The sequence below is a fragment of the Aspergillus bombycis genome (assembly GCF_001792695.1).
Source record: "Aspergillus bombycis strain NRRL26010 chromosome Unknown contig00158, whole genome shotgun sequence".
In the NCBI taxonomy this organism is placed as follows: domain Eukaryota; kingdom Fungi; phylum Ascomycota; class Eurotiomycetes; order Eurotiales; family Aspergillaceae; genus Aspergillus; species Aspergillus bombycis.
The window spans coordinates 1-59,431 of record NW_019170160.1 but is presented as its reverse complement, the minus strand read 5'-3'; the positions used below and the strand labels follow the sequence as shown (position 1 = coordinate 59,431).

Genomic DNA, 59,431 nt, shown 5'->3' with positions numbered 1-59,431 from the left:
AAAGAAAGAAAGAAAGAAAGAAAGAAAGAAAGAAAGAAAGAAAGAAAGAAAGAAAGAAAGAAAGAAAGAAAGAAAGAAAAGAAGTTATGGTAGAAATGGAGCAAGGGAAACTGTGTCCGAGCAATTTGGCTGATATTTACTGTGTATATTCATCGTTCATAGAGGCAGGTATAAGTGAAAATAAGGTGGTGAACAAACGGTCGCAGGAACGAGGGAAAGTAGCCTTCGAGAATATGTAATTATGGGCGTTATCCGTCAGCATTTTGACAGACAACGTTCCCCAACTTGTTACGTGTCTGATTGGATGAGTCGAGTTTTGCGCGACCGTTAGATCCATCACCGGATGCCTCCTGTAGTCTGTGCATCTGCAGTCCGATCAAAGCTGATGCAGAAAGTCCTGTCTCCTTGGAGACCAAAGACTCCGTTATGGTGAGCATACGATGGAGGGACAAGAAAAACAACAATGTATTCCGTAGGGGAAAAAAGAGGAAAAACAGGTTCTCCAGTTCTAAGTCACGGTACCTACATTCCACCGCCGTCACATGTTCGCATTCATTTCGATTTCCTCGTGTAACGTCCAACCTCCAACCGATAAAGTAGCCATGTTAGTATTCCAAGATTGGGGTTTGCGGGAGAAAAGAAAAAGAAAGTAAAAGATCGGATCGGGGATCGTAGCGTCATCTGCAGCAGGGCAGGCTGAACCTTTCCAGTGAATCAAGTCCACTGGGGAACCGAGGAAGAGAAACGCTTCGACCGGAATCTAGGATGCTGCAATCCGTGGTGTAAGATCTTGCAGCTCCGACGGGCGGGATGTGACACCTCTCTCCGCATGGATAACGTACGTATGCACCTACTCCGTAGCTAGGCACTTTAATGTATGTATGTATGTATGTATGTATGTATGTATATGTAAGGTGTATGTATGTGTAAGCCGGGGAGATGGCTGGGAGCGGAGTACATACATACCGAACAAGCCACAGGATGTAGTATCATTACGGTGGTATTTCAGGAAGCAGGAAGGGGGCCTGCAGATTGAGTTAAATCTCGGTGGGTGAGCGTGTTCGGCGCATGAGCCCCTACGGACGCCTCACAGGGTCAAAGTCCTGACCTCGGATGATTGTGACCCCACGATGTGTCTGATATCAAAAATTACTTGTCTGGTATTTACTCCTGCGCTGTGTACAATAGAGTACGCAACTCGACTCTCATTCAGTCGCATTCAGTAACAAGGCATAAGACAAACCTTTCAAGGGATACAAAAAGGATAGGTTTATTAAATGTATGTACATAATATATGCCTGTTGCCTGGGGCATCCAATACCGCACACTGAAACAGAGCCGTTATAAAGACAGGTCATCGCCGATAGTTCGTTAGTTAATGATGATCGGCATTTATGTCAGCTATGAGGTCATTGTTTCCTCTGCCACACTCAATCCAGTCAAAAAAGAGGGACATGAGAAAAAAAAATTACTTCATGATCTACTCGGGATTCTACATAGTATGGTCAATGTATGCCCGTGCTACCTTACGTACGAGTGGTACAGGTGGATGCGGACTTGCCGGTCGGAAGCTACGCATGCAGCCCAGAAGGCAACGGTCAACTGTCGGCTGTTATAATAAAACAAACACACACTGGCCGATGTGGAATGTCACTAATCAATTCCAGTACTAGTCAAGGCCATCTGCATGGAAGGGATCACGCTGAAAAACAGGGAAGCGAAGCTGCGATTCTCGGGAGATAGACCCTAAAGAAGCATGCCGCCGAATGAAATGCAAAAATTAGAAGAAGAAAAAAATTCCAAGAAACGAGAAGGAATCCAGGGAAGAAGAAGGGGAAAAATATCCTTCAGTTGACTGTTACGTCAATGAATGGGGAGCGAAGTTAATCGGTAGTGACAAAATAAGGAATGAGCTCGCCCGTTAGATATCTCCCAATCATGTGGTCCGGATCTCGGTTCAGAATTAGATCGACCTTCCATAAATCCACAACGTGCACGATAGTTCAGATTCGATTAATTTATTTACTTAATTAAATTAATGAATCAATCAATCGAGGGAGGAGACGAAGAGGATGACGATGAATCATGAATGTCGTCGGTACGGTGGAGTGTGGATACTCTAGTGCATGGGTCTAAACTTAGTAGTAATATTATTTTTATCTACTTTTTGGCTGGACTAGAGTTTCTACAACTACCAAGCGAAGAGATAACTGCTCGGGTCCCGTTGAACTATTGAAGTCGGGTGTTTAAAAATGACATAAACTAGCGGGGGAGAGAGGGGAAGGTGGATGTGGTGCTGCGACAGCCCATGCGACACCATCTCTGCTTTGGGGAAATCATCCGACTCCAGGACCTGCTGATAAACGCCTATGATTCATGGAAGAGATGAATAGTGGTGTGATATTGATTGAATCCAATCCTCCCCGAAGAAGCAACGCACACTAGGTAACTCCAGGGTTAAAACTCAATCGATCGAAGGGTGGATGTCATTGTACGGAGCCAGGTACCCAGTCAGTATATTAATTAGTACCGTCGTTGGATAGAAAGAAGCCACACGGGACCCAGTCATGGAAGGGAAAACGCTATACCCCGTCGGTCCGACGGCATACCTTTAGGTGCATTTTTGGAACATACTATACTCAATAGTGCGCTCCATTAATATCGATTAGAATCGTCAGTCCTGCCGTCGGCTTCGAAAAAGCAATAAGAATTTCTCAGACCGAGGAGATCGTGAATGACGACAATGGTGCCACCCACCCACGGCTATGCCCGAGATCTTGAGTAAGGGAGGGCGGGGGTGAGCATGGTACGGTACCATGGAACAATTCTCTCAGGTACAAGGGGGTGGTGGATTTTGATGTAATACTAGTAGTTAGGTCTGGAATTTTTTCTAGTATTTCGTTTATTTTTATTTTTATTTTTTTTTTTGTTTTCAATTTAAAATTTCTTTTTCCTTCCTAGAATAATCAATAGGCTGTAAGTTCCCATTGCTCTCTACCTTGTTCTTCTACTTTTTTTCAGTTTGGAAAATCGTTCATCAGTGGGAAAACCAGAATAAAGAAAGAGTGCATTTTCACGTTTTCGCAGTTTTTGCAGGAGGGAATCTAACAGTCGAGTTTTGAATGCTTGTGCCGTGTTGACAAATGGGCGGTCGGATCGCTTCCAAGTGCGATTCGACAACCCTATGTCTTTATTATTATTATTATTACTACTATTATTGCTCCTTTATTTTCTCCTCTGGTAGTGAGGGATTACTGGCTGCAGGATGGTGATGGAGAGAAAGAGCATGTTTATGTGTCCTGTTGATGTGCGATCCAGCTTCCCCACTCCGATCGTTTCCAGATCTGGGCCAAGCAGAGCCACTGCAGTAACTTCACACCTCGCACATGAATGGACGGTTATTTTCCATGTCTTAGGTCTTTTGCCCTTTTTCCGAGAATGTGTAACATTCTTCCTCTCAGATCTCGAGTTCTCCGTGGTTTTGCATGTAAATTATGTAGAAGAACGAGGATAACATGATATGCACAGGTACAATGTTGTATAGCATTGGATTTACAAAGTAAAGAAAAAAATGAAAAATGAAAAAGAAAAGGTAGTCACTGCAGGAAGACTTCTATTAGGCAACAGGGTACGGAATATTTGTATTAGATCTAAATCTTATCATTGATCACTGCACTTTTGCATTGTTGCCTTAAATGGGTTGCCTGGATCGCATATAAAAAGCATGTAATATTGCGATACGCTTTGTGTACTGCTGCATCTGTCACACCCTAACCGCCGAGTATTCCTCAGGCAGACAAAAGCGGACATCATTAAGTATATACAATACATACTATAGATTGTACAACATTACTATGACCCGACTGCTACTAGCTATGTGTTGGCCATGCTGTCGAATCACAGCGACAAAACTATCATTTTTGGAGAGTAAACTAGGCAACCCAAGTTTTCTTCGCTATGCTATCTTGTTTTCAGTTGAAGTTATGTTGCTTCGATTCACATCTGGGTTCTTAGACCAAGTGAGTAGGCTGTAAAGTACATACCACCGAAGCAAGGTAGCTTGTTAGTGGGGGATTGTTGAGGATGGAAGTTGAGTCCGGCAAGCAGCCTGCCGAATGAATCTGCATGTTGTGTACCTTCTCTACCTTTTTTTTTTTACTTTCTTTTTCTCCTTCAGTATAGTTTCCTTTTCTAATTTACGAGAATAGAAGGAAGGAAAATATGATAGTCATAAAATAATAACTCTTTCTCTTATCCCCTCGCCCGCGGACTTGGATTTGGGAACGTTAGTCATTCCCGTCTTGTTAGTCTCCTTCCTTCTGCTTCTTTCGTCTTTTCTTTAATTAAAGTCGGTCGGCCGTTCCCCTAATTTGTGTAGCGTGCGATCTATGGATCTCGATGCATCCTCTGCCCCATCGCCATCAGTGATAGGGACCACTCATCATACTATTTCGCTCCAACCCCCCTCAATTACCTGAGTGGTTGACCACCCCTCTTTCCTTTTTGCGCTAGACACTAAAAAGCCTACACCGTACTACAACGGAGCACTTAGTAAATCTGCACATTAACGGCTAGTGGTAATATCCAATTTAGTTTTTGTTACCCATTCCCGAGTACGCCCCTGTGTCTTTAGGATGAACGCTAATCAATCCGTTGGGTGGTAATCTGTTAAGTTGGACCTTACCACTACCTAATTCTGTCGTGTATGTACTCCAATGGACTGGTGTTACTAATAAGGATCGATGACTCTCAGATCTGTTTAGTGCGGTGGTTTCATAATTGTGACAAAATCCATAGGGAGAACCTAATTCTTGATTTTTTGTCAGAGCTTTTTTTCCCCTTTCCTCATCGTTATTTTTTCAGAGATAGAAGAGTAAATAGAAAAGAAATGAGAATTTTTTTTTTTAAAAAAAAAAAATTGAAGAGTTAGGGAATAATTAGAGTACCAGAGGTACATACATACTGTACAATGGATGGTATCGTCGTATTGTCGTATTGTTGTTAATTACGTACTGTGTACGGAATACAGAGGGAGGGGGAAAGAAAAATGAAATAAAATAAAAAATAAAAAAGTGGGAAAGTAAACTACTGCTAATTACTTGTTCTCTTGTTTTTCATTATTTGAATTTATTAATTTATTATTATAATTTTTGAATTTTTGGTCAGGGACGACCGCCCCCCCTGGTAAGGCTCCATCGCACCCCACCCAGATATCCGCACATCGCCAATATGATCCCAACTCACTCCACACTTTGTCGAAGATCCGCAGTTCGCAGCGTAAAGCTTCTGTAATTCGCCGTAACTTTAAACTGGTCACGACGGCAAGTGTGATTCGCCGATCTTGTAGTCCCATTTTGGCTTTTCTGGCTGTCTCTTTTTAATTTTCCAGGTCTGAGCTCATCCTGTCCTGGGCCGATGTCGTTAGCTGCTAGCTCTTTCGCTGGACCCTCCCTCCCATATCTCTCGTGGCCGTGTGTGCGGGACTGCTTGTGGCTGTCTTTTAGGACTAGTCTCGAGGTACTGGAGGTCTTTAATAGTTTCCTTATTTTTATTTTCTATTTTCTAAAATTCTCATTTTTCTTTTTGATTTTAATTGCTGAGGTACTAGTACTTGTATTATAATTATTTTATTTTATTTTATTTTCCTTTGGGGATTTATTTATTTTTCGATTTGATTTAGTCTATGATCAATTCTTCTCCATCGATTATAACTTATACTTTTTCTTCTGCTTCTTCATCTTCCTCTCACTCTTTCCCCTACCGCGAAGCTACCTCTCTTCCTCCCACCCTCTCAGCTCTCGTCTTCTCACATTCCCAGGGAAAAACAGAGGACGGTTCTTGCTCTTTTACTCCCCCGAAGCAATTGTCTCGCTGCCTATAATTTCTACCCACTAATACCTCTCACCCCTCCTCTCGTCCTCTTCCTCACTATCATCTCTACACACGTTCCCTATAATTGGTTTTATTTTCTGCCACCTCTTCCACTTTTCTTTTTTGTCGGGAACGAAAAAGAGACGAAAGGAAAGCAATTTCAATTAGAAAGCCCCGTCTCCCTTCCACGCGACGCACTCATCTCTTGTCATCCCTTGCGTTTACTGCGCCTCCGCCGCTCGACACCCGCTCACCAAACTCAAACCACAAGTCGAGTCTATCTGAGGATTCGAAATCTGACTGTTAAATTTCGCTGTGCGAATTTGGCTTTGGACAGATGAGTCTTCCAGACGCAGGAAGGGCCGTTCCGATCTGATCTGTTCGCTGCGCACTACGGGTGCGTGCCGTACTTTTGCTATCGAATTAATTGCATTTGAATTGCGGGTATCCTAATCGCGATCGCATCGCCTGCAGACTGCCTGATCTTCCTTCCCCCCCAACGCCACTTTTTTTTTTCTCACACTCTTGGAGCTCCTCCCCAATCATCGAGTCGCCGCTCTCTACTTTAGCTATTCCTCTCTGGGCCAACTCACGGAACCGACGGGTCTTTTCCTTCTTGGGTTCCTCTTACGTCCGCATCTCGCCCGACTTGATCTCTTTCTCTTCATTTTCCCTTCCCCACAACCGCCACCCACCCCCGGACAACTCTGGTTCAAGGGAAGAAAGGTGGCTGATCATCTCTATTTTTTCTTTTCGTTTCCTTTCTTTAATCGAAATCAATAAGAAAAGAAAGAAGAAGAACCTTCGAAATCGATTTATTCGACCGGTGACGCGCACTTGAAGGACGGCAATCGCTTATCGGAAAAACGGTTGGAATCGTTATTACTTTCCATCCCTTCGCCTCTGAAGCTCACTGTTCTCGGCCGGTCGCTTTCGCCGTTGAAACCCACCCACGCTACTATCTTTTTTGTCCCTTTGATTTATTTTTTATTTTTAATAATTAACGAATTGGTACCCTCTCCCACGGTACGCTATTACATTCTAGCCGAGGCGACTGATGGTGCATGAGGTCAAGGGCGAAATCGCAAAGGCATAATCAGAAGTATTGGCATGATGGGGTCATTGGAAGCCGGTCATAGGCATAGGTTCGTACCTTATTAATTCCATCGCCTCCTCGTCGTCACAAGCGTCCGAGTTACATTTCGGATCACATGTACTGATTTCAACCTTCTTGGACGCATAGGGACCATCTGCCAGCCCTTGGTTTTCTAGGAAAAGACGGATCGGGATATCCCCCCAAACACCCTGCTGTTGCATCGGGCCCTGTCACATCACCAGGAGCTCTCCTCAGCCCAACAAGCATGTATTCCGGTCAGCCATTACCATGCTCGTACCCAACATCGTCCGCCACCGCACCCTCTGTGCAACCTGGTTATATCTCACCTACGCATTCGCGGCGCGCGCTCGAGGAGGAGAAGGAGAAGCAACAGTCACAACCACAAAGGCAATCACTGCCGTCCATCCACGAAGCTTTAGGAAACGATAACCCCCTTCCGTATCCTGCACCCACGTCGGCGGCTCCTCAGCAGCCTCATCATGCGCCACATTCGCATCTTCTATCTTCAAATGTTATAGGACGACCGACTGGCGAAGCACCGTCGGGGCCATCGAATCCGTTTTCAAATGTGATATCGTCAGGGCCTTATGTGGTGCGGGACTCAGCGTACCCTCAACCTCAACTACAAGCAGAAGCATCTCGGGGGAGTTTGGCGTCAGTTACCACTCAAGATTCGCGAAACCCCTCGATTCAATCCCTAAGTTCAGGCAAATCACCCACGCAGAGCCAAAAAACAGGAATTACTTCAATCGCTGGCTCACAGACGGGATCCGCCTATGAATATAGTGCTCCTACTTCTGCGGGCAGCATTGCCTCTCCTAACGGCTATGGTCCATTTCCGCAGAACTTCTCCTTCCAGTCGCAGCCTCCACCACATGCGCCAGCGTATCCGGTTGCGTATGACACCAGACCCTACGGTACTACATGGAAGTCGGGTGTGCCCGAAATTGCGCGTGTCGAGGAAATGAAGGGCGGACTTGCGGGTCGTGCTATTGCGGGACAGATCCCGGGCGATTCTGTCAAACGGCATTTGGACGTGTATGATGTGGAGACATCGCTCAATGAGGTAGGTGAAAACGTGGTTTTAGTGTGGACACTCGATCCCCTATTTTCAGTTGGCTAATTATGAATAGATTGCCGAGATGAGCACGCGCACATTGGACTTTTCACGGCACTACGCTGCAAGAGCGCACCAGTCCCAGCGTTCTGGGCCCGTTGCCATGCCCTCTATACAGGAAGTAGAGGAGATGCTTAGTGTTCAGCGCCGGAACCAGGATGCCTTGCTACGTATACGAGCTGCAGTTGTGAGCCAAGAGCACGCATTGGCAGAACAAATGGCCCAAAGAAAAGCTTTCAAGGCCGGTGGGGTCCGTGACGATGACCACATGGCAATGTACCAAGATGAATACAAGGGTAGTGGCGGTTTTGCCGGACCAGATTCGAAGAAGCGCCGAGGGGTACGTTACCTTTTTTCCTTTTCCTTTCCTTTTTTGTATTTTTTGTTCCTTGCTGTCTGTGTGTGAATGGGCCCCATGGTCCCAGTACCCTGGATCCATCCGGGTTATCCCCCTTTTCCTATTCGCTGTCACTAACACAAACTATAGAAAGCAGCCCCTCCTGGTCGTTGCCACAGTTGCAACCGAGCTGAGACACCCGAATGGCGCCGCGGTCCAGATGGTGCTCGGACTCTATGCAACGCATGTGGATTGCACTATGCCAAGCTGACGCGCAAGATGGGTGCCAAACAGGCATCGTCCTTGGGTTCCAACCTTAAACCCAAGACTCTCGACTCCGCATCTCCAACTGGCCGTTAAAATGTCAGACGTCTCTTTATGTGTGGCGCTGAAAAACAGAAGAAAAAAAAAAACAAGAAAAAGAAAGAAAGAAAGAAAGAAAGAAAAAAACAAAAACGAAGAAAGGCTTTGGGATTAGAAGTGTTTGGCGTTCTGTGCCTCTATTTCCTCATTCATCATAAACCTCTTATGTTGGTGTCATTCCTGATAATTCACCTTGGACATGATACAGTTCGATTTGTTTTGGGCTCCGGGTTTCCTTTTCAGGTGTGGTTACGAAATGTTCCGAGCATGTTGGACTTTTTCTGTTCTTGTCCGATTGGTCGTTGGAGTTACTTTTTTAATACCCCTCGCACGTTGTGGGAAAAAGGCATCTGGATAGACTTTCGTTCTGGTTATTGTGTCGTTTCTGTGGGACCAGCATGTACACAGTTTCTTTCTCCTTGCCTTTTTTTTTATTTTCTTTTGTTCGCCGGTTTTCCCTTACTGTTTTGCGATCTGTTACAATTATACCCCAGTTACCCACGTCTCCTACCTAACCTTACTTGATTGCCCTATACTCCCAGTGTGCCATATGATGTTTCTTATGCACTCACGTTTTCCATGGGAGGTTGAAAGAGGCGCTTGACTCGATGCAGTGATTAATGTAACCTTATTTGATTGAATTGCCTCTGTTCGAAAAGTTGACTAGTCACGGACGATAATATTATACATATCTGATGTAAACCAAGATCTCTATCCGAGTCGCTCTCTCGCTCTGGCGTAAGGCACCAAATTCATGGATCCGCAGTGGTGGCGAATATCACACGCCGGGCTTGGCTAGAGGTGGTCTGATGAAGATGGCCATCTCCTTGAGCCCTGGATCAAGATGCAAGTGAGGGGGCAACGTATTATTGTCTAAATCGGGGGTTTGTTTTGCATCGATCAGTCTTTCCAAGACCCTGTAGATCCGCCACCGCCGTCATCGTGTTAACCTCCCCGAGTGTTCGGCGATCTATAGTTGGTTCGCCTCCTAGTATAATTGTCCATTTTGGGTTAATGGATATCATTTTCACTAGTTGCATGGTCATCGGGGCTCTGTTCGCTACCATCAGTGGTACTAACTAGGTACTGCATCGTTGGATCTGGTCTAATGCCATGTGAACCCCGACACCTCTTGCAACGCCTCTCCCTACGTCATTCTCAGGAATAGAGGCTCTACAAAAATATTTTGGGTCAAACTACATCATTTAGCAAAGGAAAAAAAAGGAAAAGCATCTCACATAAGCGTGCACGCCCGTTCGCGAAAAAGTCAAGTTTGCCATCGGTATACTCCGAAGGGCGCAATCCTTCAACTTACTCAAACCAGTATAGCATATACAATTTACGTAATCCGACTCAATTGCCCAACTGCCAAGCGTTGATTGGCTGGCAGTCCATGGCGACTCCGCCAAGCGGCCCTAGAACAGACTAGAACCAGCTCACGGGACCGAATTCAAGATGGCCTGAGCGTGCCATCGATCTTTTCTCTTTTTGAGCGGCTTATCGCTCCCCCCCGCGGAGAAAGCGAGATGTGGCCGATTGATGTTGTTGGGGGGTTTAAGGTTCATCAAATTCTTCATTTTCAGATCCTTGGTGCCGCAGAACGATATTAATCTTAAAGAGTTTAGTTGGGGTGGGTTGGTTGGGTCCAAGGGCTGATTCAAGGGGCGCCAATGCGACTATCGAAATCGATCGGGATCTGATCTCAATCTCATCGCATCTCATCTCATCTTGCATGATAGCCGCTTCAACCGATCATGGCTTATGATCCCAACGCCACCAGATGGTGATGGGGGCATTTGCCTCACCGCTCAATAAATTTCAATATGCCATGCCCTTCTAGAAACACGTATATACGGAGATGGAGATGGAGATGTCTCTGATCTGTTCTCCTGTTGTTCCGGCCATCTGCGGCTTTCGGTTGGTGTAACATCTTGTGTTTGGTATCTGGTATTTTCGATTCGAAGATTTCCCTGTTCATTTTATACAATAGGGGCAAAAGACAAAAAGAAGTTTATAAGAATCAAAATTTTTCCTCAAACTTCGCGTTGCCTTTGTTTTTTTATAGCGAGGCTTCAATTTAGATACAGAAGGTGTCTGCCCCGATATACCTAATTAGGTAGGAAGCACTTTTAACTTGGTCCCTAATCTCGGTCCCCTACCTAAATTAAATACAGACGTATACCTTATTACCTACCGATACATACATACATAGGTGTACAACCTGGTTACCACTCAAATACTATACATACCGCTACTTGCTTGGGTTGCCCCATCTGTTTCAATGACTTGACATCGAGTATTTGGAATTAGCCTGCCGTGTGCATCGGTGCCTCACTTTTCCACAAATGATTTCAAATCACTTCGGTCATGCCACCTTCTTAACCTAGACGGTACTAGGCTCCGTTGCCATGCAAATCCTTCCAGCCGAGGGTTTGCCCCATTAGGAAGTTCATGGTCTGATTGTGTTCCAAGTTTGGAACCGTCCGTCCGTTTAAGTTGGCTGGCTCCATTGATCCAAAAGGATGGAGCTTCTCCGAGACCCGGCCGGTCGGGTCCATGTCGACGTCATTTGGGACGTAATTTAGGGTGTTTGTTGACTTTTGTTCTGGAAGATATTTGGATTACTTTTGGTCTGGGTTTGGTTGGCTAATTAGGTCTTTTCTCCATCTGCTAGTTATGGGTGTTTTGTCTCTCCAGGACTTCTCTCCATATTCTCATGGCCCATTGCCTACTCGGTCTCCATACCGACGTACCTACTGTTCCACACATACCAAGTACTCCAAACCACCTCAAATATTCATGACTCCAACGATCATCCCTCACCACCGAGTTAAGCGCAGTCCCATTATTTGACCCCTCGAGCGGTCAATCACCGAAAGATCATCCATCCTGCGCAGGGACATGTCGTCCTTACTTGAAGGATACGAATAAAAATAAACCAAAACCAATTCAAATAATACTGGCAATAATAATAAAAAATAAAGACAGCTGAGTGCCTTTCTCAAGCTCCACCCCCTTCAGGCAAGATGGATCTGCACCCCGATGCTTGTCTGATAACCCCATTCAGGAAGCGGTCTGCGAGAGTCAAGCTCTGACTGGTAAACGAGAAAGAGAAAAATGTGGGGTATATGCAGTGACGTCCCCTTTCTTGACCATCCTCAGCTGAACTCATCGTGGCTGTGTACATACATGCAACACGTACATACATGATGCATGCGTACGTGCATGGCGTGTACCGTACTCCGTATACCTGGCCGGTACTTCTCTTTTTTCTCGCAAATGACTCAAGTAATTATAGCATAGAGCATCTCGAGGCCTCGAAAACGGTTCTCTAGTTCCGAGATATTTGGCGTCTGATTGCTTGGGTATCTCTGCCGTCTGTCCCCATATCTTACTAAGGCCTGCAGCTCGTTGGGGCCACGGTAGAAGCAACGGGAACGTCTCGATCACGGTTCTTGATGCCTGTCCCCACCAGCTCTCCGATACGCAGATACGTTTTGTTGAATATTCAGCTTCGCTTCAAACTTTTCATACATTTTGTCCCTTGCGCCGGGGAAGATCTCGAATCGGGCTCTCGGGGAGGAAGAGAAGCCCGTGCTCGGGGAGTTGTAGATCCCTCTTGAACCATCTTTGGTTCTGGATCTGATTCTGGCTCGCATGTTTTGACTTGGTTTTTGTTTGGGAGGTTGTTGGGGTACGGATTCCCCAGCTGTAGTTCTTTTTATTACTAGTCCGTTTCTTAATTTTGCGTTTATTTTTTATTTTATTTTATTTTTTTTGCACGCGAACCTCTGCAGCTTAGCTGCTGCCTGTCGGATACAACAACAATCGATGAACACCTGTCGGTGTATACTTACACAAACACACATACGTACATACCGTACAGATCTCCTCTCAGCTCCCTTCGTTAATGAACCAAAAAACAAAAAAAAATCTCGCCGAGTCTATGTACCACCTATAACCCAACTAATTGGGCCCAGCCCTCGAGCTAGTCAGCGTAGAACGTTACGTTCTCAGCCGCTCCGTAGCTACTAGTGGCATACATATGTCGTGGAACACGAGCCCGGAGAGCTACGGGAGCTGAAAAAAAAAGATAATGGGATAGTTTATTCGTGGGCGTGCGTATCAGATTTGCAGGGATCATTGTTACACGGGCTGGTGACTGGATGGCATTTAACCCCTAATTAGGGTTATCTGGATTGATCTCACGCTTCTGTTGCATGATATCTTAACCTAGTTCGTACATATATGCATATTTTGATTTCTGTTGGCGGTTCTCTGGGAATACAATTTAGCCTGTACTCCGTCGCCGGTATGTTTGTATGAAGCCGTATGTAAACAATGAATTTAAGGGTTCCAGAAAAAAAAAAATAAAAATAAAAATATTATCTCAAACTATTGAAGTTGATCTCGAATTTAGACTTCCCATAGCCCCGGGATGATCGGAAGCACCAGCAAATAATCCCTGCGATTATCAGAACTATAATAGTAATGGGACACGGACATGGACACACGGACTCTCTGGCCCCTGAGGGAAAAAAAAACGGGGTTCTCCGTAATGAGACGTGGAACGCGGCACGAACACGAGGGGATTAAAAATAATAATGAATATTGATAATGATTATTTTTTATTTTTCTTTTTTGGCCCGTTTACTCGAAATGGTTCGATGGGTCTGCATACATAAACTGTCTCCCCTAGTGCAGAGTCATATGTATGGTTAAATGCAGTGTACCAAATTCTATAGGACAGAGGAAATTAACTTCGACATAACGCTAGAACTATTTGCAGACCGTTCCGTACTCGGTAAGCGACCACTCCATAATACATACTATATCCTCAGGTTGGGATTATAGCCATCTCTTCCATCCTTCTCGCTGTTCCGTCGGTGGGGTTCCAGCGAAAAAACACCGAGACAAGGACATAGATAATGCAGAAGACAACAATGTACTATGCAAATGCACATACGGGATTTGAACAACGGCCCCTGATTCACTCCTTCAACCCCACCGGCAAACCCCGTCGCCGTAGCATGCCTAAAATGGAGAACCGCCGTGGGCATTTATTTTAGGCCAATAATGGTGGGCGCGACCATTGTTAAACTAAGAGTTGGTCTAAACCCATTTCCAAAAGGCTACAGCATTTGGATCGGTTCCAAGTGGAGAAGCCCGAGGCAGCTGCTTATCGTTCTTTGGGTGGAAGTCTCAGCCGCGATCGCCGGGTGAGAGATTATCGGAAATCGGATCGATTATGGGTCCTGGAGCTGGCGGTGGGCCGTTTTTCTTGCTTTTTGCTTTTCTTCTTTTTCTCTGGAGAAGTTGACACATAGAAGTTTCGTTTTTTGAGAAAAGAAATATTGAAATGGGAATGGTGTCGTAATTTTCTTTTTTTTTACCTCTTTGTTTCAGTTTTCGTCTCTTGTTTTGGTTTTGCATATTAGAATTTGGAATTCTAGTAAAAGGATCCGAGTCTGCATGATGGTTCGGATCCACACACTGGAGATCGTTGGGTGTCTTAGTGAGAAACCCAGATCGCTAGCCTGAGATCTTCCTGACATCCTCTGTTCTTATTTGTTTCTTTATTGTGTCGAACTCTGGGACTCGGCAACCGATTCGCGCCTTGTTGCCGACCCGCCATTCATGCTGGTCTCCTGACGAAAAGGACACATAGTTCAAATGATAGTCTCGGACACTCTCACTACTAGATCTCGACTCGATTAGGCGCCCCATGTCGGTGAAGATCATGAATCCTTCGATTTGAATTGCCATAGGCAAGGGATGCGTTGACAGCTGTCATTGATAAGAGCTATCAATTTCCAATCCGCTCCAGGCAGCCAAAAAGGCAACGGCGTTACCGGCCTGTATTATAAGTTACTAGCCGTCAGCTCGGACATTTACCCGGAGGCTTATTGGGATCTTGACCGTCTTCGCCCTTTAGGTTGATCGCAAGGGTTACAAGACATGTTGCAGCAGACATGTATCGTCCGTATCACAATCGGAGCCAATTAATTTAATTGATGGATATTGATGCTGCAAACTCAAGATCCATGCGTAGAAAATATCCTGGAGCCATTTGTAAGGCTTCCAATTGGGACACATTGACACCTGCCCTTGCATTAGCTGGCCCGGAACGGCTGGCGCTCGCTTAGTCTCATGGCATTATATGTGAAATCATGCAATAAGCGGCTCTTATACAAAATACTGAGGCTTGATATTGTGACATATACCCCCCCCCGGGCATGATATACGTGTCACGATTGCCCCATCATGCAGGGCCCTCGAACGATCGCGCCATCGGTTTTTGTTGGCTGAGATGTTGGCTGTCAATGCTGCATTGTGGGGCTCTCCCCAGGTCTCAGCTACATTGGCCACTATTGTCGAACCTGATATCACATCGCTAGCTTTATATGTTGGTCTCCGTGCACGGACTGCAAGGAGTAGTGTGCGATCTCGATAATATTCCGTTGGCGCCAATAAACTGAAAATTTATTAGGAGCTAGATGAGTGAGGTATCTTGAATCGGAAATTTGTGCATATATGTGATTCGCGACGAATCGAGTGATTTCTTGCGAGGTTGGTGTGGGATAAGCTTGATTGATTGGGTGATCGTTGCTACGGTGGTAGCTTTGTGGCGTCTTTCCGCAGACTGACTTTCTTAGAGAAACTGAACATTGGTAGCTGATAGTGAAGCATGAAGCGACTTCTAGCTCCTGATGGACATGGTCAAGTGGATAGAAACTTGACACAGAATGTCGAGACGTAGCCCTCCGTAGTAGAACGGGGATTTACCTGTCAGTTTTTCAACTCAATACTCAATAAACACATACTCTGTGGAGCATATGGAGTCAAGGCTACCAGCAAGCTGTCGATGTCCATTCTCCATAGCTCACTCCATCGATACTTTACTTTCTCAGAAGTCGAGGCTAGGAAGAAGCTATGTTCCTCTTTGACGAGTGCCACCACTCTAGAATGGTAAGTGTGTTTCTGTACCACTTCACTGTTGAAGTATTATCAACGTACCTAATATTTTGGTTGCTATTAAACACTGTGGGTGGGACTCAGGCAACCAGAAAGTCTATTACATCCTACATCAGATGAGTAACGTCAAAGATCAGAAGATGTATGGGCTATGTCGCTGAATGATGGATTTTAGAAGCCTACAATGCTAAACAAGGCCTGTATTAGCTCATTTCAAACAGTGATGAAGGGGCGAGTCAGTTATTCACACAATCCGATGTTAGGATAGGCATGAGCGATGTTAAGTCGACCTCTTGCCAACCTGTCAGCGCTAGATGCCAGAGCTATTCTCTAATTCTGTCTACACCTATAGATAAACCTCAATACTTCCCTTGGTGGTGCGGTGTCCCCGTCTTTCCTCGGCGCGTCGATAAGCAAAGAGAGAGGTTCCTGGCGGCAAAAGGAGGCTGCGAAGCATTGCAGTGAAGTTACCATCCAGTGGTACGATCGGCTGTTTAACTAACTCCCAGTTCATGACATAAAGCCCGTGAGCTCTATGGAAGCTGTCAGGTCTGCGGATAGAGATACTACAGTTGAAGCCGAGCAGCACTGAGAAATCCTCCTATACCGGTTGTAACACCACCGTCTTTCCAGGATGCCCACCTTCACCTACACCAAAACTACAACTATGTCAGTTGAAGTATCTTCATGAAGGGCTGCGTTTTGTCGCGTCTGGCTATGCCAATATTAGGCGCCGTTATATGCAATTCAGATACAGTAGCTTCGTTGTGCATACCAAGAATCCCTATTATGATGTGGTTGCCCCCCTTGGACTTTTAACATACAAATGAATAGTTAGACTCCTCGAGAGAGTGGTTTTGAGTAACAGCTTCCAGAATGACGAGATGTCTTCATAATGTCTATTTGCAATTACCCGGAACTGCTAGAAATGTCTTCCAATGGAGTTTCTATAGGTATATCAAGTATGGTGTGGAGATCACTAAGTCCCGGATTGCCTACAACATAGGTCAATGTCATTTCAGAGCTAGGAATCATCTTTCTAACGATTTTTCCTTCTGATTTTGACAAATAGCCCATGACCGGCAGTGGGGTTGCTGCTATAGATACCACGCTCCCTGCCATTGGGATACTGGAGCCTCCGCTGCTCATTCGCAATCCCACTATCTCCTCCGCGCATGAAAAATTACTGGAACTGACTTCTATACCTCGATTATTAGACGGGATTCCGCAAGGACACCTTGACATGATTTACCGAGTGTCTCGGGTATGATATCCAAGCTTTTTAATGTGTACCTCGTTGTTGCTGGCTTCTGGCGTATTGTCTGCAGGTTATCATATTCATTGACCAATTCCTTGTAGGAACGTTCCTTTATTATCCTCCAGAGTCGGTGGTGCTAGCTGCAGTTCAATTAGTAGCTAGATATATCCCCTTCATTATTTCTCTCTCTTTCTTTTCCTCTTCCTGCTCTAGCCGAGACTCCTTGTAACCCCATATACACACGTTCTATGACCCTGGGATGTAGAACAGTAGAAGCGGTGGTATCAATATAGATACCAACCAGACACCATGGGTACAATCAATCAAACATTCAGACGAAAGCCAAATTACATAAATAGATCTGGTACCGTGAAATAAAGTGTATACCGCATAACATCTAGTCACATAGTCCTTATGATTTACACATATAATTGCCAGTATATACTATACACATAGCAGCCTTTACTTTCCAAACCGCTTATGCCACAATGACAACCCACAAGCCAATTGTCCTAGTAATCGAAGCATTCGAAGTCTTGAAATACAGACCTAGAGGGATCCTACATGTCCTGCGACCCTGCCCTTTTTTCCTCTGCCGAGAGGGCGAGATCTAAGAGACCAAGGCATTCCATTCAAGTAGGCATTTTTGTAAAGTCAATTCAACAATCAGAGCATGTTAATTCAGGGGAAGAATGCCGGGCTCATAACCCGGAAGTCGCTGGATCGAAACCAGCACATGCTAGCTTTCTTTTTTGATCTATCAAAAGATAGATCAAGAAGTCTTGAAATTGACCGAGGGAGTGTCGGTGGCTATTTTTCTATGTTTTTACTTCACCTCCATATAAAATCTACGTTCCTTAGCTATCGGTTCAGTTTCTTGATATACAAATACATTAAAAGGGGCCATTGAGCCTGTGTTAAGTCTTAACTTTCCCAAGAAAAGTCTGCCGTTATTCGATAGCCCGAAGCTGATACCTCTCGGCAAGCCACCAATGATATGTAGCTACACTACCTCAAGAGCGATCTTTCGATCACAGGCACCCGTGACCTATTTGACTTTTCTCGACAGGTCACCATTCCCACTTCAGAAGTAAGAACTTTCGGGCTTTTGCTTTGACCTATATACTAAAAGAGAAAAGCAGCTTTCATCAATCAAAGCATGTTAATTCAGGGGAAGAATGCCGGGCTCATAACCCGGAAGTCGCTGGATCGAAACCAGCACATGCTAGCTTTCTTTTTTGCAATTATTTTGCCCATCTAGTGAGTTTAGAGTGGATATGAAGTACGGCTTCGGTGGAAATGTGGTTTGCGATGCTATTTTGCCGAGTAGTCGTATTGACCGCCTTCCCGATAGTGCGATATGTTCAGGGCTTTCCTGGAGACTGCTTCCTTCTTTGACCCACTTATCTCTCGATTAATCTTATGTTCGTTGCATTGACCCTGTTAACCCGGAAGTCCCTGTCATCTTTTGAAGTAGTTAAAAGAGCAACTATTTCATCCCTTATAGATTTTGACTAATCAGCGCACTCAGATTAGGATAATAAGCCGTCGATTCCGAGTCACTAGCGCCGTCCTCGCATTACTCATTTTCCTTGGCGGGTGGCTATTGCCCGACATAACCGCCTTCCTAAACCAGGTTATCCTGAGAGGTATCATGTGCTCTCACGTGCGAGAGAGCTCCCCACCACCAGCTCCATCTCAGAACTCACCATCATCGTTGTCGTGTTTTATGTTATCCTGATCAGGACCGGGGTTACCTGACACTCTGGCTGAATGAGTGTTGACGAGGCCTGAAGCCTTCTACTGATCACCCACCCACGCTCGAAATAACTCGAGTATTCAACCGAGACCTTATTCGGCTTAGTGTGGTTGGAGAAGTTGGATTCGGATTGCAACATGGCGGCCCCATATTTGCCTATTCTGGAGATCCCAACCGTTTCTTTGCTGTACAAACTGGGTCGTTTGGCTCCAACCCCATCCCCCAAGTCGCAGCCATCAAAATCATTCAATGACACCATATCTCTTATTCGTAATGACATAACTAAACTGCAAGGCGTGGATTGCATCGTCAACGCAGCAAACAAATCCCTCCTCGGAGGTGGAGGTGTGGACGGTGCCATTCACCGTGCTGCTGGCCCCAATCTCGTACAGGAATGCCGAGGCTTAGATGGTTGTGATACCGGTGATGCTAAGATCACATCGGCCTACAACCTCCCATGTAAGAAGGTCATCCACACCGTTGGACCTATCTACCGGTACGAACTGCGCGGGGGTGATGCTCGACCGGAGGCATTGCTGCGGAGCTGCTACCGGCGGAGTCTCGAACTGGCTGTGGAAAATGATATGAAGAGCATTGCATTTTCGGCGGTCAGCACCGGTGTGTACGGATACCCCAGTGACGAAGCAGCTTGGGCGGCTCTCGATGAGACTCGAAAGTTTCTGGAGAATCCAAGAAATATTGGGAAGCTGGAAAGGATAATCTTCTGCAACTTTGAACGCAAGGACGAGGTTGCCTACGAGGAGACGATCCCGTAAGTGTATCTCCCTTTTCTCCTCACTTGGCTTTATGGAGTCGCTGACCGGTCTCAGTTCGGTCTTCCCACCGGTGGAGCAGGACCTTCCAAGTGATAGTGTACCGAAAACCGAATCTCAATCAATCGCTGACGGTGAGTCTTCGCCGTCGCTAGACTTGCTCGCAGCCAAACTTCCTGACCCGCCGACCGTTGACCCTACCCTGGACGGCCAGCCGGGAAGCAAGAAACAAAAGATTAACTCAAGCGACGAACAGAGCAGTAGGCTTCAAATGGAGGACAAGAGTGAGGACGATTGGGAGGAAGTCGATAAATCCGAAGATGGTCGGACCGAAAGACTAGATGATGAACCGATTGAAATTGATCGGCCACCTTCTGTAGCGGATGTTCAGAGTGTTCAGTCCAGCGGCATCATTGATATGACCGATTCCCAGTCGACTGGAAGCTTGTTAGGAAAGGACTGGTGATTGAATCCACGGATCGGTTGGTGTCCATGCACTCCGAATGTTTATGACTGAATGGCTTTTAATGAATTGGCGTTGAATACGGGCGAACTCGGTTTTATATGGATGGCGTTGATATTCCTATTCCCTCTGCTAAATATATTACGCTAAATAGGGATTATTCTCTATAACTTGGCTCTTTCCCTGTTGGCTTGTGCGATATTTAAAGAAATGGATTTGCCACGGTTTAATTATATCGTCTCTCCAATTCAATTTAGTTTTCTAATACTAAACTGCCCCCTAATGTGTTGGCTTAACCAGCCTAGATTTTTCACGTTGAGACATTATACTATAGATCGAACCCGAAACAAGGTTAGTTTATACAAAGGGTCGAGATATGCTCCACATTAACCGAAACATAGAAACAATGGACGCAATCTAGTAACTACCCTGCATCTTTCCAGCGCAACCTTCCATCTCTTCTCTATCGAAACCCCTGCGGTAACAACACGCTTTTTGCATGCGCGAAACTCAGCCATCGAACCGTCACCTCCATCGTCTTGTTGGAAGCTGATGGTGTGCTGGTTTATTGCAACAGGTGATTTGGGATGGATTTGGAGGCTGTTGGAGCCAGTATACCTGTTGGTGGTTTGGAAGACACCCGGAGCAGTATGAAACGCTGCACCGCATGCTTGTGTGCTGACTTGGGTGGCATTTTAGGGAAATCAGGGCTTCGTTGCTGGCTTGACCGATGGACTGGGCTTGAGGTATGCCTGGGATTAGTTGGAGGTTTTAGTTGTCTTGGTATGAAGCAAGTACATTTATTCAGGCTGACTATGCTCACGTAATATATACTCTAGCTACTCAATATTAGTGATAACTGAGCAGTTTTTATTATGCTGTTCTATTCTATTATGCCCACATTCGGTGTAAACCATGCATTGCACAGATAGTTATGACAGAGAGGTCAATAAAACTTATACATGATAAACGCCGGACTTCATCTCTTCAAACCTAGCTCAGATATCAATCGTATCTGTAAGTCCCGGGAGTCCGAGAAGCAGTTCATCCAGAAAAGCCGGGTTACAGAAATCAAGTTCTTGAAAAGCGGGAACAGCAGACAAGGAATCGTTCCCAGCTTCGACAGAGCTCATATTCTCGACTAGATCGCTGCACGTTGCCAAACAGTTGTCCGCAAGATCCCAAGAAAACCTGTTGCGATGTGATCGGAGTGTACTGACCATGTCTTTAGCAAGGTGGAGGGGAGCATTGGAGCGTGCATTCCTTCTACGAAGACCGCTTCGGAGCAAGAAGGTGGTGGCGGAGGTCAAGGAGAAGGCATGTACAGGGATCCAAAACCCACGAAAATGTGACTCATCTAGCTCCTTTACCAGATGAACGATTTCCTCCGCCGCCCTTTGTGCTTGCGTATAGAATGGAGAGGTCGTGTCGTCGTCGGCTTTCATGGCATCCGCGTCGAGGTCGAGTTGGATGCGTCTGAACAAAAGCTTGACCGCTAGGTAGGCTAGTCGGAAATTTGCTGCCCCTGGAGCATGTAAGTGTGTCCCTCGAATGACGATGCGACGGATATCGTCGCTCAACGATTCTTCCCAGTCGGTGAGAAGCCGCTCGAGGTCCACGGAAGACGTTTCTGGCGGATACGGCGTGCTCTCGGACACCTTATATACATGCTGAAGATAAGTACCCAACACTTCAGTCAGCGTTGTCAAGGAGAGGAAGATCAGGGCAGCTGCTATGTGGGAGGAAGATGCATTGGAGGGACAAAGGTCGTCCATGGTCGGATAGGGCACGTCGTATTGCGCACAGTGGATCTGGAGGGGGGTCCCGTAAGCCAAACTGCACCTGTGCGGATGTGTTAGTGCGTCCAAGACATGAAATAGATAAAGATGCTTAGTACCAACGGTCATGTATAACAACCAGCCACCAAATGCGAATTCGAAACCGTTTCTCCATTGGACGAATATTCCAATTGGAAGGGTCACGATTCAGACCCAGAGCATTGGACAGGGCGACTGCAGTTCCAACCATCCCCCCATTTCCGAACATGGAAGTACTTGGCCTTCCACAGACATTCAGAATAATTGCCATGACCGTAGATATCCCGGGGGACAGGAATAGCTCTGAATGGAGAGCTTCGTTCGCTTGGTTCCAAATAAAGCGGATATCAGGATAGCGCCCGGACCGCAAACTAGGCGAATTCTCCCAGTAGATCAGAGCGTTAGCATACAGATTGCAAAGGAGAGCCGGTGAGATATTTTCTTTATGTGTGCAATAAACATGTCGAAAGGACATTTCGTCGAATATAGGAAAGCATATGTTAACGTGGTGAAAGAACCTACATGTTACACGGAAGCAATCAGCCAGTCCTGAACAATTGGGAGTCAAGTTGACTACTCACAGGTCCACAACATCATCGACTCCTGGCTCTAGGTATTTTTCAATGAATTCGCACTTTGTAGCGGGAAGTGACTGATTTGCAGAAACCCCTAATGGCCGCCTGGGTACAGTGTTGAACAGCACTGGTCTCACAGGCCGTCTCGAGTTCGGATCCGTCCGAATTATCGACCTCCGCCGGGCATCTGGAACGGTAGAGAGGTAGCTCTCGAGGACATCGTTATCTTCGGCTACTGCAGGACTGACTATATGCGAGCTACTGTCCCCGGCCTCGGTAACGATGCCCACCAGGTTAGGAAATGCCTCTCGATTAAAATGGCCATGAGTGGGAGGGCACGATTGTGTCTCTAGACTCGCTGCGGGCCTGTTGATTATTTGTAGATCAAACTCTCTTGAGGGGCTAACTGCGTCTACTGGATGATTAGATACCTGTTGCGTGTGAAGGGAGGCTGACGTCGAAAGGCTCTTGAGATTCTTCGGTTGTGCTACCGTTCTCGGTGCCCGTCGTGACTTGAGTGTCAACTTCCGCGGCAAAGCTACAGACCTTCGTTGGGAGTTATCCCCTGGCCTCGGATAGATACAATCGGTACCGTGAGCCCGACACATGATGCATATGCCGGACGAGTCTGTTGTCCTGCAGCGGGACTTGCGCTTTTTGCAAGGTAGACAGGCAGGGTACAGGTGAGACCGATATGGCCTGGCCTCGGCGCTATCTCCCTCATCACGAACACTAGGGTCTCCCTCCATCTCAGTTGAGTATTCACCTTGTTCTTTTCGACAAAGGGAGGTGAAGATAGAAGTCACAACAATACGATGAGGGGAGGAATTGAGAGTAACTATGGTCCCGCGGCAAACCCCGCGGCCAACTCCACCGATCTTTGTCTACCCGCGAATGAGATATGAAGATAGGGTATACTCACACGATCCGCGGCCAACTCCAAAGTATATACTATAATACTGACTCGCCGCGGAACACCCGGCCGCGGTGCTCTTAGTTGTTATATAAGTGACAGTACTGTCGAAAATGAACATGAGTATTTATACCAAGTTTCGCTGCCTGCCTATCTCAAACAGCATCCTATCTTTGCCATCTCCATACATTCTCCTTCTGTCTAACTCTTAAGTCAGAATAAACCAGCATATACACCATGGCCTCCACAGATGCAACCGTATTCTTTTCCATGGCGGACAAATATCTAATGAGAACGGGTGTCCCCTACTCCCCGGTCATTATAAAAAAGGCCAAAGGCACCAGACTATACGATATCGATGACAGACAGATCCTCGACTTCACCTCCGGCCAAATGAGCTCTCTCCTGGGACATTCTCACCCGGAGATCGTCGAGGTGGTCCAAAAGTACGTCGCAGAGCTCGATCATCTCTTGAGCAACATGATCACCTACCCCGTTGTCGAACTCGCTGAACGCCTAGCCCGCTTCCTGCCCGCGCCTCTAGAAAAGTCCTTCTTTCTAAACACCGGTTCCGAGGTCACAGAGGCAGCCATCAGGATTGCCAAATGCTATACTGGCAAATTTGAAATCGTTGCTTTCGCCGCGAGCTATCACGGATTAACTCAGGGGTCGGGCTCCGCGACCTACTCAGCCGGTCGTAAAAGCGGAGGCCCCTGCATGCCGGGCCAGCTTGCCTTTCCTGCTCCGTATGCTTATCGCTCGCCGTTCCGGAAGCCCGATGGATCGTACGACTGGGAGGCAGAGATGGATTTCGGCTGGTCGATGATTGACCGTCAGAGTGTTGGCTCCCTGGCTGCGTTTATCATGGAGCCTATTCTCTCCACAGGCGGTATCCTCGAGCTTCCCCAAGGATATCTGCAACGCATGAGCTTGGAGTGCAAGAAGCGCGGTATGCTGATCATTATGGATGAGGCCCAAACCGGTGTTGGTCGAACTGGTCAGATGTTCGCTTTTGAGCAAGACGGAATTGTACCCGATATCCTTGCATTGTCGAAAACGCTTGGATGTGGGCTGCCCCTTGCATCTGTCAGTACTACCGCTGAAATCGAACGCGGGTGCACGGAAGCTGGCTTCCTATGGCTCACTACCCATCTTAATGATCCACTTACCGCTGCAGTGGGCAGTAAGGTCCTCGAGATCGTCGAGAGGGATAACATCTGTCAGCGAGCGGTGGAGCGTGGTGCACAGTTGCGTGGCGGTCTTCTTAAGCTGCAGGAGAAATATTGGTGTATCGGTGATGTCCGTGGCCGGGGTCTCTTGCAGGGTATCGAGATTATCTCTGATGCGGAGACCAAGGCCCCTGGACCAGGCCTCGGGCGGGCAGTTTCTGATCGGGCCATGGCGGGTGGTCTCTCCTGCAATATTGTCAATCTTCCAGGCATGGGGGGCGTGTTTCGTTTGGCTCCGCCTGTTACTGTTACCGCCGAGGAGATTGAAGAGGGTCTAAAGATCTTAGACGAGGCATTTGATTTTGTTTTGAATGAGAAGAGGAATTAGGTTGTTTGGAGTTCGAATATCTTTTCTGTATTTGATCAACATTTAGGCTAGGGTTCATATGTCTTACGATGGTTGTTCTATCCAACGCTGAGAAACTCCTGTATCAAGGCGTATATGATTCTGCGGTATCATTTATCACCTTCTCTTATTTAGCTTACCTTGCTAACTAATGATCTTATTGTCAAGCTTATAACTGCGAGGCTCTAAAGTTCAGACCTGTATGTTTCATGGAATGATAAACGTCTTAAACCGGAAGCAAGCCTTAATCCAGAATTGTGAAAAGTCTTACTCTATTCCTAGATAATACTGTCTCTCAGTTCCACGTATATCAAATCGACTAAGAACCTAACAGAAATACTGTGGTGATTCAAAGGTCTCCCTGCACTATCATTACCAGCATGGTTTTTCACGCTTTGCCCGTCTTACCGCGTAATCGTTGCCGGGAGTTCCTGGACTCTCTACTTCATTCAGAAAGGCATTCACGACATCTAGTTAAGTGACGGTGTTTCGACTGTGACTGCCATAGAACTTCTCCTGAATCCGCGTTCAGTACTAGTCATTCCATGGCGTTACGATCTTCGCGGTGGAGTTTGATAATCACATTGGCACAAGCTTCAGACTCTCGAGGCGGTATTGCTATATGAAGGCAAAGTGACTGGATCCAGGGGTGATGTTCATAAATCCTGCCATATATATACTAAGTATTAAAAGCCGGACAATTCTGAAAATACTAAACTAAAGAAGAGAAGAGGCTAGATCCCTTTATATGAGATTCCATACAATGAAACTTGGGAGAAAGGAACTGATTAGAACTCAGCAACGGTGGTATATATTTACGCAGCATACCACGGCGGGAATCGCGCTCCACATCGGTGTTTAACAGTTCATGGAGCCGGACTTTATCATTATCATAGACAAGTGAATTTTGACAGTCATAACCTGAAAAGTGAATGTTAAGGCTGTTGCTGTCACTTCTCCTGTTGGACAAAGAAGACATTGGGGCATCTGTGAAAACGGTGAATTTATGCTCATGGTATATATAACCCACCCCTTCCTCCTTTCTGGCATATTGTTACCAAAGAGAAATAGTCTACCCATTCCTAAATTACATCCATACCCTGCGAAGAAGGAGCAACCCACAATAGTTTCTGGTTATACATTGGGCAGGCAACAGACCTCTGCGAACGAATTCGAACACAATATGATATCTACTGCTGGAAGCGCAGCCCATCGCTGCATTATCATGCCTGGGACTCAGCTGACAACATGGGTTCGATATTCGTCATACTAGGCACCACTGAAAAGCCAGCATCTGTCAAGACACAGCTATTGCTGAATCTCATCGAACTGGGGATAGCGCTGGTTTTTCAGACAATGTCATCGCACCTGGATGAGTATCTACCCAAGAGTGTAAGCAGACTCTGGTCGGGGAATCACCTCAATGTCGCACTGCCTTTGTGGCAAGACTTCACAGAGGACCAAGCTGCAAGCGAGGCAGTTGGTGGGCGAATATCCTTCCAGCAGTATTTATTTTCCGACGACCCGAAAATTCGTCAATGGGCAGAAAATGCAGAGAGATGCGTTTAATGATATCCGAAACTCTCTCGACGCTCTTCTGAGACAGTATTATCAAAATCTTCTCTCTAGGTGTCGACCAGGGCCAGCAAGCCTTCAGGAAAGAAGGTCGATGAACAGCATGAAATACTTGGAACTAACAAAGATAACAGCAAAGGCATCTCACGAGAATAAATGTGTGAAGTAGCATGCCGTTCCTTCAGATTTACAATCCCAGTTGCTTTGACTATGTTTGAGGGATAGTGACCAAGTCTTTTTTCACTTCAACTTCACCTGATCAGCGGTCATGATGCCTAGGGAAGCTTCCACATCTGGCTCCAAACCAAGGGGATTCGAAATGTTTCCAAAATGAATTCTCTAGTCAATGTGCTGGAGGGTAATTCCTTGGAGGAGAGCCAAAATTTCCAACGACGTTGGTATTCAATGATGGATAAAACGTGTATGCTAGGGTTCCATCTGCATAGACTGCTCGGTTTAGGCAGCTATTCGCAGAAGGTATGTACTACGAGAGGATTATAATAATAAAGATGAGACCCCCGGAGCTTCCCTGGTACACAGAGATTTTTATGGACAGGTAAATTACGTATACTCTACTATATTGGTTAGAGTTGAGTAGCTCTTCGTCCAGTCTGGACAATACAAAACACAAGTGCATCATCGATCATTATACTCAGCCAGCGATGTCACTATATCTTTATTTATATCTTTTCTATTTGCTTTATTATTCAGTTATTATATTATATTGAACGGTTAGGGAGGTTGAATTCTTGATTGGATTGACTGTGTTGCTTGGATCAATCAACAATGACTGTGGGAAATTGCTAAGAATAACAGCGCTAGGCCTAAGTCAACATATTAGTAGTGTTCTAATCTTTGCTCTGACCTTTTACTAAGTTTATTATCACTGTATATATACTTCTATAATATGCAGCAGTTCAATAGCAGATACATAACTACGGAGTGGTGATTGTATTACTCGATACTCCTCTCTATTAATATACCAATTTCCATAGGATAGTTGAATAAGACAAGATCTCGGTTCTCTCATGGCCGCGACCTCTTCGTATTACTTTTCTAAAAAAAATTTTTCGTTCTGAACATAGGCCTGAAATTTGTTAGCGATTCATATACTCAATAATTCGTCAAAGTATATAGAACCTAATATACCTCATGTTTGGGAGAGTCTTATATTTCCGGGTACGACATTTACCTATAATATATCGTCATGCTTCTTAGATAATCTTCTCCAACTTATCGCAGGTAAACTCCAGCAATTACAGCCAGCACAGGGAGAGCATACCATCAGCGCCGTTGGTTGGTCGTTCTGTGCATACCCAGTAGCATCACAATGGGGTTTTTGGGCTTTTCCTCTTCTCCTCGATGGAACAGGTGTATCTTCTTCGCCTATACTCTCGCCAGAGACTTGGTTTGGAACTGGTATACATGGAATTATATCCTCATCATTCTTAAGCAAGCGTCCAGTGGCTTCCGATTACAGTGTCGACAATTAGGGTCAACTAGCTCGGCGAAACTTATGCTTATAGATACTACAGTCGGATAACCTGTAGTAGTAGACGTGGTTCTTAATGCAAGACCTGCCTAAAGAAAGAGCATAGTTAGCCATCGGATAAGCGATAAAGCAAGTGTCAGGTAGAGATACTTGATTCCTTTTCACCGATCGTGGTGTTCCTGATAAATTAATTCTCGACGACATGTTTAGACCAGCTATGATTGTCTTGTAATAAGAATGAGTTAGGGGTTCATAATGGGCCTTCTTTAGAAGCACTGGGGAGAAAAAATAAATATATATAGTTGAGACACTGAGACAGTAATCTTTTTATCCGCTTTCTTTTAACGACTGGAAGAACTTGCTACGTGTACATACCAGGTCCTATAAAAGAGGCCGGCCCAGCAGCAAAAGGCAGAAGCAGGCTTTCAGACCATTCAGATTTCGTGGTGGTAAGGTTAGAAGTCACGAAATTGGTCAAGTCCCGAATCTTCAGCAGACATGTCACATACTAGTATGGAGGTACATACATACAAACTTTCCAGGATTTTATTTTTAATATATTTTCTCTACATCTATCACCTAACCTTGATTAATCTTTTACTACATATAACAAGAAATTTAGATTTTCCTTGCCACTGCCTCACTCTCCTTATACTCAGCCAGTGATGTCACCGTATTTTTATTTACACATTTTCTGTTTAATCTACTACCCAGTCATCGTATCACGTCCTGGTTTTCGCTCCAAGCCTTTGTCGATTTCATGATCCAGAAAGTCATAGACAGCCCCATCCTTAACCAGTACTCCTGATACTAGAGTAAGTTATTTCTGCCTATACACTATCCAGAATACTGATTAAAAGCTAGGATTCCAAGGAGTCCACTGCCCAAATCAGATCGCCTCCCTCGGACCCCTCCGTTATCAGAATTATCGATGGCTGTAGCAACAAATACTAATCTTGTCTATAATAATCCACTATTCTTAGAACAGGAAACTGTTCAAGAACAGCAGAGAGAGAAACAAGAGTCTGACACAGAAAACGTATACTCAGAAATAGCACCACTTAGGTTCTTTTCTTTGAGAGATACTCAATATAATACTTCCAAAGAAGTCTCTCAGTTTTACTATCGCTATAATATACTACTATACTGCTATATATTTCTTGCGGTCTCGACAATCAAGAATCATATATTTCAGCAACAATATTCTTCTCTTCTGGAAATACTGGGGACACTGAAAGAAATATCTTCTATCCAAAATCTATTCAAATCTATCTTAACAATACACAACAAGGGTCAAGTGTTATATATCCCCACACATCGTATTCAGATATCTGTTATATCATTGAACCTACCGACACTCTCCTCCGTTGAGAAGAGACTAGCCGGATTTACTCCTCGCTGGTTAAATTTTATCGATCCAGGATTTTTACTCTCAACACCTATACAATTGAATCAAGACAAACAATCTGTCCAAGTCCAAATTTGGTTGACTTTTTCTCATTCAACCCATACCATTCTGAGTATTCAGGAATTATGAAATTGCGCATATACTACTTATTGAGAATATTCTCTCAATTTTAGATAGCAAGCATATATGGAGCCCGGCAACAGTTCCCTTTTGTGTGTGGATGGGGACAAGTACAATCATCGATAGTATACCTGGAAAGTTATTAACTGCAAGAGCGTTTGATATGGCAAAATCTTAAGGCTTCCTCAGGGGAAAAGCCCCCGAGCGTTATATTATTCGGGGTGTGGCTGCCATCGATAAGAGCAATTTCGTTCTTACATAGAAATATATGAGCACTGAAGATCGAAAGAGTCTAAAAGATATTATTGTAGATACCCGCAAAGATTTATAAAAACTTTTACAAGTCACAGCAATTGTCAGTAAAGGGATACACCCTGCTCAGCAATAATCCCGATCTTTTTCTATTGTAGGTACTGACAGAGTCAATATAAGCAGTCTATCTACAGTACCTAGTCAGAGTTCTATTTAGTCCAGTTATCAGATTAAAATAAAGAAAAGCAAAGAACTCCGGGCAATAAAACAAAGGCTAAATATATACATCGGTCTATATTACTATATCGACCAACCTAAAGAATATACAGCGCCGAATAACTGCAATAGTATTATTGACAAAGACAAACACCAGTAAATCTTTGCTATAAATTCTAATTTTCAAAATTTAAATAATTGCAATATCAGCACCAACTTTTTATACTGTTAGGTTTGTTAAGAATTTTTCTGTCGCACAAACCACCGGGATGTGGAATAGGTTTTCTTTCAAGTTTTTCTTATTTAGATAATAGAATAGCCAAGCAAAGATTGCGCCTCGACCACAAAGTCTTTGCTGGAAATGCCCCAAAGTGTTCAAATCCCTCGTCCCTCTCACCTCTATAGATACACCGAGTGGGGTGCATACTTCTGAAGAGACTAAAGATAAAGAGATAACTTTTTTAACAGTGAATATAAGGACAGCACTGTGTATTTAGAGAAACCTCTCTTCTGATATTTATCGGTGAACCGCGACATTTCTTTGAGGTTTCTGTGGCGTATATAATAGAGTGTAATGAAGAAGAAATAAAGAGATTATTATACCTGGGTCACAAATTTGTTGGAAATTTATTCAGTTATACAAATTCCAAAGATCATATCAAAATTTTGGCAAGTAGTAGTTATAAGAACAATAAATATCTACACCAAACTAACCAATATGTATATTTCCCGAAGTGCACTGACCAATAACCCCTGAGAACGCCATACCCCGGCTAATATAATGTTTGCTATATTGCCGATCGAGCGAGTCATGCACGGTATCCCATTGAATCCCGACAATCCTGACATCCAAGTAGTACTGGTAAATTGTCCCGGATCAAGATATGCTCTGCACGGTGCTGCATGGCTCTTCTCGACGCCAGCTCCTGACGAGCAACCTCAAACCAAACGTCCTGTACCGAGCTATGCATATGACTATTTGGCGCACTTTCGAAAACCAATGAATTGATATCGTCCTTTTCGTTCGACGTAATATCATTGTGGAAGTTTTTCATGAAATCTTTCCGCTGCATTCGTTGGTTCCCGCCGTCACCGATCTCAGCAGAAAAATACTCCACGAGACGGATAAACGGCGAGACCGTAAGTAATGAGCTAATCCAACTATCATCTGATGGACCAGGTTCATCTGGAGGAACTGTATACTGAAGATATGAAACAAGGAGTTGCATGCAATGATGTGTTGCGATAAGAGTGGCGGTGTTTGTGAAAGGGGGAGACCGCAGTATCTTGACTTGCAAACTTCGGTACATAGACTTGCGGACGTCCGGGGGAATGGGGACGGGTAGTCGTCCAGCTTCGAAATCGTGCAGAAGAATGTTGGTGTGTTCCCGCCTAGCGAGAGTATAGGACTCGAGGAAGTATAGAGTATAATACCTGGCAAGGGTCATTAGAGAGCACGTTAAGAGTGCTATTTGAGGGTAACCTACATCAGTGGCGTAAGATAGAACGATATACTTGCGGTCCCTCGTTTCACAAAATCATTGCGCTCGTTTCTGGAGGGGAACATAGACTTCATGAATGCCGGCTCACTTGCAACGAACCGATCCATGACGCGGTCTGCGATGTAATAGCATAACTTGGAGCATAGTTTCTGCCGCCGTCGTAGACTGTAAACATATCTGAAAGTATATATATGGCCACCCTTGGCGCTCTTTGCGGGCGGGAAAAGGTCTGACAGTAGCACTACATCATCCTCTGGGTGGCGTGTATATGTCCTCTCACTATCTATCGGAGAAGGAAGGGACCCATGACGGCGCTGGCGGAGATATTGCCGAGTGATCGCATGCTCATGTGTGGTAAGTAGCTCATGGAAGGCTTTGCAGACGAGTTTCAACGGTAATAGGTCCGTGATGCCGCAATGAGCGAAGATCTTTACTTGAATCTCAACAGGGAGGATGTCCCACAGGGAAGAGGTCGCGACCGGATTGAGTTTACTGACACTAGAGGAGTGTTAGCAAGAAAGTACGGGTAGTTTTTGTAACGGAATATCTTCGAGCACGTACTCCGATGTCGAAGAGACCGACGAAGCAAAGGGATTGTGTCTAGACGGGTTATTTCTCTTGGTGTTTGATTTCCTCCCCCTGTTGATGCTGTTGATGGCAGCGCGGGCTTTTTTCACATGGAGGACCAACTGAACGATTGGGCTCATTATCGGGTTTCTAAAGACATGGGGAGACCAGCTCCAGCTCAGGGCCAGTTTAATAAGACGCTTGTAACCATGGATGCGAACGTGCTGATGCTTGCGATTAAATCGATGTCACCCACAGGTGTTTCGCCGCCTTTCCCGGTTTGGGGAAAGAGGGGGCCTGACTAAGCTAGGTATGCATAGCCTGTACCCATTCAGTCTAGTGCCAGGTCCCTAATGCTATTTTTAAAGCAGTGTGGCGATGTGGGTTGTCTACGCAGTACTGTACTAGGAGTAGTATATGATTCAAGATTGCAAGGTCAATGCCTGCTGATCCATGCACAAACAACTTACTTAGTGCATATTATTAGGAATTCCTCTGCGACATGAGGGGATCTTTTCCATCCGAACAATTAAGATCCACTTCAACAGCTTAATCGATCTTCGACCAATCAGCGTACTGCCATGGCAATCTTTGTATCCCATGACAGGCTCCATATATCCATGATATTGTAGGTAGTACTGGATACGTATGTACATTTGGAGAGAGAGCTGAAAGCGTTCGCAAAATTATAAGCTCCTAGATTAGGTCATTCCCGCTTATACTGTTCTACCCCCAAAAAAACCATGGTTCAAATCTTTCGTTTTAGTCTTGTTTCCATACCTCCAACTCCGACCCTTTTTATCGGTAGAACGTAGATAATAGATGGATATCTTGACCAAGAGACCTCCCTAGAGGATCCCAACTGGGCAAAAAGACCAAATGAAACCTAGTCTACTAGCAACAGACACTAACTAGACCGTGCGAGTTGTTCCTAAGATCTTCACATTCGAACGTCTCCAAAATGGGCAAATGGTCCTCCGTGACACCCAACTTGCATTAGCGAGCCCACCAACAATCGACGATTTAATTAAGGATCACACAGGGTTTCATTTTTCACTGCGCCTCACTGCCTCAGTGGATCCTTCACAGGGTCCGTTATAGAACAGTACATACTATACTACTAGTGACTAGTCTCATCCCCGGGTTGCTTCGCCACCTCGTCTTCCTGGCTTATGATATAGACCCCGCTCCTAGTTTCGAACCCCGCTAAGGATAAGCCAACGGAATGCAGATACCAAAAAATGCGTAGGTAGGATAGCGTGGGGGCCACAAGTTGCGGCCTCAATGCGGAGAATGAGTTTTGCATTTTTAGTTAATCAACGCGACAGATATTAGGGCAAGTTCCTTGAGACTATCCGTGTCAGGAAAGTTAGCAATATACTTCTGGACTAACACTTATGATATGGGTGTGTTGCATTAAGCAAGTGGGCTTAGCTGCAGGTTGGCTCTCTTACATCGTGGGGTTGCCATGAAGGAGAGTTTCTTTGATACACCCTAATACGTCTCTTTTAGCGAATAATCTGTGCTTCATCACTAACGGGGAGCATATGGATTTATTAACTACTATAAAATTTCAATTTTGCAATCAGCTTTGTTATTTCCTTGGGCTGTTGATATATTTGCTGTTGAGCCTCTGATTATAGATAGTCTTTGCGAAATTCAACAACGAAACTGCTTTATATACACCGACAATTTTGGGGCAAGGAAGGGACTTAGAAAAAGAAGAAGCTACAATTTCAGGCCAAAATGGCGAAAAGATCGACCTCCAGGGGGGCCCCCTCTGACCCCTAGGTTTTCGAGGCTTGGGCATTGCAGGTCCCAACTATTTATTAGTGTGACAACGGGCAGCCCTGTCTCCTTACCGCGGGTAAGGAGTTCGATGATAGTGTTTGGCACAGTATCGGAAAAGAATCTCCTGGTGGAGTATTGTGCAAAGCTAAGGAAAGGCAGTTCCTCAGGAAGAGAACTATATCCTTAATATGGGAACTCCTGCCAATATTCCTCTTCGTGGAAGACTTGCGCAATGAACAGTACAAGTTCGGGTCTCTTTATTCTCGTAAAGCCAAAGATATCTTGGGAAATCCGAGTAATAGTTATTCGACTGAATGATAGATGTGGTAAGAGTTGGGTTACCATAGCCCTAGGGAAAGCTGAAGGTGATGATGAACCATTGCACCATATTCCGTATCGTTATACATAGACGAAGAGCTCCTGGCCTCCAAGAACTTTAGAACCGCGAGAGCCAGCTCCAAGCGCCGCGGCGCTTGGCAGGCTTAAATTTTCGATTATCCCACATACTAGTTAAATGACGGCCAGTATAGCCATAGTTGTTGTGATTATAAAAGTGGCTGGGGAAGAGGGTAAAGAATGGCTGGATTTGTGACCTAAAGGGCTTGAGTAGCCAAAGTATAATTTCGGTCTTCTTGGTGGTTGTCTCCAAGTAAGAGATGACAAGAAAGAGCCGACAGGCTGAGCTCTTAAATAGATCTTCCCAGATGGAGCTAATACACTAATTCATCAAATTCCAGGAATTCCCATCAGCTCCACCAATTCCACCAATTGAATAATCCAATTAAATCCATCAATTTGAGTGCTCTAGTCCCAGTTTAAGGAATTTTATGTCCCAAAGGGCCAGCATATAGCTGAAGGAAGAGATCAGTGTATGACCCCTCTGGATCGTGATTTGAATCATATAGCTAGATCTCATATAGCGCAAGGGAATTGCACACACATGAACCGATTGTATAAAACGAGGTAAAGATATGGCAATGGACGCAATCATACGATCAAAAACTGAATCACTGTTCAAGTATGGTGAACGGGGAAAGGCAGTGAAGATGGATACAAGACAAGTCACGTAAGCCTGAGCCAAGTCCGGATTAGCTGGATAGTTAATACTAATAATTCATGCTAGCTTCAGAACTTCCCCAAGTTATGGTACACATTGCCGCGATAACTTCCCGCAGCCATGGTCTTGTCGTGTCACTACGGCCAAATGGTTAGATTCGTTGATAGTTACCTATACTTTCCCATTTCGTAGCAACACTTGCTAGGCAATTCATTTCTATTTATAGGGCTTCTGCTCTCACCCCCATATGTTCACTATCTTCCTCATAAGCCCTACCTAGCCTTCACTCCCACCAAGAGAACTCCACGCAAGCATGTTATTTACAATACATACGGCCCTCTATATAGTAGAGCTTGTTAATATTTGTAGCGCTTCAGGGTGAAACGCGTGATACAGTGCAAAGTATAGTCATGAACTGAGTTCCCCGACTCGGATAGTATTCGACAATCTGAATTGCCAGATGTAAGTCCACTGGGGTATACGAATCATTGGTGGGTCGAAGAAAGAACCCATTACACTGTTTGTGTTGGGCTGGAAAGACATACGAAGCGAATGAATCACATAACCCAAGATTAATTCAAGCGAGACGAGACCGACGTAGAATAAATAGATTGCATAGCTGATCTCGTCTCGCTTGCAAAAATCAAAGCCATGTGATTCCACGCCAGAGATGGAAACAAACACTGCAAACAGAAGCTCCCCCGATATCATCATCAATTCTATATCAACTTCGGGTAGTTGCACCACAGCTCCATAGCAACCGACCATGGAATAAGGTATGATATACCTAAAGAAGCGCAACTAGCCCTCCAACAATATTCAACCCACCAACCCTCACAACGCCGCCCATGACCCCATAATCCTGACATGCGATAGCAAAAAAAAAAGAAAGGAAAAGAGACCCGCCCTCATGCCAAATTCATCCCAGAAGCCCCCGGGCTCCAGATTTCAAGTGCTCACACTAGAAGCTGCAAAACTACGATCACAACACCGACTATCACCCTCGCCCACCCCGTCTCTATCTTCTACCGCACCCTCTACCGCACCGCGCGCCGCTCAACCTGCCCCGGAACCACCTCGCAAACCATCCTCCCTGTTCTCCCATTTCCGAAGTCGCTATGCGGCCCAGCCCGTTTCTGTCCGCACAGGCTTCCGCGTTCTCCGCATATTAGCGCCCATAGTCCCGATTGGGCTCTTCTTCTCCGAACATGTCCTGGGGGTTATGTGGGTTAGCGGGCCGTCAATGACGCCCTACCTCAATGAGGACTACGAGCAGATGCATACGAAGCGCGATATGGTGCTTGTGAATATGTGGCCGTGGGGCGGGGCCGGGTGGCCCTGGGAGCGGACGAGGAGGTTGGAGAGGGGGATGGTTGTTACGTTTCGGTATGTTTCTGCTCGGGTCTGTCTGGGTTTTCTATGGATGCAATGGTTATTGACTATTATTTTTCTTTACTAGATCGCCAGCTAATCAGGGCCATATTGCTATTAAACGTGTGGTTGGACTTCCAGGAGACCGGATCACAACTCGCGACCCCTGTATGAAGCCCTCGCAGATCGTGCCGTTTAATCATGTTTGGTTGGAGGGTGATGCGGCGGATCCGAAGAGGTCGCTTGATAGTAATACTTATGGACCTGTGAGTATTAGTCTGATCACGGGAAGGGTGATGGCTGTGATGTATCCGCGGTTTAGGATGCTTAAATGGACGGATTGGGAGCAGGGGCTTGTCGAGGGTGATGATGAGCGGAGGTTAGGGGATAATTATCGTCACGAGGTAAGGGATCGTGTGTCAAAGGAAGCGGTCAAGTTGGAGCGGCCTGTTCTATCATAGAGGCTTCTGCTTCTTGCCATTATGTGTATATGCTGTACTGTATATAGAGCTTTTGTATTATTATAAAGACATGTGTATGAATATGTAGAAGAGCAACAGACCTGGTATATCGACTAGAACAGTGGCTCATCCAGCGAGCTCAAGTTTTTGACTTAGCTAATCGCGTGTTGCAATTACTCGAACATCTTCCGGTTTGCTTTCTTGCAGCCGATCAATCTCGGATGCAATGCTCATGACCCAGCGATCTTTGTCTACCCGGCTCCGTGCTTTAAACACCGCAGTTCGCCCATGGACGCCCAGCTTGGAAACTTGCTTCAACGTCTGCTTTGTTTGGCCTTTCTCCCCTTGCTCGCGTGCTCGAAAGAGGTTCTTGCGCAGAGGCTGCCAAACCACGAAGGTAATGGCCGTGTCTTCATCACTGCTCGTATAAGCGTCCGTAGAAAGATAAGCCCGGGGCAGGGTGCGATGGCTTGGGCGATTGCTATCGAAGGTTTGGTTGGTATAGAGCAGATCAGACTCTGTCAACAGTCCCGAGTAAACGTAGCAGTCGCTTAGATCTATAGTTGCTTCAAGGCAAGAATGGACATGAGGGATTTCAACACCATTGCGCTTCCTCAACGAGCTCCGGAAAATTAACAATTTTCCGTCGGTAAGAATGACATTACATCGTTTGAAAGTTGAGTGCCGCCGTGGTTTCCGAAAGAGCTGGCCGGACATCTGGGCAATATCAGTATCATCGATTACTCAAAAAGCGCATGTAGGACCTACCTTGATTGTCCGACAGCCAGTCAAAGCACACATATTGTGTAACAAAGGTGATGCTTCTGCCCGCCTGACCTCCCACTTTTTGGCGAATTGTCCTACCACAGACTCCATCTCTTCATCGATATCAAGTATCTCTAGGTTGCGCTGCCGCAAGATTTTGAGCTCCGCCGCATCAGCTGCACACCGTGCTTTCCAGTATTTCACAAGGGCATCAAGCCTCTTCATCCATTCATTCTTAGTCCCCTCGTCGTACGCCTGAAACCGGACAACAAGGTCATTATCCAGAAGCATCTCAAAGGTTTTATCGTCGTCGAACTTCTGGGTTGCGCCATCATCTCGCCAAGTGTCTCTTGCTTCGGGATTGAACTCAACATCTGGCCCTTCCCGGATATTTCGGTCGGCAGGGCAACTGTTACGCTGCACATCACGTACTTCCTGTACTCGGCAGATATCGATGTAGCCATCAGCATTGGTCAGATTGTGGAGGTTCCTGCGAAGCTGTGCAAATGCTTCCTCGTCATGTCTTTTTATGTACTCCTTATTGCCACTTGAGAGCCAAGTTATCTCTCCCCCCTGTATTGGAAACGGATCAACATCGTATGAAAGTGGCATTTCATTCAGAATGTCTTGCGTTGATGGGATATTCGAATCATCCGCACAAAGTCTCGGAGGAGCTGGCGGCAGGGACTTCGCGGGTCTGCAGAAAAACAAATAATGGTCTTGAGTGAAGCAGTATAGGCGCTTGAAGAACATTTTGTTCATGCGCTGGTGCACACCTCTTTGCGATGTAAGGCGAATCAGAAAGCCCTCCACTGGCTCTGGTTCTTCATCCCTCTTGTCACCATTATGTACATGCGTACGGTAGTGTTGTCGCGGTCGGAGCTCGAGCTCGTGAGTCCTTTGCATCGCTAAGGTTCCGTACATTCTTTCCTCATTGATGCCGTGGACCCATTCCAAACGGTCGTACCGCTTCCAAGCAAGGCCCATTCTCTCAGTTTTAGACCACTTATGCAATACATCGGTCCATTCAGGATGTTTATCCAACAATTCAAAGCAACCACGAATGATTATCTCTGCTGCTGCTGCATTTTGCGGGGCAGAACGAGCAAGTATTCCACTTCTCTCATTCGCCTCGAGGCGCGCTTCCAACTGCTCGAAAGGATTTTCAAAGGTAAGCGACACCCCAAGGTCTGGTACGTTGATTGACAGTGAAGATGCCCGGCGTCTTCCTAACGCATAACCTAGAGACGTGTACCATTCAACGGCGTGCGCCGTAGATTTAGGTCGTATGATGTAGATCTTTGTGCCATGTTTGCAGGGACCCCAGATCACAATCGTCTTATCCAAAGAAGAGTACAGGTTCAAATTTGCCTTCTTGCGACCTAACGAGATCTCATGGTAAGGTTTCGCCTTGGTGTTGTATCTCTGTATCTCGGGGATAACGCGCGTTTTATACATCTGGAGAGTAAACGGCGCATCCTCATCGGACGTCGTTCGAAAAACCACCAAGAATTCCCTCCAATTATCGGCAACCCTAGTTTCCATCCTCCAACTGTCATTCTCACCATAGTCTTCGGGAAGCTGATGCTCCGTCTCCTCGATTCGAACAAGCATCCTTTCAGCCTTGATAATCTCGCCTGCTTTTACTTTGCGCCGACGGGACAACGTTCCCGAGACCATGCTATGTGTTCTTGAAATCCGGGATCGGAGTCGTTGTTGTCTATCCAAAAGATTATCGTTGTATTTAATGGCTCGTTTGTGGAAACGAAGCCGTTCATCGCCAAGGTCTTCGGTACTTTCAACTTCCTGAGTTTCAGGGTCCGGTGTTGAGAGTGCACTAGTAACTCGTCCTTTCCCTTTGAGCAGGGACCTAGATCTTAGCAACGGGGTCGTAGATCCAAGCTCACTTTGCGATGCCATGGGGCTTGACTGACTGGCCTCATACTGACTCATGGTCCTTGATGTTGGTTTGCTCAGTGGTTTTATGGTCTCCCCACTGCTGTGGTCACCCGAGGTCTGTTGTATGCTATCTGGGCTGGTGGCGATCTCTCTTGCTGTTATGTAAGATTGCGCATCTGTCGCTGTACTAGCTGGAGTCCGGTTGTGCCTCTCTGGGACCAACATTGAGGGGCCGGGTATGGCAGAGGTATGGGAAGAGGGCGCTTCAGTGGTTTCCCCTAGTGGTTCACTTAAAGTCCTGAGGGCCTTATTACCACCAGCCTCCTGCTCGCTGGTGTCCTCTTCCTGTTCACCCTCTGTAGTATCCCCGGGCTCATCGTTCGTCTGTTCTGGAGATAACTCGATTCGCGCAGGTTCTTGTGTGTACTGTGCAATATCGGTTTCCGCTCGAAAAGTAACGGTTTTGGAGGAGTAATTCTTGAACCTAAGTCGCGTTTTATACCATGATTTGCGGTGGTTTTGCAGCCAGCCTTTGGGGATTGGCCCGATAAAGAATCGTCTGCTCGTTACATGGACATGGTTGGCAGAAGCATAACGCTTTAGCATTGATTAGTTTCCCTGACAGTGTATAGAATGATGAGACCCTTACCAACTTCTCAGCTGTATAGAACTCTGGTTCCAGGCCACGGTGGTGATCATGAAATGCGGTGTGTAGGTCGGTCTCCATTGTGTCGCCAGCATGCTGAACTAGGGGGTAATGAGGGCTCATTGCACGCTTCCACAACCATCAGATGTGGATATAGGGAGAGAGGTTTTATATAGCATTAGAAAAATTAGCTTGATTAGCCCCGGGGCCTGTCAAGATCCACAGAGGGGATGTGCAATCAGGAACCGATCGATCAGTCCCAGGTCTAAAGGTGGATTTCAGGCGATGACGTCGTTGTTCTTCAGCCCTGGTCATTCTTTTGCTTTGTTTGTTCTGTTTGATTCGTTTGCCGATGTAAATCAGGGGGCCTGAGTCTGGACCCGCTGATTGGCTTGGCCGCTTGCGTGGCCATTGTCCCGCTAACGGCGGTGTGACCGTTAGACATAACAGCTGGTGCCCCTCAGACTGCCTCCTTTCTCTCTACTCTACTCCGTTGTTTCTTTGCTCTTTTCTCTCATTTCTCTCCTCGTACACTACAATTCAAAATGGCTTCCCAGACCTGGTTTGATGGCCTTAAGAGGTCCTTCGCCGATGTTCCCGTTGGCGCAGATAACTCCATCTCTACCACCGAGTTCCTTGAAGCCGCCGAATCCCTGACTACTCTGTTCGGTACGAAATTGAACTGACTTGACCATGGAATCTGTCCAATTCTGACGATATTTAGATGTGCTCGGATCTAAAGCTTTCTTTCCTGTTAAGAATGACCTCCTTGGAAATGTCAAGGTCCGGGAATCTTTAGCCCACGTTCAACTGCAGGAAGACCTAACTTCGGTATAGAAACTCAAAGACCGGCAGCTGGCTGCCCCGGCCGAGTCTGAGACTGTCCAGTCTCTCTCTATAAATGAGCTGAAGACCAAGAAGCACACCGCCTCTGAGGGCCTGCTCTGGCTTGTTAGGTATGGACTGATCGTTGCTCTCAACCCTTTTAGGGTGGTTATCAGGGGTCAAACCGCCTCCACTCATAGATGTTTCGAATATATAGAAAGGTTGTAATTGTGCAGTCAGCTAACCGCGTCGAATTCAAATAGGGGTCTTGACTTCACTGCCCAATCCCTCCGCCGCCACGTCGACAACTCCTCCGAGAAGCTCGCCGACTCCTTCCGCGGAGCCTACGGCGTTACCCTCAGCAAGCACCACGGTTGGGCTATAAAGCCGGTCTTTAACCTGGCCATGGGTGCTGCTCCTGACAATGAGTCCTTCTACAAGTCCCTGGCTTCCAGTGTCTCTGTCTCCGACGAGGTCAAGGCGAAGATCCAGGAGCAGTTAGCCCGCGAGGTGAAGGCTCTGGAGAACATCGTTTCCATTCTTCAGAAGTTCCAGGAGCAGCCAGACGCCAAGTGGTAAATCTAACGATAGCCATTAGCGTTGCTTCCGTTCAATCACAACCCTTTTCTAGTGCATAATATTTCATCGCATGATGCTCTAAACTTGTATATAGGTGACTATACATACCTGGTTTCAGAAGCGAGCAGGACCTCTATTCAGGACACAGTTGCTTTATAAAAGAGCTCATCATATTATTCAAAGATATCATACAATACTACATATTATGTTGCTGTACTGGCTTACCTTTGCCTTTCTTGGTCACCATTGTGACTTAGCGGATTCAGACAGTCGGCTTGTGTCTTGATATGGCGCAATGTATGAGCCCCTAGTATTAGACGCTGTAGTCCCGTTTAACGCATAACGACATGTGATGTCTGTTATACTTGTCAACTTGCAAGGAATACCTGGATACTGGAGTTGTCTTTGAGCAATGGCACTCGTAACCAGTAAATGGAACCTTTGGTAGTTGTTAATACCAGTGTTCCACCACCTCTCACTACCTACCATCTGCATCATCGATGGGGTAGCTTGATAAATCGGAGTAGCTCAATCTCGCGTTTAGTCCCTGTATTAGAATTTGTTCTTGAACCATGACTGACAGCCGCCATGTGGGACATCACAGAGGACACAGGAATAACGAGCTTCACTATGTGTCTAATAGTGGTTCAACACGATCGTGACAGTCATTGGTCGAAGTCTGGCGTTTAGATGAGGAGTAACAGTCGATAATGGTGCAGCATTGTGGTCTTGAAAAGAGGATTCAGTAGATATCCAGTCTCAGGGATGCCGACAAGCCTTGCGTTATCGAGTACTGCCCGTAAAGGCAGTGTCAGCTGGTATGCTGGCTAAAAGATATAATATATAATGCCCTTAGTAATGCCCTCATAGATCACTTCTCTTGACAGTCTGACTTAATGAGTGGTATAGCAGAGATGGTCCGGCTGGAAGACGGTCAGATAAGAAATTCTTATCTCTTTGAAATAGAGTTTAGGTGGGATGGCTGTCACTGTAGGTCAGTTTCACATAAACGATTGATTTGTTTCTTTCCAACTAAAAATATCCCACCGAGGTGACTCCTGTGCAGAAATAAATGGAAAAAAGACATGGACCGGACTCCAACCTTATGCATGTCAAGCAAGATTGTGATACGATGCTTGTGTTAGAGTGAGATAGCCTGAAACATTCACACCCAACGTAGTACTACGCTGTCGAAAGGAAGCTAAGCTAGTCTTCAAGCGCATGTACTCCGGACGTATTGCCGCATTGGAATACCGAAAGACGGCTCTTCTCTTCAGTGTAAGATTAGACTCGAGCGGTAGCGGAACCTAGATGGCAGCATTAGCTACGTATCGGGTTTAGACCGCCACACCAGGATTTGATCAACATGCCGCCGTCAACAAACAATGTTGGTCTGCTCGTTACGGGGCACATTTCACCACGGAAAAGAGTACCCAAATCAACATTCCCCGCTGCGGCAGTTGAAACTTGAACGGTGTGGAAACGGTGGGAGAAGCTACTAGTACTAAGGAAAAGGGGGAAGACAGAAGCCACTCCCGGCAGTGGATTTGCGCTAACAATTCCCAAAATAGCATAATTGATATGCAGTTCAAGCCCTACAAGAAGACTTGGTCGATAAAACAAGCCGCTGCGGTTTGGAAACGGGCCACTTAGAGGCCTCTCGCCAAATATAGCGAATAGTAATATTGCTTGACATGGCACTAGTATCTAGATTGTGCTGCTCCATAGGATTTCTTCAGGGAGAAGAATTATTATAGCTTGTGCTTGCATCTAGCGGAGGTCCTGCGTATCAATTACTACTATACAACTAACTAGTAACTAGGTGTGTATATCGCCGTACATACCTATCACTGGTAGTGTATATATGTGTATGCACAAGTGAAAGGGCGAATGAGAGGGTGTCGATGAATATTTGCAGCACCACGTTTTTGCCCTGTCGTGATCTTATTATGCACAGCATAGCAACGTGCTAAACGTATCCCATCGGCAAAACAGATAAATTACTGTGGATTCCCGGATGCCACTACGGAGTACTGTGGGGTGGAAACCCGACCCTACCAACTTGGGGCTAAGCCGCTAATGCCCAACTTGGTTGGACTCCCACTATGCAGCGTCATGTGTATGTTACTTTGAATGTAACCTATCGTCGCCGTGTCGCTTTTTAAGGATTAGTCAACATGTGAGTTGGTGCCAGGCCGTGGTGGGTATAAAATGCAAGTGTATGGAGTATATGTAATATTATGTATATTTATGCCGATGATGGAGTGAGACTGTGAAGGTTAGCCTTGCTCTTACCCATGGACAATCAGACGGGAGAGAAAATCAAGGTTTAGAGAATAGTCTGGAAACTAGCGATCCTCACGCACTACTTAGCGATGGTGATACTAGACGCGCTGGTGGCTGAAAAGGGGTAGCTAGCGGTTTATAGCTGGTGTTTGGTGTGCTGATCCCTATGATGGAAGAATCTTAGTAGCCATCGCTTCGACCAACTTGCTTCGAGCCATGAATTCTATCATGCCGATCTTAAGATAGGATTTACGGCGCCTGTTCTTCGTCTGGATCTCCGATCAGCATTTGGGACTAGGGTACCATGCATAGCAGAGTTTGATTCTCGTATTCGATATCCCACAAGAGGCGACTGGAAAATTGGAATACGCATGTGAAGATCCTTCAGAATGTAAAAGGGGATTTAACTTATTTGCTCCATAAGTTAAATGTTCCTGACGTTTTCGATCAAACCTATGACTCGTTAGGCGGTATATTAATTGGATATCATGACAATCATAGCAAGCAGGCTAGGATCGTGAACCATGGATTGCTCACCCACTCTGCCCTGTAGCACGGTCTGGAATGTGCATAGCTTATCTAGTCTCACGAGAAAAAAAAAAGGGAAAAGTATTTGGTGGCTCTCCTGATTAGCTTCGCTTGGCAGATGGGCTCCTTAGGTAATTTCTGTCAATAAAATTCCTTCGTGGCCAATGGTAACCCATGTGATTGTTCTAAGCACATCCCGTTCATATTTTCAAGGGACGTCTTGCAGGCGCATTGATGCCAGACTCTGCATCATTCATAATTGAGATTGGAAGCAGAACCCTCATAACTGAACCCAGCTTGAGAGAGGTTCTTGAGATACCCAACGAACTGTTACATTATCGGGCCGGAGCGGATATTACGATGGCTATGCTCCGCCTAAATCCGTATTTGCCTCCACTGATGAACCCCTGCACCTTCGATGTTAGGTAATTATAACCCGTCCGTGTCCTTGAATCTCCACTTATTCCATCGTCGGAACTATGGACCGTCATAAGCAGAAATCCACTCAAGTGCCGTGGTTGATGCCCATAATTCTTGTCCAAGACAGATGAACCCTAGTCAGCCATCTCGCATCGCTTTTTCTCCTCACTTTTAGTCATGTCGTTGTACGGAGTGCATGGGCTGGTCTTGTGCATAGTACATCCATGCATCTCAACCCCTGCGCCTTAGGGCAACCAAATTAAGGACTAGTAGACAATAGACAATAGACCAGCCGAGGTCATCCTTGTAGTTCCGCACATGCCCTTGCTTAGGAGGCTCGCTTCCCAATAGCGTCCTGTAAAGCCCGGCTATGAGGCACGTTTAAAGTTCTACTCTACCGCATACTGCTTCTCGAGCCAAATAAAACGAAAATGACAATAGCGCTATCCCCACACACCCAACGAAGTGGCACCTGGAGTTGGCTCCAGTCGGCATTTTCGATGCAACTAACTCCCTGGAGTCGCATGCTTGCCACTGCAACTGTAAAAGTGTAATTGTCAAAGCGTACTTTTTTAGCGCAGAGTCCCAGTTTCGTCCCCCCCCTAATAATGTATGGTATCCCGCAGTAAGGATGATGTCTTGAGTTACATCTGATTTTGTGGCTATCTCTTCCGCTCCTCCCAGGAGATGTCCTTGGCTTTCTAGATTATGCATCCTGCTTGACCTAATCAAGCCTTTGCTTCACTATGGTAGAATTCAAGGGCCGCAGCGAACAAATCTTTGTCGTCACCATCATTTTTCTGGGAATCTCATTTATCTCCGTCTGTCTGCGATGTTTTGTCCGGCTGAGGTTGGTAAAAGCCTTCGGGTGGGATGATATTTTCATGGTGTTCGCAATGGTATGTGGTTGGCTTACCGGTGGCCGTAGTAGGCGCTGTTGTACGAAACTAATCATATTATAATTCAATCGCAGGCATTGAATATATTGTTCGCACTATGCGGTATCACAGGCGCGGTTTATGGCATAGGTCGAAAGAGGGAAGACCTTGAGCCTGAACATGTTGAAGCCGCATTGTTTGTACGTGGTCCCCGAGCAATCCCGAGTTGAAATTATTCTTTGGCTGACGCGCTCGATGCAGTGGTGGTGGCTCGGCCAGACAAGCTATGTTTTCACATGTGTAATTGCCAAGATTTCTATCGCACTGGCACTTCTTCGCCTCACGGTCGCCAGGATGCATACGATACTCCTCTGGCTCGTAATTGGCGTCTCAACTGTCGTGGGCCTTGTATTTTGGTTCATGTTGACATTACAATGCCAACCGGTGGAGTATTTCTGGCAGCGAATGAGGCCGGGAGCTTCGGGAACTTGTATGAAAACACAGCACCTCATTGATATAGCCTACGTTTATAGCGTTTTCGCCACGATTTGCGACTTTATCCTGGGTCTGTTGCCCATCGCCCTGGTGTGGAACCTACAAATGGGCACGAAGACAAAGGCTGCTTTGGCCGGTATCTTAAGCTTGGGTTGCATGTAAGTTCAAATTGCCATAGGGGCATGATTTTGCCTTTGGTTCAATTGCTGATTGTCTGGGGTTTAGTGCGAGTGCTGCCGTTATAGTCCGTATTCCTTACCTCCATCACTATAAAGACACCGAATTCCTCTGTGAGTTCTCGTTGTTATCCCTGCGTTAAACTGGGAGGCTCTCTCAGCTAACACACATTTCTACTTAGATGCAACAACCGATATCTCAATCTGGTCCAACGTTGAAGCCGGCCTTGGTATAACAGCAGGAAGTCTCGTCACCCTCCGCCCGCTTTTCCGCTGGTTTCGGGGAACTAGCTATGGTGCCACCCATAGTGTAAAAAGAACGACCGGTAGCGTCCCTCTGTCAAGCATGAACGGCAACGGGACGCTGCAATCTAAGAATGATCGTGCGGCAGCCACAAGGTTCTGGAGACCAGATATCGATCCCGAAGACTCTCATGCGATTGTCACCACAGTCCAGACTTCCCATAGTGGGAACAGCAGCCAGGAGGATTTGAATCCTAAGCAGCATCCTACGAAGGGTGTCAACGTGCAGAAATCATTCTACGTATCATCTGATGAGATGTAAAGTATTAATTGTAATTCATGACACGAATTTACTAGAGTTTAGAGAGAAAAGAACCAAATAAAAAAATGAAATGAAAACTTCAACTTGCTTCAAATTCTTCTGAAACTTGGAATAGAGAAGCAGAGTATCAATGGCAACTGTTGCTGCAATGGATCAATTCAACGTGATTCGCTAGTGCTTGCATCGGATTGGAAAATGTCAGTTCCGTACATGGCACGTGGCGTCAGCCAATCGACGACGCGCGACGACGGACCTTGAGAGTTAAGCGGCGAAACCTCCGGAAGGAAAATTATAGTGTCGAGGTGGCTTCTTTGCGGCGTTTCTTAACAGCGTTTTGCTTTCGAATCCAACAACCTAGACGGATCGGCAGCCTTTCTTCTCCTTTTCCTATGGTTTACTGAATCTCCCGTCTCATCTTCTAGCCTCGCGTCGTTTGACCCGGGTCGTGGTCATTCGAGTACTCACCATGTTAGTGACATCCTCTTGTCGCGTGCAATTACAATCTAACCGGCGTATAGGGCAAAACTCGTAGATGATCCACAGATCAAATATGCGTCATTCCATAACCCACTTCCTGTCCAGCTTCACACTTATGTCTGGCCGTTTCTAATCGTCTGGCCTGCGTTCTTGTCCATCTACCTCTCCCCTGAACGTTATGATACCTATATCCAAGGCCAAGAATGGACCTTTGTCTGGCTTGCATCGATTATCACGGCTCAGTCGCTCCTTTGGTTGATGACGAAATGGAATATCAACATCCAAACACTGTTCACCGCAACTAGTACCAAGTCTATCGATTCTGCACAGCTCATCAAAGTGATTCCCGCGGCCAACGCCGGATCGGCCGAAATATGTCCTTTGATACGCGATTCCATGGGTGGAAAGATCACAATCTCATTTTTGTTCCAGAAGCGCCGGTTCCTGTATTATCCGGAACGTCGGTGCTTTGGGCCCCTATCATACGTCCTTGATGCCGAACCCAAGCCCGCCATCAGGGTTTTCCAAGAGAACCAGGGATTATCGTCCAAGGCCGAAGTAGAGCGTATCCAGCACCACTATGGGGACAACACGTTTGACATTCCTGTTCCAGGTTTCATTGAGCTTTTCCAGGAGCATGCTGTGGCGCCTTTCTTCGTCTTCCAGATTTTCTGCGTCGGACTGTGGATGCTGGATGAATATTGGTACTACTCACTGTTCACACTCTTCATGCTTGTTGCATTCGAGAGCACTGTGGTTTGGCAGCGTCAGAGGACTCTTAGTGAATTTCGAGGAATGAATATCAAACCCTACGACGTGTGGGTGTACCGTGAGAGGAAATGGCAGGAGATCACTAGTGACAAGCTTCTACCCGGCGATCTGATGTCAGTGAGTCGGACTAAGGAAGACAGCGGAGTGGCCTGTGATATTCTTCTGGTCGAAGGCAGTGCTATCGTCAACGAAGCCATGCTCTCGGGAGAGAGTACTCCACTTCTGAAGGAGTCTATCCAACTTAGACCTGGGGACGATTTGATTGAACCGGATGGTCTAGACAAGAATGCCTTTGTGCATGGTGGTACCAAGGTTTTGCAGATCACTCATCCGAACTCTAACTTGGAGGAATCAGAGAAGAGCACGTCGAAGGTCTCTTCTCCCCCTGACAATGGCGCCATCGGTATCGTGGTGAAGACTGGCTTTGAAACAAGCCAAGGTAGCCTCGTACGTACTATGATCTACTCGACAGAGCGCGTCTCGGCCAACAATGTGGAAGCTTTGCTTTTCATTCTGTTCCTTCTCATTTTTGCCCTCGCCGCTTCATGGTATGTGTGGCAAGAAGGTGTCGCACAAGACCGCAAGAGATCGAAGTTGCTTCTCGATTGCGTCCTCATCATCACCAGCGTCGTTCCTCCGGAGCTTCCCATGGAACTCAGCCTTGCTGTCAATACAAGCCTTGCTGCTCTGAGCAAGTTTGCTATTTTCTGCACTGAGCCTTTCCGGATCCCCTTCGCGGGACGTGTCGATATCGCTTGCTTTGACAAAACTGGTACATTGACCGGAGAAGATCTCGTCGTCGATGGCATTGCGGGTCTTACTTTGGGTCATCAAAGCGCGAAGGTCGAAAATGACGGCGCTCATACCGAGCTTGCCAAAGGCGGCAACATCGGGGTCGACACAACTCTTGTCCTTGCGAGCGCCCACGCTCTGGTCAAACTGGATGAAGGAGAAGTCGTTGGTGATCCAATGGAGAAAGCTACTTTACAGTGGCTCGGTTGGACCCTGGGCAAGAACGATACTTTGACTCCCAAGAATGCATCGTCAGCCGATCCTTCCCGTTCCCCCGAATCGGTTCAGGTCAAGAGGCGATTCCAGTTCTCCTCGGCCTTGAAGCGTCAGAGTACAATCGCAACGGTTATCACTAATGATCGAAAATCATCCAAGAAAAACAAGTCAACCTTCGTTGGCGTCAAAGGTGCTCCGGAAACTATCAGATCTATGCTTGTGAACACCCCCCCCAATTATGAAGAGACGTTCAAGTACTTCACTCGCAATGGTGCTCGTGTTCTTGCTCTCGCCTACAAGTATCTTTCTCATGAGGCCGAATTGTCCCAGGGACGCATCAACAACTATACTCGTGAGGAAGTAGAATCTGAACTGATCTTCGCTGGTTTCCTTGTCTTGCAATGCCCTTTGAAAGAAGATGCCATCAAGGCCGTGCGCATGTTGAACGAGAGCAGCCACCGCGTTGTTATGATTACTGGCGATAACCCATTGACCGCTGTTCACGTCGCACGCCAAGTTGAGATCGTAGATCGTGAAGTCCTGATTCTCGACGCACCCGAACATGACACCTCTGGAACACGACTAGTCTGGCGCAGTATTGATGACAAGTTCAACCGCGATGTGGATCCTACTCAAAACTTGGACTCTGAGATTCTGAAGACGAAAGACATCTGTATCACTGGCTACGCATTGGCTAAGTTCAAGGGTCAGAAGGCCTTCTCGGAACTCCTACGTCACACATGGGTATATGCTCGCGTCTCTCCTAAACAGAAGGAGGACATTCTCCTCGGCCTCAAGGATGCTGGTTATACTACTCTGATGTGTGGTGACGGCACCAATGATGTTGGGGCTTTGAAACAAGCACATGTTGGTGTTGCACTTCTGAATGGTTCCCCTGAAGATCTTACCAAGATTGCCGAGCACTATCGGACAACAAAGATGAAGGAAATTTACGAGAAGCAGGTCGCCATGATGCAGCGCTTCAACCAGCCATCGCCGCCTGTGCCTTTGCAAATTGCCCACCTGTATCCTCCTGGTCCCACCAACCCACACTATCAGAAAGCTATGGAAAGGGAAGCGGCGAAGAGAGGATCGGCTGCTGTAGCAAACACTCAAAATCAGGCAGACGGCATTCCCACTATTACATCGCCTGGTGCGCAAGCACTTCAGCAGTCCAATGCTAATTTGACTCCTCAACAGCAGCGCCAGCAGCAAGCTTCTGCGGCGGCGGCTGGATTGGCAGACAAGCTTACCAGCTCCATGTTGGAACAGGAACTTGATGACAGCGAACCTCCCACGATCAAACTGGGAGACGCATCAGTTGCTGCGCCTTTCACTAGCAAGTTAGCCAATGTTATCGCCATTCCCAATATCCTTCGTCAAGGCCGCTGTACGCTCGTTGCGACAATCCAGATGTACAAAATCCTCGCTCTGAATTGCTTGATCAGTGCCTACAGTCTGAGCGTTATCTACCTCGATGGAATTAAGTTCGGCGACGGTCAGGTGACCATCAGCGGCATGGTGATGAGTGTCTGCTTCCTTTCAATTTCGCGCGCAAAGGTAAGAAATTATGCAAGCGACATGCCCAATACGATGCTAAGTTGATATTATAGTCCGTGGAAGGTCTGTCCAAAGAACGCCCTCAGCCTAATATTTTCAATGTATACATCATTGGCTCGGTACTTGGGCAGTTTGCGATCCACATTGTGACTCTGATCTATTTGTCAAACTATGTCTATTCAATTGAACCGTACGTCCCTTTTACCTGAATTTTGCTAGGGAATCTTGCTGACACTCCCCAGGAGAAAATCCGACATCGATTTAGAAGGGGAGTTCGAGCCATCCCTACTCAACAGCGCCATTTACCTGCTTCAACTCATCCAACAGATCTCTACCTTCTCTATCAACTACCAAGGCCGTCCTTTCAGAGAGTCCATCCGGGAGAACAAGGCCATGTACTGGGGCTTGGTGGGAGCATCGGCTATGGCCTTCTCCTGCGCCACTGAGTTCATTCCCGAGCTCAATGAAAAGCTACGCCTCGTCCCGTTTAGCACAGAGTTCAAGCTCACGTTGACCGTCCTCATGATTTTTGACTACGCCGGTTGCTGGGTTATTGAGAATGTTCTGAAGACGCTGTTCAGTGATTTCCGCCCGAAGGACATTGCCGTGCGCCGTCCGGACCAGCTCAAGCGGGAAGCCGCTCGTAAGGCTAAGGAGGAGCTGGAGAAGTTGCCTGCGCAAGAAGCGCAGAGGAAGGTTTAAATTAATTTTTCTTCTCTAGATATTTTTAGGGGGTATGGTGTTTTAGATATACTACTGCTGCTCTGAGCGGATAGAAGTCTATGCTTTTGGCATGGGAGAATTCATGTTGTAAAGTGTTCTATACAATACAAATGTTAGACAATATGATCTAGTACAGTTTGGGGCCACGTTCTACTGTGAAAATCGTGTATTGTTCATAATTCAGGGCAAGTCAATGTCTTGGTACAGTGCGGAGTACAAGTATGGATATTTCTGCCTCAGGCGGCAAAGGGGGAATCCGCCCCTCATCAACCAGGATCAGCTGCCCTACGTGCTACCTGCATCCCCAAGGCTCCGCCTCGATCCAGAACTGAAACATCAAAGCTGCGCTGCATGTAGGGCCGGCTGTTACACTATTCCCTTTTACTCTTCTTTTCTTTTACCTTCCTGCCCATATCGCCTTCCTTACCGCTTTTCGCGGAATTTCCCCCCCATGCCCTACTAATTTAAGCCAATATGTCCCGGAGGACGTTGGGTGGAGGTCGTATCCTAGGCAGCGCGAACGCTCTCTCCCCATCGGCTTCAACTCCGTCTCCGCAACCCAAACCGAGGCTCCTATCACCGACTACCAGCAGCGTTTCCCTCAGCTCTCAGGCCTCTGCCTCCCAATTTTCCTCCGAAACACAAGATCTCACCTCTCGCATCTCCCTTGATAATGTCGGTACCTCGATTCCTGCCGCTCCGGCAGCTGCCGGAGCTCAACTGGCTTGTCCAATCTGCAGTGAGGAGATGGTATGTTTACTTGCCCCCCCTTTTGTCCATAGTCTTCACACCTATTCCCAGCACGAGGCGACTTACTGACAACTGTACAGGTAACATTGTTACAGTTGAATAGGTACTAACTACTCCACGAACTCTATCCTGCTCCCCGTTAATACAGTTGCAGACATCTTGATGACGTACATCAGAACTTGGAAGATGATCGACAGGATGAAGTCAAGGATTGGTTCAAAATACAGATGGAGAAAGCGAGACGGTTCCAACCTCTTGCCGTCTTGAACCAGAAGTTAAAGGGGTTGGATGTTTTCGAGTCGAACGACAATCTGCAACCCTTCGCCGGCCCTAGTCGTCCTTCTGGATCCATCCAAGCGCCTGCCCCTGAACAGCCGAAACCACTTGACCCTGACGACATCATAACAAAGGATCATTGGCAAGCGAGAGGTCTATATGATGTTTGTCTGGAACCGTCGTGCGGGAAGCGACTTAATGCCACCAATGGATGTGTCAACTGTCGAAAATGCGGAAAGCTATTTTGCGAGGAACATACCATGTACCAGATGAAGTTATCGAGGTCAGCGCAACATGAACCGGTAAGAGGTTTATGGTGTAGGGTTTGCGAAACGTGTTATAAGTCTAGGGAGGGGTATAATGATCACAATGGTAAACCGGGTCCCGCGTGTGCGTCGCTCTATAATTGCTGATAATTACAGGCCTGGTAAGGGACCGAATGGACGATTTCAAATCTGTGAGAAAGCAAACAGTCGACAAGGCTTTCCTAGAAGTATCCCGGTTAGAGAAGCGTTTGACACGACTCACCCAGCTCTTAGCTAGCTTGCCTGTAGAGCAGATCCAGTCGAACACAAGTAAGATCTGGTCCATAGCGTGGCAGAATGACCAACGAAAGGCCCTTGAGCAAACAGTCGTCAGCTGGCAGGACGACTCGAGCGTCTTGAGATGTCCATTTTGCCAGCAAGACTTTACCAGCTATACCTTTCGAAGGCATCATTGCAGAACTTGCGGGCGAGTTGTCTGCAGTGACCCAGCCACCGGGTGTTCTACTGAAGTACCTCTGAGCATCACCCCTTGTAGGTTTATCACTTGGTGATTAAAACTACCTTTACTGATAACTTGCAGTATCGAAGACATCTACAGAGAAGTCCAGTAACATGGACATGATGAACATTGATGTCAGGCTCTGTAAAGAATGCAGGGCAACATTATTTGACCGTCGAGACTTCGAAGCCGACCTCATACGGAAACCCCCAGACTTAAGGGCTTATGAGAATCTGGTACAGTTTGAGAGGGGCATTCGAATCCTTTTGCCTAAGTTTCAAAAGCTATTAACAGCATTGCAGTATGTGGTCTGCTACCCGTATAGATGCTGTTTGTATGCTAAATATGTACATTAGAGACCCCAGGCGGCCACCGTCGTCCGCTCAAATAGCCGAAGCTTCCAAAATCCGCAAGAGACTTATTGATTCCTTCGCCCAGTATGATGTCGCCGCTCGACGCATACGCGACTTGCCTACAGGATCTTCGGCACAGCAACGTCTCCAGAAAGCTGTATATCAGCAGGCCAGCAACTTCCTTCATCTTCATATGCTTCCTCTAAAATCTCTCCCCAAAGTTCTCAAACATTCAACGCCCAATGGCCGACTACCAAGCTCTCCTACCAGCTCGCCCAGCCCTAGCAATGGTTCGACGAGTGGTCATCAGCGACAAGGTTCTGCTTTGTCAGTTCTTAAGTATAGTAGCGTGGCTGCAACTGGTAGTAACAGCAGCCTAGCCAGCGACACAAGCAGCGCCATTTCCGCACTAGAAGCAGAAGAAAAGTCGCTACGTGAGCGGCTTATTGTTCTTGAGGAACAGAAATTCTTCGTCTCTGAAATGATCGCTGATGCGAACCGACGCCGCAAGTTCGACGAGGTCAGCAGTCTAGCAATGAACGTGGAGGATCTCACCCGTGAAATTGACCGTGTGAATGGGATGCTAGAGAGGATAGACTTTGAGAGTGTTTATACCAGCAACCCGTTAACTGGTTGATAGCAATTTTCACAACTCGACTTACGTTGGCTAGGGTTTACATCCACTTCTTGTTCGCGTGGCAATAAAACCTGATGAGTTTTGGTCGCATGGTAGCTGAAGCGGCGTTTAAGATCGATAATTCTGCATAGCATTGGGCGTTTTGTGTCTCGGGCTCCCGCCTTTATGGCGACCTTTACGATTGATTTCTCTGCCGTTACTTCTAGTATGTGACGATGGCCCACTTGGCCTGGTCTGCTGGTCATTCACTACGTTATGATAAATATACCAGATGTCACATCGAATCTATACATTGCTATACTCCGCCCGCCTATTCCGCTGTCGTAACTTTGAAATCTAGGTCTAAGCACAAAGCGTCCGTAGGACACTATACGCATCGCAATGAATTTGTTGGTATTGGTACCTCCATATCTCTTCGGTAGCTGAGTTATAACAATAGCGGGAAGAACAAATGACCTCTATCGGAGACGGCGACTGTTTATGTATTTCAACGAACCTATAATGGACCTACGCCAAGTGTCGTGTGAAGGTTTTGCAGTATGACAAGCCGGGAGACTACACCAATATCTCTTCGTTTGGATCCATTCCTTTATCTTCAACTCTCTTTGTATAGAACCCCCGGTAAGGGAACTCGTCTACCTCTTTGATGGTTGGACCAAATAGATACTCGCAGCCAATTGGTTGTTCGACATATATATTTTATTTAGGGAATTGTTATTTGGACCTCACGTTAAGCCTATATAAGGAAGTTAAGCGAATTATCTGACTTAAAAATAATAATATACTAGTAAAGCTATTTTAAATAGAGTTTATATTTCTATATTAAAGAATATAGACTAGTATATTATAAATAGTATAAGAGATATTATCAGAATCTAATATTTTAACAGACCAAAGACTAGAATTCTAAATCTATAATTTAAAATATTCTGTGTTATAAAGTTAACTTCGTATAACCTTTCTCTAGTGATTGTGGGGTCTTTTCAGCCGAGTGCCTTTTCCCTACTTTTCTGCCTTGTGTGTCCGCTTCCGATAAGGTAATTGCGAGGTCCGTAACGATGAGGTCCAAATAACAACTCCCTTCATTTATTATTCCAGCTATCATTTACCATGGCGGGCACAATTGTCAGATGATGATATAATATCAGGTAGTAACATAGGCCGTATATATGTAATTGCATGATTACGCTTAGATATCTTTCGTGATGAACATAAGCAGTGTCGTGCCCTGCAGCTTACATTTGAGAACAAGATCGATGAGTAACACAACCTTTTTGTAAATACTGTATATCCCCTTGAGTGGCCATTTTAGCGTCTTTCCTAGACCCAATTTGTTAGATTCTTCTAGGATTAATCTCTATCAAAGTGAACTGTCGGACAGATGAGGCATAATGGGTTACTAGATATCGGCAAGCCGCAAAGCCCTAAGCCGCATGCCGACGTCCCAATGCCGAATATTCAAGTCTCCTCAAGTATAGCAATTCAGAGTAAAACTAATATCCATCGGAGCATGTTAATTCAGGGGAAGAATGCCGGGCTCATAACCCGGAAGTCGCTGGATCGAAACCAGCACATGCTAGGCAGTTGAATCAACTTTTTGCTTATCAAGAAGTGCTGAAACAGAGTGCCGGCGTTTTTTTCCTTTGTTTTTGCTCATTAGAACATTACTGTCTAGCTGATTTACATACTACGTAAAATCGCTTAAAACATTACGTACAAAGCTGCTCAGTCTGCATTGTTGCAAGACCATGCTTTTACTAGCCGGGCCCTACGTCCCTTGTCCAAGCAACCCAGCTATGTCACACCCGAGCATGCCAAGGTCATATACCGGTCACTAAGTTCTATCTACAGCGCCTTCTGGTCTCAATATAGAGGATCTGGTCTATGAACCGCTGGTCATACATGCGTGAGGAAGGCCTAGAGGTTCTAGAAATCGGGAGCCCGCAGGTAGTCAGGGTTCGAATGGACTGAGCGAGGTCTCCGGCAGCACGGCGGTAAATGCCCTATGACCTCTATCCCTGATATAATTACTTGATTAGTTTAGCGCTAATTCTTGAGGGGCATATTCGGCTGTTTTGATCATTTATATAGAGCGCTTTATATGTACGCCGCGTATACTAAATCGCTTCTTACTCATGTAAATCAATAAACTTACAACATATCGTTCTGCTGTTTTATTTACAACCGCCTCCGATTCTGGACTAAGGCCCGCGGTTCACCCCATATATTCTAGCGGTAGGTCCAAATGGCTTTCCGGTCCTTTTAACACCCGCGATTCTTTGACTTACTCTACCTAGATACAAATTCTACGTACTCCGTACCGAGCTATCAATTCTGCTCTTTTGATATATACAAATACATTTTAAGGAGCCCTTGGCCCGGTGTTTCTTTCCTTTCCGGAGAAAAAACCTACATTTATTAGGGATATTAAGTCGAAGGCTTATATGGAGTGCTGTGTAGTGGTTTCGCCAGTGCCCCACACGGCTGGGCAAGCCACCAATGATATATAACACCACTCAAGAGGTCTCCGAGTCTTCCGGGCTGTTCTCTTGGCTTATATATGAGAGCAGGCGAGCAACTCCCGCCAATCATAGCATGTTAATTCAGGGGAAGAATGCCGGGCTCATAACCCGGAAGTCGCTGGATCGAAACCAGCACATGCTAAGTTCTTTTATTTTTTTATTTTTTTATTTTTTCTTTTTTTTCCCCCTTACAGGGAACTTTGTTTTGGATCAACCTGCCTGCTGAATGATCGATCAAGGTCAAGGAGTCGAGTCACACGGCCACCGACACATTACCCTCAGGCTGGCACTACATGTAAAGTCCTTCGTCATTAAACTTGTGTTGGTTAACTGTCCATCTATATCAGTACGTTTTGGAAATGTCACTTATAGGACCCAAGCTGCATAGCCATACTATGCTCTTCTTAGCTTGGGGATCTAATACTAATATACCGAGAGCACCACCAGTGTCCATCTATCTCCGCTTGTTTAGTTACCTTTAGATTGGAGCCCAAATATAGGGATTCTTATCCACCATTCCAACCTCATATCCTGTCATTAGAGCAATTCACACAATCCGACTACAAATGGCGAAAAAAGGCTTTCATCAAGATGCGTGGTTGCCTTTCGCTAGTAGTGATGAATAGAATTCACACCACAGACTTCTCGTCTCTAGTGAATTCCATGAAGTTATTCTAACAAAGGTATGTTTACCTTGAGTCAAGTCTTTCTATTGCTAATAGTTGACTTATGTATTCGCAAAGCTAAATCTATGGTAAGTACTTCTGTAAAGCAGCTTCCTTATCCCAATTTAATTATATTGGAAAATTTAGTGATAAGACGTCGATTCCCTCTCGCCATCCCCAGATTTGGACTACCAATGGAGCTCAAAGTACGGTTCATTAAACTAGTGCCGATCCTTTCATATCCCCATCCTGCTCCTCAAAAGTTCAGATATTCGCTCGATGTTTTAGATTCCTACGAAAAGTAGACTTCTATAAAGACAAACCTACAACCAAAACCTCCTTGAGACATATATGATGCTAGCCAGGCACCGATATAGCTATTGTAGGATGAAGATGTGGCCAAGTATGATATCCATTTTAGCCAGGGAAACATCTCAAAACTGTAGCTTCACGGTAAAGGATCAGGCTGTGATAGATCGCCCCGCCGCAAGGTCGTTGTTCAGTATTGATACTTATAATCTAATAGACAGAACCAATCTTCGAAATGTAGTGAAGAAATAAAGAGGTTACCTCCAGATTACAGGGTTGTTGGAGTCTTATTCCGTAATCTAAATCCGAAGGTCACGCCTAAATTGAGTCAAGTAAATGTGTAATTAAATTCGTAAACATCTCAATATTGGAATAAGAATGTAATATAAGGACGATATATCAGAACTTTAGATAGTTATAAATTTATTGTCGAGGTGGAAATCATTGTTGAAGTACTCCATGTGCACGCTGAAGGCGGTGGGTGTGGGGCTGCTTATAAAGGGACAGTTGGTTGGTTAACTATTAGTTAAGGAGCTACGGCTACGACAGGTGTACTAGTTACTGTAGGAACTTGTTTCTAAAAGATCTCACACTCGACATGTGAACTTGAACAAACCATCTAAGCCACATTATATAACCCCAGCATTATGACTGCAAAATGGCACCTTCAACACCAGATCAAATACTAAATACATCGTGGACCTTACACCGTCTATCACCTCTACACCATGAAACAGAATTCCCATCTCTCCTGGACAACCCAGAAGCTCTAAAAGTCTACGCAAACCGCTTGCGCGATCAACTCACCGGGAACGTGCTAGCCGGATTTCAGGTTGGCACGAGCGCACCCTCCACAGAGGAAGACACGCTCTCCAGAACTGGCGCTCTCAAAAACTGCACTTGGGAAGCTATATCAAGCCTCGCGTTAGAAACTTCCAATACTCCTCATCCCGGGAACCCATGCGGAATCCTCGTGGTACTGGAGTACGAAAACATCACCTATAAAGCAGCATTGCTTGCACCAGAGGGATCCCATTCGCGTAAAACCTCCACATATCTCCCGTTACTGTTAACGCGGTTACCGGGCCCGCTACGACAAACGTTTATCTCTTTCCTCTCTGCGAATTTTGACACTTACTGTTCTGTTTTTCGCCTCCCTTCGCAGTTTTTGTGTGCCGGACTTGCGTCTTACTTGGACGCTTTGACGCAAGGCCGCGACAGAGAATGGGCGACTTCACGGGCTATTCTGGAGGATGTCGTAAAGGAGATACAGATTACAGTGTCATTCTCTACTAATGTGGCTCCTGATTTGAGGTCCCTCAATATCAATATCCCGCGGGGCTCTATCAAGAGTTTTTTGCCTGTTACTGGGGACTCGAATCAACCGAGTGGCTCTATCCTCTCGGCTGTCTCTTCTTACATTGAGCAGCATCTCGCGATGGATCTGGATCTAGCTGGCTCATCAGCTAAGGATAGTCCGGCAAGAAAACATGTGCGTATCAGTAAGATCGCATGTAACGGGTTCGTTCTAGGCGCTGAAGGAAAGATGAAACTTGTTGCGCAGCCTACCCGAGCTGGGTCTGCTGGTGATGATTCGGCTGAAAATGATGATGCTCAGAACGAGAAGAAGCGCCTTGCGTTACGAGCTAGTGAGGTGCTACTTCTCTCTGTCATTCGCAGGAGCCTTGTCGGGGGGAATCAAGAAAGTTGATCAGTACGACTTCTAGGGAGAGCATATGCCCTTTATTCTGGTGCTGATCTATGGGCTCGGAAGGTGCACAACGTGGACGGCTTACTTTTCACGTTAATCCTTGGGGGGGGGGGGGGG

At 46.1% G+C, this 59,431-nt stretch overlaps 12 protein-coding genes across 12 annotated transcripts; 9 read left to right on the top strand and 3 right to left on the bottom strand.

Annotated features, from left to right (window-relative positions):
• Positions 1-7,232: 7,232 nt before the first annotated feature.
• Positions 7,233-8,802, top strand: nsdD (GATA-type sexual development transcription factor NsdD; the record flags this gene model as incomplete). Its single annotated transcript, XM_022538947.1, has 3 exons — positions 7,233-8,054; positions 8,122-8,445; positions 8,593-8,802. 3 exons carry the CDS (start codon positions 7,233-7,235, stop codon positions 8,800-8,802), a joined length of 1,356 nt encoding a protein of 451 aa, XP_022383848.1.
• A 10,132-nt stretch (positions 8,803-18,934) lies between these two features.
• On the top strand, positions 18,935-20,036 carry ABOM_011818 (macro domain-containing protein; the record flags this gene model as incomplete). Its single annotated transcript, XM_022538946.1, has 2 exons — positions 18,935-19,569; positions 19,628-20,036. The coding sequence occupies 2 exons, from the start codon at positions 18,935-18,937 to the stop codon at positions 20,034-20,036; spliced, it is 1,044 nt and encodes a 347-aa protein (XP_022383847.1).
• A 995-nt stretch (positions 20,037-21,031) lies between these two features.
• Positions 21,032-23,174, bottom strand: ABOM_011817 (Zn(II)2Cys6 transcription factor; the record flags this gene model as incomplete). The annotated part of the gene is made up of 3 exons (XM_022538945.1): positions 21,032-21,875; positions 21,931-22,368; positions 22,432-23,174. The coding sequence occupies 3 exons, from the start codon at positions 23,172-23,174 to the stop codon at positions 21,032-21,034; spliced, it is 2,025 nt and encodes a 674-aa protein (XP_022383850.1).
• A 401-nt stretch (positions 23,175-23,575) lies between these two features.
• Positions 23,576-24,895, top strand: ABOM_011816 (aspartate aminotransferase family protein; the record flags this gene model as incomplete). Its single annotated transcript, XM_022538944.1, has 1 exon — positions 23,576-24,895. One exon carries the CDS (start codon positions 23,576-23,578, stop codon positions 24,893-24,895), a length of 1,320 nt encoding a protein of 439 aa, XP_022383849.1.
• Positions 24,896-26,161: 1,266 nt separating this feature from the next.
• On the top strand, positions 26,162-26,482 carry ABOM_011815 (uncharacterized protein; the record flags this gene model as incomplete). The annotated part of the gene is made up of 1 exon (XM_022538943.1): positions 26,162-26,482. The coding sequence occupies one exon, from the start codon at positions 26,162-26,164 to the stop codon at positions 26,480-26,482; it is 321 nt and encodes a 106-aa protein (XP_022383852.1).
• Positions 26,483-30,785: 4,303 nt separating this feature from the next.
• ABOM_011814 (F-box domain protein) lies at positions 30,786-32,185 on the bottom strand (the record flags this gene model as incomplete). Its single annotated transcript, XM_022538942.1, has 3 exons — positions 30,786-31,410; positions 31,464-31,976; positions 32,040-32,185. 3 exons carry the CDS (start codon positions 32,183-32,185, stop codon positions 30,786-30,788), a joined length of 1,284 nt encoding a protein of 427 aa, XP_022383851.1.
• A 3,618-nt stretch (positions 32,186-35,803) lies between these two features.
• On the top strand, positions 35,804-36,725 carry ABOM_011813 (putative mitochondrial inner membrane protease subunit Imp2; the record flags this gene model as incomplete). Its single annotated transcript, XM_022538941.1, has 2 exons — positions 35,804-36,279; positions 36,353-36,725. The coding sequence occupies 2 exons, from the start codon at positions 35,804-35,806 to the stop codon at positions 36,723-36,725; spliced, it is 849 nt and encodes a 282-aa protein (XP_022383854.1).
• A 156-nt stretch (positions 36,726-36,881) lies between these two features.
• Positions 36,882-40,158, bottom strand: ABOM_011812 (sporulation-specific 71 family protein; the record flags this gene model as incomplete). The annotated part of the gene is made up of 3 exons (XM_022538940.1): positions 36,882-37,442; positions 37,494-39,986; positions 40,039-40,158. 3 exons carry the CDS (start codon positions 40,156-40,158, stop codon positions 36,882-36,884), a joined length of 3,174 nt encoding a protein of 1,057 aa, XP_022383853.1.
• A 422-nt stretch (positions 40,159-40,580) lies between these two features.
• ABOM_011811 (GLTP domain-containing protein) lies at positions 40,581-41,439 on the top strand (the record flags this gene model as incomplete). Its single annotated transcript, XM_022538939.1, has 4 exons — positions 40,581-40,704; positions 40,760-40,818; positions 40,873-40,991; positions 41,124-41,439. 4 exons carry the CDS (start codon positions 40,581-40,583, stop codon positions 41,437-41,439), a joined length of 618 nt encoding a protein of 205 aa, XP_022383846.1.
• A 3,980-nt stretch (positions 41,440-45,419) lies between these two features.
• Positions 45,420-51,305, top strand: ABOM_011810 (ion-transporting P-type ATPase SPF1; the record flags this gene model as incomplete). Its single annotated transcript, XM_022538938.1, has 8 exons — positions 45,420-45,572; positions 45,647-45,751; positions 45,813-46,204; positions 46,272-46,336; positions 46,405-46,783; positions 47,306-50,603; positions 50,657-50,793; positions 50,846-51,305. 8 exons carry the CDS (start codon positions 45,420-45,422, stop codon positions 51,303-51,305), a joined length of 4,989 nt encoding a protein of 1,662 aa, XP_022383855.1.
• A 495-nt stretch (positions 51,306-51,800) lies between these two features.
• ABOM_011809 (putative vacuolar segregation protein (Pep7)) lies at positions 51,801-54,107 on the top strand (the record flags this gene model as incomplete). Its single annotated transcript, XM_022538937.1, has 6 exons — positions 51,801-52,076; positions 52,157-52,179; positions 52,231-52,724; positions 52,775-53,149; positions 53,199-53,418; positions 53,474-54,107. The coding sequence occupies 6 exons, from the start codon at positions 51,801-51,803 to the stop codon at positions 54,105-54,107; spliced, it is 2,022 nt and encodes a 673-aa protein (XP_022383844.1).
• Positions 54,108-58,261: 4,154 nt separating this feature from the next.
• On the top strand, positions 58,262-59,314 carry ABOM_011808 (uncharacterized protein; the record flags this gene model as incomplete). The annotated part of the gene is made up of 1 exon (XM_022538936.1): positions 58,262-59,314. The coding sequence occupies one exon, from the start codon at positions 58,262-58,264 to the stop codon at positions 59,312-59,314; it is 1,053 nt and encodes a 350-aa protein (XP_022383845.1).
• Positions 59,315-59,431: the final 117 nt, after the last annotated feature.